The sequence below is a fragment of the Lissotriton helveticus genome, chromosome 3_1, assembly GCF_964261635.1.
Source record: "Lissotriton helveticus chromosome 3_1, aLisHel1.1, whole genome shotgun sequence".
In the NCBI taxonomy this organism is placed as follows: domain Eukaryota; kingdom Metazoa; phylum Chordata; class Amphibia; order Caudata; family Salamandridae; genus Lissotriton; species Lissotriton helveticus.
Window position 1 is genome coordinate 1,313,588,837 of NC_136061.1, and position 60,948 is coordinate 1,313,649,784.

A 60,948-nucleotide genomic window follows, 5' to 3' on the forward strand; every position below is an offset into this window, starting at 1 on the left:
TTTCTTCTCTGTTGTACCATTTTATCCTCTGTGTGTACCATGTCTGTGTCTGCTTGCACTATCTGTGTCTCTGCTGGAATCATCTCACCCTCTCTCTGCACTATCTTTTCTCTGACTGCACCATCTGGCCCTCTGCCTGCAGCGAAGAACCATCTATCCTCTGCCTGTACCAGTTTAGTCTCTGCCTGCCTTATCTCATTTTCTGTCTGCACCAACCCTCCCCCTCTGCCTGCATCCTCTGCCTGCACCCTCACATGTGCATCTGTAGAGGCCTATTATGATATGGCTGCTGATGTGTATTAGAGAAACAAGTGGTGTCCAACAGTTAAAGTACCTATTATCAAGAAATTGAAGTTGTCTTGATCATATGTAAGCACGGACGGCCTGAGTGTATTTGCTCAGGTGCCCAAACAAGCGCGAGGTAGAGGATTCTAGTCTCCCTAGTTCCCTAGGGTTGTTCAGGTCACTCAATTGTTAACACAACTTATACACAATTTTAACAAGGTAGATTACAAAGGCTATACTCAAGAGTTTTTGTAAAAAATCATATGCAAAACTTTTTATTGTTCTTTCATACAGTTTCGTTGCTTGGTGCATTTAAAAACATGATTGTATACATCTAACAATCAATACAAAGTTCATACAGTATCAAGAATTAAAATAAATATATAAAAACAGGAGTCAAAGAAATATCATATAAAACAAGAATCAAAGAAGTGTCGACGCGGCGTTTCGGCTTTTTTCTTTTACAAATGCCTTCTTCAGGACAGATTCTAGATTTAAAAAACACAAAATTACCAAACAGAAGTTTTGCAGAATATTCCCATCTTGTACATAGTTGAAAAAAATCTTATTTTGTACATATATAAAACTCTTGAGTTTACATGCCTCTTTCTCTTTACTTATAACCCATGTTCTGTGACCATCAAAATTAGCAAAATGTCATATTAATACAAATTACTACCTCTTTGGATATATTGGACTATGGGCAAATAACAGTACCAGTTGTAAGTATCCTGGCCACCGACCGAAATGCTAAAAGGAAGGGATATGCAATTGATGTAATATCTACCCTGATTTGTTTAAAACAGCTTCCTATACTTGCCCTGGAACCACCATTACCTTAACAAGGATAGGTGCAGCGATACACACTGTCCGGGGGAGCCACCGTTTTACAGAAACTATAACAAGGGTGTATACCTGCAAATGAGATGCTCATTAGGATTATTAGGTTTCTATTTTATTTTTTAGTTTTTCAGTTTGTGTGCTAGTTACATAGGGCACAGGACTCACCATTAGCAGCGTAAGCCAATCGCAGGAGACATAAACCTTCTTGTGCTGCGTTATGTTGGCACATGAGAACTCAGGGGTTGACCTCCTGTCAGTTCAGAAACCACTCTGTGAAAAGATTAGTGTAGTTTTTAATCTCCTGTGCTTTATGCCCCAGTGATCTTGCGTGTAATCTATTTAGTTTTTTATGTTGTCTACTTCCATTATAGTATTGAGCAGAACAATGGCCTGATTTCATACTTTAATTGAAATCGATCATTGCACTTAAAAGTTATTTTTAAATCATTTTTTAAAAGGTGAGGCTCACTACTTTGTGCATGCCTATCACTCTTTACTTAAAATGTATGTATGCGCTCTTGCCTCGGCATGTTATTCTGAAAGATGTTAGGCGAAGATGTCTTCAAAGTTAAACTAATTTACTTTTTGTTATTCACATGAAGACAAAAAGCTATCAATGATCCCTGTTATAGCGCTGTTTCTATTATTAGTATCAGTTGTTGATACAAAGGTCAAAAGGGCTGATCGTTAACTTCAAAGTTATTGGACCCATAATGTCCTTGGCGTTCTATTTGCTCACCTTAGTCGTGCACTGCGGCCTCCCTGCTCCTTGTCTGGACAACGTCGCTTTGTCCTTCTTCCAAATTTAGCGAAGAACAAGTGACATAGCCGGCGGACCCTTCAGGTTTTATAATAGCCATACGTAATTGGGCCGTGTTCCCGGTTTTCTAATTGGTTATGCTGCACCCAATGAGAAGGCCCGTTGCCCCGGTAACATAGACGCACCTTTGTGGTTAGACGATCTGTGCGACGAAGGTTTCACATAGCGTTCGAATGTGTTTATTATTAATATTATTCTTACGCACCCACTCGATATACTCCTATGGTCCTCATTATTCAGAAAAATGTATATATATGCTACTAGGTTGTGATGATATCTACCACCAAATTGAAGTTTTACCTTACTTCTCCCCGAGACATCCTGATAGGCCTTACTCTCGGAAATACTGCGCTCTCATTGGTGGAAAATTACCCAACCGTTGGGCCGTAGTCATAGGGACCAGAGCGCACTTCCTGAATCCGTATACTCGTGACGTTGGGCGCAGAACACGCCCTCCTTATACTACCTATATTCTTGCGCATTATGTTGTTGGTAAATGTAATAATGTTATCGATTTCGTCTCCATTTTATACCGCTCTCTATTGTGAATATTGTCTTTCCCATCTTTCAACCTTGAGGGTTTAGTCATTCTCGCGGAAACCAGTGCTACCATCCGTTCATTGCTAAAGCTTTCACCGCGATGCACGAGTCATAGTTGTCACTGCATTTACCAATATGTACCTTGATGGAAACTGTTTTAGGGGCGAGAGATTATTCCCCTGGCTTGTCTTAGTCGGGGAAAACAATGGTTGTACGGGGCGATACTGTGTATCAGTTGGTTACCAGTAGATCATGGCGTGAGGTGCCATGTTAACCACCCAGGCGATTATATGATGAAAATGTAATACCTAGTGGCTAGTTTAGATCTCAATTGAGAATATTATCATTCCCCTTTGCCAACCTAGAGGGTGTGTTTATTATGGCGGAAAACAGTGCTACCATGTATGCTTTGCTAAGGCTTTCACCGCAAAGCCCAAGTCATAATTGTCGCTGCATTTACCAATATATGCCTAGATGGAAACTATTTTAGAGGCCTGGGGATCTATGTCCCTGACTCGTCCTCGTCGGGGAAAAATACTGTGTATTGGTTGGTTAAGAAGGTCACAAATAGAATAGTAATTTCATTATTGTGAACATGTTGGTGTTCCCAGCAGACCGTCTGATTAATTCTTATTGCCATCTTATTGCACTATCCGTTCCCAGTCTTCTCTGCTGTTTAAACCACATCTGACGCTGTTTAGTCGGGACATATAGAATTTTTCCCGTTTTTTCCTTTTGATATTTATGTTCCCTCCTCTGGTGTTTATCTCTACGGTCTCTAGACAACACCATTTGATATCATCAATATTGTGGCCTGCTGTCCTCCAATGCTCTTTGAGCGGGGCACCCTTTTTGTTGTTTCTAATTGCCGACCTGTGTTCATTTAGGCGGATGCGAATCTCCCTTGATGTCTCACCTACATAACATAGTTTACAGGGGCATTGTATTAAATAAATCACGTTTTTAGTGCGGCAATTCATGAAGCTCTTCGTTTTTAATACAGTCGTACTATTTGTAAAGGTGCTGCCTCTTATGATGTTCCCGCAGTTAACACATCCTGAGCAAGGGGAAGTGCCCGTCGGTAGTGGTGCATTATTTAAGCACGGCTGTTTTATCGTTCTGTTTTCTCTATAGGTGTGGACCAGACTATTTCTGATAGTCCGGTTCCTCCTAAAAGAGAACATCGGTTTGGGCAGTCTCTCTTGTTTGTTATTCGTTACTAAATGCCAATTTCTATTGACAATATTTTTTATTTTATTACTGACTTGGTTGTAGTTTGTCACAAAGATTATTGATTGTGTTTCATTGGTGGATTTCTCCTTTTTCTCATATAGGGTCTCTCTGTTGAAGTATTTTGCTCGTTTGTAAGCATGGCGGATCATACGTCGGGGGTATCCTCTCTCTAAGAATTTCTGCTTTAGGGCCTCAGTATGTTTGTCGTAATCCTTTATAGTGGTGCAGTTCCTTTTTAGTCTTAGGAATTGCCCAAATGGAATGTTGTTTTTTTGGCAGGGTGGATGATTGCTATTAAAGTGCAACATGGTGTTTCTATCTGTCGGCTTTGTATAAAGTTCAATGCTGAGGGACCCTTCTGTGTGTTTGATTACAATATCTAGAAATTCACATTGTTCACAGTCTTTATTTGAGGTGAATCTCAGGTTTTTGTGTCCCAAATTGAGCCACTCTATAAACTCCGTGAGAGTGTCCATGCTGCCTGTCCAAATGAAGAAGATATCATCAATGTATCTTGACCATTGTGATACATTTTCATAGAAGGGTGCAGTCTGATTGAATACATGTTTATCCTCGAATTGGGAGACATACAGACAGGCCAAACTTGGAGCAGAGGTAGCCCCCATGCTCGTCCCCTTGACCTGTCTGTAGAGGTCCTTCTTGAATAGAAATATATTATTCTTAAGGACTATAGTTATACAGTCCACAATGAAGGCTTCATAAGCAGTCAAGTCTCTGCCGTCATTACACAAAGGGTTTTTAATCATTGCAATTGTGTTGTCCTGCGGGATATTTGTATAGTGTGTATTAGACAGCGTTACCATGTTAAATATTTCCTTTTCTGTCTAAAGTCTCGTACCTTCTACGTGTACCATTTTATCTCTGTCTTCACTTTCTCCCCCTCTGTGTGCTCCAATTAGCCTCTGCATGTAACATTTCTCTCACTGTTTCCAGCATTTCTTCTCTTTTGTACCATTTTATCCTCTGGGCATACCATATCTGTGTCTGCTTGCACTATCTGTGTCTCTACTTGAACCATCTCACCCTTTCTCTGCACCATATTTTCTCTGACTGCACCATCTGGCCCTCTGCCTGCAGCCAAGCACCATCTATCCTCTGCCTATACCAGTTTAGTCTCTGCCTGCATTATATCATTTTGTGTCTGCACCAACCCTCTTCCTCCGCCTGCACCCTCTGCCTGACTCTCTCATGTGCATCTGCAGAGGCCTAATATGATATGGCTGCTGGTGTGTATTAGACAGCAGTACCATGTTAAATCTTTTCCTTCTCTGCCTGTAGTCTCGCCCCCTCTGCATGTACCATTTTATCTCTGTCTTCACTATCTCCCCCTGTGTGTGTTCCAATTAGCCTCTGCATGTAACATTTCTCTCACTGTTTGCAGCATTTCTTTTCTGTTGTACCTCTGTGTGTGCCATGTCTTTGTCTGCTTGCACTATCTGTGTCTCTGCTTGAACCATCTCATCCTCTCTCTGCACCATCTTTTCTCTGACTGCACCATCTGTCTCTCTGCATGCAGCCCTGCACCATCTATCCTCTGCCTGTACCAGTTTAGTCTCTGCCTGCTTTATCTCATTTTTTGTCTGCACCAACCCTCTCCCTCTGCCTGCACCCTCTGTCTGCACCCTCTCATGTGCATCTTTAGAGTCCTATTATGATATGGCTGCTAGTGTGTATTAGACAGCGCTACCATGTTACCAGTTTAGTCTCTGCCTGCATTATCTCATTTTTTGTCTGCACCAACCCTCTCCCTCTGCCTGCACCCTCTGTCTGCACCCTCTCATGTGCATCTTTAGAGTCCTAATATGATATGGCTGCTGGTGTGTATTAGACAGCGCTAACATGTTAAATCTTTTCCTTCTCTGCCTGTAGTCTTGCACCCTCTGCGTGTATCATTTTATCTCTGTCTTCACTATCTCTCTCTCTTTGTGCTCCAATTAGCCTCTGCATGTAACATTTCTCTCACTGTTTCCAGCATTTCTTCTCTGTTGTACCATTTTATTCTCTGTGTGTACCATGTCTGTGGCTGCTTGCACTATCTGTGTCTCTGCTTGAACCATCTCACCCTTTCTCTGCACCATGTTTTCTCTGACTGCACCATCGGTCTCTTTGCCTGCAGCCCTGCACCATCTATCCTCTGCCTGTACCAGTTTAGTCTCTGCCTCCATTATCTCATTTTCTGTCTGCACCAACCCTCTCCCTCTGCCTGCACCCTCTGTCTGCACCCTCTCATGTTTATCTGCAGAGGCTTATTATGATATGGCTGCCGGTGTGTATTAGACAGTGCTACCATGTTAAATCTTTTTCTTCTCTGCCTGTAGTCTCGCACCCTCTGCGTGTACCATTTTATCTCAGTCTTCACTATCTCCCCCTCTGTGTGCTCCAATTTGCCTCTGCATGTAGCATTTGTCTCACTGTTTCCAGCATTTCTTCTCTGTTGTACCATTTTATCCTCTGTGTGTACCATGTCTGTGTCTGTTTGCACTTTGTGTCTCTGCTTGAACCATCTCACCCTCTCTGCACCATGTTTTCTCTGACTGCACCATCTGTCCCTCTGCCTGCAGCCCTGCACCACCTATCCTCTGCCTGTACCAGTTTAGTCTCTGCCTGCATTATATCATTTTCTGTCTGTACCATCCCTCTCCCTCTGCCTGCACCCTCTATCTGCACCCTCTCATGTTTATCTGCAGAGGCCTATTATGATATGGCTGCTGGTGTGTATTAGACAACGCTACCATGTTAAATCTTTTTGTTCTCTGCCTGTAGTCTCGCACCCTCTGCGTGTACCATTTTAACTCTGTCTTCACTATCTCCCCCGCTGTGTGCTCCAATTTGCCTCTGCATGTAGCATTTGTCTCACTGTTTCCAGCATTTCTTCTGTGTTGTACCATTTTATCCTCTGTGTGTACCATGTCTGTGTCTGCTTACACTATCTGTGTCTCTGCTTGAACCATCTCATTCTCTGTGTGCACCATATTTTCACTGACTGCACCATCTGTCCCTCTGCCTGCAGCCCAGCACCATCTATCCTCTGCCTGTACCAGTTTAGTCTCTGCCTGCATTATCTCATTTTCTGTCTGTACCATCCCTCTCCCTCTGCCTGCACCCTCTGCCTGCAGCCTCTCATGTGCATCTGCAGAGGCCTATTATTATATGGCTGCTGGTGTGTATTAGACAGCGCAACCATGTTAAATCTTTTCCTTCTCGGCCTGTAGTCTCGCACCCTCTGCTTGTATGATTTTATCTCTGTCTTCACTATCTCCCCGTCTGTGTGCTTCAATTTGCCTCTGCATGTAGCATTTGTCTTACTGTTTCCAGTATTTCTTCTCTGTTGTACTATTTTATCCTCTGTGTGTACCATGTCTGTGTCTGCTTGCACTATCTGTGTCTCTGCTTGAACCATCTCACCCTCTCTCTGCACCATCTTTTCTCTGACTGCACCATCTGTCCCTCTGCCTGCAGCCCTGCACCATCTATCATCTGCCTGTACCAGTTTAGTCTCTGCCTGCATTATCTCATTTTATGTCTGTACCATCCCTCTCCCTCTGCCTGCACCCTCTGCCTGCACTCTCTCATGCAGAGGCCTATTATGATATCACTGCTGGTGTCTATTAGACAGCGCTATCATGTTAAATCATTCCTTTCTCTGCCTGTAGTCTTGCACCCTCTGCCTGTATCATTTCGTCTCTGTTTGTACTTTCTCTACCTCTGTGTGCTAAATCACCTAAATCATGAAGTGAGTCATGAATTAGGAGATGTGTTGTAGAAAGTCCTATGCAGTATGTGTCTCAGGCCTATTAATTCCTAAATTGTGTTTATGCTGTGCAATTTAGATACTGGGTGTGCTGTTGAAATGCAAAAGCAACTGTCTCTGTAGCATGTAGTAATCATTTCAGTGAATTTTCATTAGTACATTCTCAGTCCCACCTTGACTCTCTACACTGCTTGAACACCACTTTCTTGTCCTAAACCCTGAAACTCCATCCCTAGAAAAATATTCTAAACTCTTTCAACACTACTGCAGTGCTGTAAACTCTGAAATAATACTCCCAGCAAGGCCCCCTTTTACTGTAGTAATCATTTTACTGAATTGCAAGGGATAGTGTTATGTGTCTAAGATCACAATGTGAGTCAGTTTTCATTTCAGAAGAATGTGGCAGAATAATTTGCTTAGTTGATGTGTTTAAAAATATGGGAATACATGTAATTATGAAGTTGATAAAGCTAGTTTTGTATTATCTATTAGTGAAAATGATATAATTAAGTGTTCATATTTTTTTGCAAGGTCCAGCAACATTGTACTATATATAATGGTTCAAAATCAGGGCAACTTTCAAGTCAATTTTGAAATTTCCATTGATGTCATAGAGGACTTAAATGTACCTTTTGAGGGTAACATTGATAAACAAGATAATGGAGAAGGAGATTTAAGCAGTGATTTTTTGATGAAAGTTTGGACATTGACTTGTTGGAAGCAGTAGAAGACATTGAGTTTCAAGTTGCAAATTTTGAAGTTGAGGACAATGCAAACGAAATTCCAGATGAAATCATCCTGGATGCTTTATTACAGTATGAAATGTTTGAAGAATACATTTATGTTTTTGAATTAAAAATGATTCGAGAGAGTCTTTTTGTACAATTGTAATAATTTGCGTAGTTGATGTGTTTAAAAATACGGGAATACATATTCTGATGAAGTGAGTCAGGCTTTAGGATATGTAGTGCTAGAAACTGCTATGCAGTACGTCTGTCAGGCTTCTTAATTCGGAAATAGTCTCCATGCTGTGTACTGAAGATCCTGGCTGTGCTGTAGAAATTATACTAACAAGAAATAACTGTGGGTCTAGGATAACTACTAACTCTGTATTCAATCTGTGTCTCTCTGTAACATGTATTCCTGTGAACTCAGTGAGATACATCGGGACTGATCACGATGTGATTATATTCCCATCAGTTGCACACTCTGAACCGCCCTTTTTGTCATCATTTGGGCCGTGTCACAAGGTGGTGTGTCCACGATGTAGACATAGGTATTCTAGAAAGTGGTAACTGGAAGCAGTGCTGAACAAAAATTTGTGAGTGAAAGTGCTCTTGTTAAAATTGGATAGTGGGTGCACAAGCAATTTTATTAGGAAGCAAACCACTTCCAAAGTTAAAAACAAAAAGTGCAAAGTAACAGTAGTTCATAACAAATATCTACTGCATGTATGGTAAGGTCGACATGTTTCTGCAGTTTCTAGATCCTAACGGTATCTCCTGCTTCCTCAGGACCAATATTCTACTTTGCTGTTGCTTCAAAAACGAGTGAGTGCATAACAAATCAAAAATTGTCAAAGATATCACCTGATTCAGTCCTCTCACTTCTCTTTTGGAGTGAAACAGATATCCGCACACCAGCGGTACCATACAGAGAGGACACAATAAACAAAAAAGAGAGAAAACAGAGAAGGTGAGATAACATATTAAAAAAACAGGAAAGTTATCTCACACATGAGCTTTACTATAATAACCCATCCTTGGTATGTTTAGAAAACAGTACCCAACTCATTCTTATTTGAGTTCCCTCTCACTCACCTTGAGTATGAGAGGCAGGCGCCCAAATGATGACAAAAAGGGCGGTTCAGAGTGTGCAACTGATGGGAATATAATCACATCGTGACCAGTCCCGATGTATCTCACTGAGTTCACAAGAATACATGTTACAGAGTAGACACAGATTGAATACAGAGTTAGTAGTTATCCTAGACCCACAGTTATTTCTTGTTAGTATATTTTTGTAGTATTTGTTTAAGAAAGTAAACAAGATTGTGAAGGAATAAGAGTTTATTCTGCTCAAGAGAATAACAGCGACATCGGTCAGGAGCAGCAGTCAACTGCCAGCCAGCCTACATTCCAAAACAGAGCACAGAATGTACATAGAACAAGGTCCTTTCTACAAGTGCCAGAGAGGCACAATACACAGAATACTACATTATCCTCTTTCCTTATAAAAACAATGGAAAATTAAGCCAAAAGAAAATAGAGAATAGGAAAGAATATGAAGAAAGGAAAACAAAGAAAAGCAAGCAAAGAAAAAGAGGAAAAGAGGAAAACACTAGAACATAGGAAAGTAAAAACAACAGAAAACCGTATATTAAAGAGTTACCTGAACATGGCAGGAATTTTGCAGACTCTCGAACTCCTGCGAAGTTCTGGCACAAAATTCACATCATTACATCTACCATTTCCCTTAATGGTATCAGAAGAAGAACTAGACAAATAGTTATTAGAGTCAACATCCACACCTTTGACTTTAACAACTTTACAAATGTTCCACCAATTCTTGTTATTCACACATACAGCATTACCGCAAACTTTGTCAACAACTAAAGGTTCGGAAAATTTGCTCCTACCCTTAGTGACATGAACTGGATTCTTGATACGAACAACATCACCAGCACATATGTTATGAGAAACAACTTTTTTTCTTTCAGCAAAATAAGCTTTTTGCTTCGCTTGTGCTCCAGTAATTTTGTCCCTCACAAATCCATCTATGCCATCTATAACATTCATTTTCACCCATTTTGACATCCAACCAGGACAGATTTTCGTTGAAGGTTTCCTCCCTCTTAGAAGTTCAAAAGGAGACACACCAGTTGACGAATGTGCAGTAGTACGATAAAACCATAACATGGAACGCACAGCATTCTCAATAACACACTTACTAGCAATAGCCCACTGCACGCAATTGTTGAGCACTCGATTCATTCTTTCAACAAGGCCATTAGCCTGGGGATGATAGAAAGAACTCCTCTTGTGAGTAATACCACCTTTCCTTAAGAAACACTCAAACTCTGAACTAACGAACTGTACACCATTGTCCGTCATAACAACCGAAGGAAACCCCTCCCTCAGGAAAATATCTTTTAAAAAGAGAACAACATTAGCAGAAGAGGGTTCACTAATAAAACAAATCTCCGGCCACTTGGAGTAATAATCAATGGCAACAATGGCAAAACGTGAAGAAGAAGGTAAGAGATTGAATGGACCAACTAAATGAACACCAATCCGCTCCCATGCTCTCTTCGGGAATTGAATAGGCTCCAAAGGGGGCGTCCTTACTTTGTGGCTTTTGTCGGAGGATTTGCAAATAACACAACTATCCACCAGAGTATCAACGCAAACATCCATTTGCGGCCACCAGAACACATCCCTCAACCTACGTTTCGTGAAAGTTTTCCCTAAATGTCCTTCATGTGCACCATCAATTAGACGTTTCCTCAAACTCTCAGGAGGAATAAGCCTTCCACAACGCAGAAGAATACCATCCTCAACAGTGAGCTCATCTGCAATCTTAACAAAGGTCTGAAATTGCCCAGATACATTCTTTTCCTTGGGCCAACCAGATTTCAAATAATTGACAACTTGAACAAGAACATCATCCTTCAGCAACTCCCTTTTCCATTCAACTTCATTTACAGCACACATTCCCTCAAGGTCTAAGGCAGCAACAAAACAATCCTCCTGATCATCTTCCTTCTCAAGGTCAAAATCATTCCCAGTAATAGGAAAACGTGAAAAGTAATCTGCCCTGACATTCTTCATACCAGGTAAATAGACGATATCAAAATTGTACTGAAGTAACTTTGTCGACAACCTAGCAATTCTTGGAGTATGTTCTTTAATCTTCTCTCCAGTTAGAATAGAGACTAAAGGACTGTGGTCCGTCCGTATCACAAAATGACTACCCCAGAGAAAAGGGTTGAACTTCCTGACAGCCCACCAGCAAGCCAAAAGCTCTTTCTCAATGACAGAGAAATTCATCTCTGCCCCACGCAACACTCTAGAAGCATATGCAATGGTGTTATCAAACTGGCCATTCTTTTGAGTAAGTACAGCTCCAAGACCAAAACCACTAGCATCCACAGTCACAACACATTCCTTATTCGGATCAAAAGGTTTAAGAATGCTATCACTCACTAACTGTGACTTAATCCATTGAAAAATTTCTTGAGAGTTCTTGTCCCATACAAATGGCACATTTTTCTTTAACATGTTTGTTAGGGGTTGAACTCTTGACGCATAATCCTTGATAAACCTAGAGTAAAATTCACTGAGACCAATGAATGACTTCAAACCAGATTTATCGACTGGGGGAGAGGCATCTACAATAGATTTTACCAACCCAGGACGTGGTTCCACCCCATCATACGAGACTACATGTCCAAGAAATTTCATTTTTTCCTTTAGGAAAACACTCTTTTCACTCTTAAGTACAATGCCTTTGTCCTGCATAATTCCTAAAACTTGATTTAATGAACTGTCATGATCCTCTTTGTTCTCGCCAAAAATCAAAACATCGTCCTGGAAAACAATCACTCCAGGAGTATCTTTAAACATTTGACTCATTAGCCTTTGGAAAACTGCAGCCGCTGACGCGAGGCCGAACGGCATCCTGCAGTATTGAAAACTACCGAAAGGAGAAACAAATGCCGTCAAATGTCTAGAAGACTGACTCAACACCACTTGATGGTATGCGGAAGCCAAATCCAACTTTGTAAACCATCTTGCGCCTCTAGTAAGAGACAACAAATCTGTAATTTTTGGTAAGGGGTGTGAATCGATCCAGATGTTTTTATTAAGACTGCGCAAATCAACACATACGCGCAAATCTCCATTCCTTTTCCTGGCGACAACAAGAGGAGACAACCACAAGGATGACTCAATTGGTTCTATGATCCCTTTCTTGCATAACTCAATCAACTCCGTTTCTAAACTATCCCTTACACTAAAAGGGACACTCCTGACCTTATGTTTAATTGGGATGGCTCCATCTTTCACTCTTATTTCGTGGTTAAAACCTTTAATCATCCCAAGTCCCTTCCCAAAAACAGTAGGAAACTTGGAAGCTAAATTTTCAGTATAGTCATTTGATTCTACGACAGCCAAATTTATAATGCAGTCGTTCGATTCTGCGATGCTAACCTGTTCCTTTGTTCCTGGTCTTAGAATCAATTGAAACAGTCCCTGGTGGAACCACCCCAAAATGTTTAACCCCTTAATTGAAACATATATTTTTCCAAATATTTTCCTACCCCTGAACTGCAGGATATCTTCAAAATACCCAAGCAAAGCTATTCTGCGTCCTTCATAGGAAACAGGCGCTCTATCAGGTGGTTCAAGCTTCCTTTCAGGTCAAGTTTCATCAAACAATTCTTGGGTGATCATTGTTACTCTTGCGCCTGAGTCAACTAATAAAGAAATTACTTTGTCACCTACACCAAAATCTTCATAAGGGTCAACACACTCTGAAGGGTCCCCAGTGATGACTCCATCATCCCGTACCACCACAACCATCTCCCTAAGGTCGTCTTGGATACTGTTAATAGGATCTGAATCCTTTCCTGAATTTTCATATAATTCAGAAACATTCCCTACTCCACTTACATTACTTTGTCCCTGAGACTTATTCATGAAGGTTGAATTTCCCTGTCTAGAATTTTGACATATTTTCGCAAAGTGACCATACTTCCCACAAGTACGACAAGTGGAATTCCTAGCGGGACAGAATTTGTTATTCTTATTATGTGACACATTTCCACATCTATAACAAATGTCATTCCTAGAAAAAATATTTCTTTCATAACGTTGTGAACCTGGATAACTGTTCTTCTCGAAACGCTGTTGACTAGATGTGGCCTTATTTTCTTTGTTCTCTTTAGCTCTAACTATGGAAACTGCATCTTCACTTTTCTTCTCAAGTTCTTTCACCTCTTTCTTAGACAATTCAATACTTTTCGCTGTGCGGATAGTCTCTTCAAGTGTTGGATTACCTAAGGTAAGTAATTTTTGTTGAATTGACTTGTCAGTACATTTACTGATCTCTAATTAATTGTTCCCTGAAACCTTCAAATTCACATTCCACACTTAACCGTCTTAGACTTGATACGTATGTCTCAACATCTTCCCCTGGTAGTTGTTCTCTTATTCCTTCTACAATCTTGTTTACTTTCTTAAACAAATACTACATAGTGTCTCGTTTAGGGGGCTATAACTGTGCATGGGTCTTTAAATATTCCCCTGGACCCTACTCCCTCCGGTTTTTGTTATTGTGCTGTAGAAATGCCATGCTAACTCTCTCTGTAACATGCAGTAATCATTTCAGTGAATTGCAAGGAATATTTCTATCTGTTTTCATTCAGAATGCGAGTCAGTGTCTTTTTTTAAATATTGTGACAGAATCACTTGCTCGATGTATCTGTTTTAAGGCATGAGAATACATGTACTCATGAAGTGAGTTAGGCTTTAGGACATCCAGTGCTTTTTACTCGTAGCCCTTGCATGATACCATACACTGCCTACGCACAACTGTATTGCTCTAAACTCAGAAATATCAATCTCACCACGACCCCTTACACTGCCTGAACACCACTGCACTGTTCTGAACCCTGAAACACCATTCTCAGCAAATGCCCCTATAATGTTGAAACACCACTGCAGTGCCATAAACTCAGAAACAGCACTCACTGCATGATTTCCTACTCTGCTCAGACACAGTTGCTGTGCCTTAAACTTACTTATGAAGTAAACCAGTGTTTATATCATTTAGTGGTTCAAATTGCTATGTAGTATATTAGTAGTGCTATATAACATGTTCTTTTTCCTTCACAACAGATTGTAATTATCTACAGAAAGAAAAACCAACATGCCTACTAAGAATGTGAAAAGAAAAAAATATAAACAGGCTTACTTTTCCAAGAAATCACAATTACAAGATTTAACTAAACAACAATGTACGGAGAAAAAGAAGAATGCTCCTGGTAAGACAACAAAGGATTTTATAAGGAAATTAACCCAAAGTAAAAAAAAATTCGGATAATGTGCAAAAGAAAAAAAAGAAATTCTGTAACTACAAAGAAAAAGCAGACCCCCAAAAAAATGTTGGAAAATTATGTGGCGATTAAATTGTCTATAGTAATAGACGAAAAAAACAGTTTGTTCAAATTCGCAAGAGAATGTTTTATAATAGAGTAGTTTTAAATTTATTAAAAAATTTAAAGAATTGTAAAAGGAAAACAGCTTTTTATAAGAAAAAGACAAATATTGAGAGTATTGTTGATCAGGCTTTTGAAATAAAAAAAGAAGTTGTATATTTCAGTAATCAATAGAATTCGTACACTAGACAAGGCAGTCAATGTTTTGAAAGCGAAAAGTAAGTGGAAAAGACCAATTAATAGAACTAATTTTAGTAATGTTTTTTCTGGAGAATGGAAGCATAGTTCAAGTTGTGAGCCATTTTTTAAAGAAGAGACTTACTTTCAGACTAATGATTTGTTGCATTCAGTTGACACCAGTGGTCGAGCATATGAGGTGAAGGACGGTTGTCCGATTGAAAAAGAGAAAATTGTGCCTAGAAATGCAGAAGAGGTGTTAGCTAATGAAGTTTTAGGGAGACGTCCTAAGGGTCCAGTGTACACTTGGAATTGTAGTAGTGTTTGTAGTGTACGACAGGATTCAATTGATTTGTTTAGCAATTTCTTATGTAAGTATACTAAGAAAAGTCTTAAACAAAAGATTAAGATGTTGCAAGAATTAGATCCTTGCAGACTGAGAGAAAAAACGGGTTTGCAAGGGCATTCTCTGGCTTGTCTTTCTAGAAAAGTATGCCAGAGTGTTTTTCACTATTTTAGGATGTTAGCAGTGCATCATACTGAAGTGAGAAAATTAGTGAGAAGGTTGTATTATGCAAAAAGTCCAGCACTTAAGCTAAAACAGTTAAACAGTGTTCTTTTTGCATGGATCTGTATTAGATGTAAAGAACATTTGTGATGAAATTGAGGTTAGTTACTTTCGTGAAAAAGAGGACAGTGCAGAAACTGATACAGTAATAGAAGGAAATGTGGAAGAAAATGTACAGAATTTTAGTACAGAAATTTTTGACCAAGAAATTACAAGGTTTAAGGTCATTTCAGGTGAAAGGCCAAACTTTTCTTGTGTGTGTTATCGACGAACTCATTATAAGAATCAGACTAGGTTAGTTGATTTATATTTAAAAAGTGAAAAGGAAAATAATAATGAGTGGAAGGATTTTGCAACTTATTTGTTGGTAGAGAATTGTTTTGATTTGGGTTCTGATCAACGTATTTGTAAGTATTGTTATAATAAATTAAATGATAACAAAATGCCTGCTAGAGCTGTACATAATAATCTTGAGTTGGTAGATATTCCTTCTGAACTGATGGATTTAAATACCTATGAGTCTATTCTGATTCAATGTGTGCATTCATTTCAGGCTATTGTTCGCATGGAGCCTAAGACAGGGAAATTGCCTCCTTCAGATTTACAGAGAGGATTAAAGGGAAGAGTTATCTATTTGCCTCTAGATTTAAAGAAAAATATTGAAACAATTGGTGTAGAAAAAGTGGAAGAGGAACCTCTAGTTATTCTAGTTAATAGCGTTCCTACAAAGAGTAAGAAAATCTGGCAAGAATTAGTGGATGTTAGGAAAGTGAAAAAGGCAACGTTGTATTTGGTAAAAAACAATCAATACTACAAAAATGTATATGTAGGAGAAGAGGAACAACTGTAGAAGAAGACAGTGATTTGTCAGCTGGGCAAATTGAAAAATTGGATGTGTCCAGAAGTGAACAAATTTATGAACAATATAGTGTTCATCCTCTGCATTCCAAAGAAGTAATGGGGAATGCTATTGAGTTATTCCAAATGAAAGAAGCAAAAGGAAGTCCCATTAGTGTATGGAAAGAAAGCTTGGAAGCTCGTTGTTTTCCTCAGTTATTTCCAATAGGTCAAGGTGGACGATATGATGACCGACCTGTGCAGATTCCTGCATCTAAATACCGAACATCAAGATTATATGCAGAAGATCCAAGGTTTCGCCAATGTATTCCATATTTGTTTCATCTTCTGTTTGAGAGTGACTTGTCTGGACTTTCTTATGCAGTGAACCATATACTAAAAAGTGGAGTACATCAGCAAAATGTTTCAGCAAGGGACTTTATGGATAAAGTCCAACAGAAAGACACTGTTTTGAAATCTCAGCTACTTAATCTCATGGCATGTCAGCGTGGTACTAACGAGTATTGGTACCGTCGTCATGGGAGTATTCCTTGGAAGATTTACTTTAATTTCTTCGAGAGGCAAATGCAAACATAGAAAATATAGAATACAAGACACCTGGAGAACTGTGCTCTTTGGATCCAGTTAATGTATGCAGGTATTTCAATCATAGACTTGAAGCTATGATGTCTTTTATCACTAACAAAAAACATCCTCTTCTTGGAGAGGTTCTGGATTTCTTTTGGAGAAAGGAGTATCAAGCAAGAGGTGCTCCTCACATACATATGCTGCTATGGATCAAAGATGCTCCCAAATTTGGAACAGATTCGGATGACGCAGTGATGAGTTTTATTGAACAGTATTCTACATGCGCTGTTCCTAAAAGTACAGAATAAAAGAATTTAAAACATCAAGTCTTATGGTTTCAAACCCATTGTTGTGGAAAATACTGTTGTTGGAAGTACAAATCAAAGGACAAGTTCTACACAAAATGTCGTATTGGATTTCCACGACCAGTAATATCAAAAGGAAGAGTGAACAATTTTATGTCATCTTTGCGACATACTGTCACAAGAAAATCACCGAAAAATACCTACAACATAAGAAGAAATGAAGAGTCAAAATACATAAATGACTATAACCCAGTCATTTTGTCCATGTGGAATGCTAACATGGATATTCAATATGTTGCAGACAACTCCATTGATGTGGCTCGATATGTAACATCTTACATTACGAAATCTGAAAAGACAGAACTAAAGGAAATGTGGGAGGAAACTTCTCATGAAAAGAGCCTAAGTAAGAAATTGTACAGCTACAGTTTGAAGATGTTGTCTCATCGAGAAATTGGAGCATATGAATGTTCAGATCGCTTAACATCTGCAAGTCTATATGCCAAATCTAGAACAATTATTTGGGTGAGTTTAGGTCTTGCAAGAACACGAAACCGAGTTTTGAAATCTGTACAAGAAATTGAGTATTTAGCAGAGAAAGAACCAAACAGTACAGATATTTTGAAGACAAATATGTTGGACACATACTATCCAAATAGAAGTAATCATCTTGAGAACGTTTGTCTCTATGAAGTACTGCAAAGCTATTCTTTTAAGAGGAATATTACAGAAGATATAAATAAAGGTGTATATGCTGTGATTGGATCTGAAGGATGTCTGGTGAAACAAAGAAAAGGACATTTGATTAATCATCGAAAACTGAGTTGCGAAACTCCTGACAAAAGGGAATTTTACTATTTAGCTCTTTTGCAACTCTTTAAGCCATGGCGTACAGAAGAGGAACTACTTGGAGATTTTCTCAGTTATGAAGATTCATTCAACGCAACCAAAAATACTATAGAATGTCCTGTTTTTACTAATTATCTACAAATGTTGAACGAGGAAATACAGCAAGAAGCTACAATTGCAGCAGAGATTGCTAGAGACAGATCTCAAGACAGTCAAAGTTCTGCTTCGTTGAGTCAGGATCCACTAGGAGGACCAATTATCAAAAATGAAGCAGCCACTGCCATGGATGAGGTGGAAAGAGCAATGGAACAAGCTCAGGAGGAGTTGGAATTGGAAAAACAACTAAATGTTGAGCAAAAACAAATATACGATCAAGTGACAGAGCAGATTGAGCATGGTTTATGTCATGAGAAAAAAGAGTGCTCATGTACGTCATTTAAACCTGTCCGACTGTACGTGAGTGGAGAAGCAGGAACTGGAAAAAGTGTTCTAATTAGAGCAATTGCAACTTATCTACAGAAAAGAACTGAGTCGTCACTCTTTTGTGTTGTTACCGCTCCAACTGGGTTGGCAGCACATAACATTTAAGGGATTACTTTACATTGTTTATTGATGCTGCCAGTAGAGCACGAAAATAAATTAGAATACCGCAAGCTATCTGGAGAAGCTTGTTGTGAAGTTTCCAGAGTCCTGAAAAAAATGAAACTTCTCATTATTGATGAGGTAAGCATGGTATCAAATGTAATGCTTGCTTTTATGCATTTAAGAATGCAACAAATTCTTAAAACAGAGTATGATGTGTTATTTGGATGCAAACACGTCATCGTTTTTGGAGATCTACTACAGCTAACTCCTGTGAAAGGCAACCAGTGTATAAAACAGGTACACATGAACATACCAGAAAGTGCCTGGGAAGCATTGGAAATGTTAATATATGGTTATATTTCAAATATACGGAACTCATTCAAAATATGCAACAGGCAAAGGATGCTGATTATAAAAGAATTATTCAAGATATAAGAATTGGAAAAGTGAGTGAACATGGCAAAGAAGCTTTACAGGCACGATTACTTTCAAATTTGTTTCCAAACGAAAATATTCTCCCAGAGAATATATATAGAAAAATTGCTGAATATAAATCAGTGATATGCTTGATGCCAACTCTGCAAGAATGTTCAATCTTTAATGAAAACATTTTTAAGTTAGAAAATCAAGAAATTATAAAACTGGAAGCTATTGATATAATAGAGCATGAAGGAGCTACTATTATTTTTTCAGAAAAGTTGAAGTCAAAATTGGATTCTTTAGACAAATCAATATCTTAAACGGCTGGTTTAGAAAAGAACCTATATGCATGTTTAAATTGTCGGATAATTTTATGACGTAATTTACATGTGGAAAGAGGTTTAGTAAATGGAGCAATGGGTCATGTTGTTGATTTTGTGAATTACCCAAATAGAGATGATATTGAATTTTTGAAAATCAAATTTGATGAAATTGAAGAAGTACAACAATTGAGTCGTTGTTCGACTCGATTTTTGCTTGTAAAAGATTTATATGTCCGCCGAAAACAGTTCCGGTTTGTTTTGCATATGCGGTGACTATTCATAAATTTCACGGTTTAAGTGTAGATAGTGCTTTGGTGAATATTGGAAGTACTGTGTTCAAGGAGGGTATGGCATATGTTGCTTTATCTCGAGTCAGAACTTTATCTGGATTTTACTTGATTCATTTTGATGAGACAACGATTAGTGCAGATCTAAATTGTGTGAAAGAGTATAATAGGTTAAGAAGAGAATATGCTCCAAATTTACCTCAATAACCATTATTTGAAAAGCTTGTGGTAGGTCGAAAAAAAAAGATATGAGAAATATTGTAGCGAGGTTGTAGAGCAAGGAAAAAAACTAGATGAACCAGTAATTGTAAGCAAAAAGAAAAAGGATTCTAGTGAAGAGGTTGTTGGACTTCAGTTTGAAAACAGTTCTGGTGTCAACTGCTATGCTAATGTAGTGGTTAATGTTGTTTTTTTTCTTCAAACTTTACAACAACAGATTGTTGAAAATCGGGATCAAAGATTTTGTTGTTTGTTGAATTCTGTCTTTGAGAAATGTAGCAGTGATAAAACAAAAATAGAAAGTGTTTCTGATATTCGAAATGTTTTAGACATATGTTCTGGTCTAAATCAATTTTCACAGAATATTCAGCAAGATTGTCAGGAATTTCTTATGTATATGCTTGTTGTATTGCAAGATGAAGGTATAGATATTGAAAATCTTTTTGGTCTTTCTTATAAATGGCAACATGACTGTGACAATTGTTCGTTTTCAAGTAGTACTGAAATAGACACTGAAAGATTTATATTTTTGACGTTATCAGACTGCAAATCAGTGTCTTTTAATAATCGAGTTAGAGAAGCAAATCAAAACATGGTCTGTACCCAATGTAACTCACAAATGTTATCAACATTATTTTTACAAAGATATGGACAGTATGTAATTTTAATGCTCCAACGATGTAGACCTGATGGAACAAAATTGACAACTTTAATTAAAAATGTTGTGGCTTCTCAATTATCAATTTCTGGAAGAACTTTTGTAACTGTAGGAATTATTTTCCATGATGGTCCTTCTACAACATCAGGACATTACACAGCTTATTAAAAATGTCCAAAAGGCTGGACACTTTGTAATGATACACAATTGACGTTTGCCTTTTGACTTACCAAATTCTTACCTAGTGTTTTTACAACCCAAATGTAAATAATTGGCCAAGGAAGATTAGTGCTGTTAAAAAAGGTTAGTCTGCTGATGAGAATTACTTTGTGAGTGAGGGTGATCAAGATAAAAAAAACTTATACTTGTCATAGAGGTAGTGTAAGTGTATCACATAGTGAGTGATATGAGTATTACAGGAAATGTTGATCATGAGTGAGGCAGAAGTGTTTTAGACTAGTTATAGTTGTTGTTGACATTTTTGATTCTCTTAAAGAAGTTTATTTTAATGGTATACAGCTCCTTCGCTAAGATGAGGATGATAAGGATGAGCAGAGTGTCATCAGCATACCACATGATGTTGAGATTCTGATAGGTTACTGGTTGTTTAAGGTTCTATGTACATGATAAATAGCATCTGGTGGAAATATAACTATTGTTAGATGATAGAAAAGATGCTGGAGCTTTTGATTCAGAAGGTCGGGAAAAGGAAGTTGAAGAGTACTATTAAGTAACTTCCAAACAAAGGACTTTCCATATACTATTTGGCCATGTGGAAAAGTATGTCAATCAAAAATGAGTATTTCGGGTAAATGTTGTTAATATATGTTTGTACATAACTTTACTTAGAGAGTATAAAAAAGAAGTAATAATGTTTTATTACTTTGTGATTGTTGATATTTACGTAAGAAATTGGTGTTTGGAAGAAAACATTTAAGATATGTTTTTTTCTAATTTTTACATTATTTATTGAAACGTTGTATGGGTTTTTTAAACACAATCTTTTTAATTGTGTTTTTTTTGCCCGCTGTCATATGATGAGTAGTATTGAACTCACTGTTTTTAGTGAAATTCAATATATTCTGAGAACAGCAAAATAAAATATATAACATATTGTACAAATTATTTTGTTTTTTTTGTATTGTGAAATATATATTATAACTCAATTGTTTATTCTCTTCCACAGATATTATATTTATCAGGTAAGTACGACAAACCAAAAATACTTTTTCATCACTTTCTTACTTTTCTTTCTCTCTATCCTTTCTTCACTCCTCTCCCTTTCCTCATCTTACTCCTCTTCCCTCATTCTACTTACTCCCCTTCATTCACCTTTTTTTTTTAAAATTTTTTTTTTTTTTGCAGAGTTTTTATATAGCGCGAACTAGACCCGAACCGAATCAGGTATCAGAGCGCTTTACATATTTTCCAGTTAGGGGGCGCTAGAGGGTGCACTGCAGCATGGCCGCACTGCTGTGAGGCTCCTGCAGCCCGGAGCCTTAATCCGTCCATAGATCCTTTCAAACGTCGCCAGTACCTACTCTGACCCTGGATCCTTGTGGGGGGAGCCGCTGACCACACTCGGTCCAACTCCTGCGGTTATCGGAGCTTGCTGGCCGAGGCTACGAGTGCCTGAAAATTCCCCCGTCGGACACGCTGGAGGAAGCGTGCTCCGTGGTCCGGCGTCCCTGCCTACTTTAGACCGCGGCGCCACACGTGGGGTGGAGGCCCTATCTCCTCTCCCTCAGAGAGTCTTCGCGGCTGGACGCTCTGCCGCAGTCGGCGGCTGTACCCGGTGCTTGTGGAGCGCTAGTGAAGGAACCACGCTGTGCTGCGGCGGTGCAGCCGCGCCGACGGCACCGGTCTGCCGGCCGATGTGAGTGGCAGCCATAGTGCAGGCGGGAGTGGCGGGGTGTCCGCGCCTGCTCGTGCCCCCGTCTGGGACCGCCTGAGGGCTTGTCGACATATGCGACGGTGAGAGCAGTGGTGCGGGACGGTGCTGCAGAGGATTACCGGCCATACCGCTAAGGCGTTGTATGGACATTATTTGGCGCCATTTTCATCGCGGTGGCTGGTGGAAGGTGGTGGATAGCGTTTGCTGCTAATGCGCTGCAGTTCTAATTGTATTTGATAGCACTATGTCCAGCGGACCGGACTGTCGATTATTGCCTCCAGCTCTACGCAACATGCTGCATGGTCCTGGGTGTGCTGACCTGGCGTTTTAGAGACATCGCTGCTGCTGGTGCTGGGTCCTGTGCACCACCCTTGGCACAGCTCGTGAGTGGCGCTTACTTTCCTGCGCTGTTGTGTGATATGCTGGGCTGCTGCTGAGCCTCTTCAGACTCATTTCACCTGCTGTCGTGGGGGCTATCCACTATCACTTCAGGAGCGGCTGTTTTTGGGTCTGCCAGGGGGTGCTAGTTTCTGTAGAGTGCGACAAGATTGTGTGGTTGCCTGATCGCTACACCCCAGTTTGGGACTCTGGCGTGCTGCATATTCTGGTTGGTGAAACGCACCGTTTGGAGCACGTGGCGTTGGAACCTGCAGTCCCTTTGCATCTCCTTGTACATTTCTGTGAGTGCTGCCGCAATCTGTGTGCGTGTCAACATGGGGAAACCGGACATATTTTCCAGTTACGTTACATGAGGACACACTTTCATTTTAGGCACGGGGAGATTAAGTGATTTGCCCAATATCACAGGAGGTTTTGGCGTTGTTACCGAGACTTGAACCCAGATCCCCAGGTCCGAGGTCGAGCGCCCTAGCCGTTAGGCCAACTCCTCTCCTCTCTCCTCTTTACACTCCTTCTCTCACCATCAGTACTCTTCCTTCACCCTCACTCATCTTGTCCAACTCCCTCTTTCCCCTGTCTGTCCCTCACTTGTCTTTCCTATCTTCCTCCATCACTACCCTTGTCGTGCTGTATCGATCAGCCGCTTCTAACTGCCCCTTACTCTCTTTCCTTCACATCATTCCTCAGTGACCTTCACTCACTTCACTTCTTTCACTTCCTCACTCCCTTTCATTCACTCCCCTTTCCTCCATCCATCTCTAAGTCTGTTCCTCTGTCTCAGTCACTATAACTGATTTACTCCCTCACAGTCCATCTCTCTTTTACTGTCTCCCTCTCTCTCTACCAGTCTTCCTTTTCTTTTCTCTCTCTTTCCATAAATCCTTCTCTCTCACTTACTTCTTTTTCCTTTCTCTTAATATGCTTATTTTTCCATCACTCCACCTTCCCTCACCTTTATATCCCTTCCCTCACTGTCACTGCCCTTCATTCAATCTGAGTCCTCTTCCTCCACTTCATGTTCTCTTCTCTCTGCATCACTCTCATTCCATTTCTCCTGCACCCATTCCCTCACTCTCCCTCATACTCTTTCACTCACTCCATCTGTCAATCCCCTTCCCTCATTCCCTGTACCTCAATCCCTTTTGGTAACTCTCATTCCTTTAGTCTCTCACTCCTTTCACTCCATTTCTCTCTCCCCCTCTCTCTCTGTCTCACTCAGTCTAACCACTTCATTTCCTGTCAGTCACTTCCTCTCTCTCTGTTTCTCTCGCACTCTCTCCCTCTGTGTTTCTCCCTCACCCTTTCTTTCTTTCCCTTTCTTTCCCTTTCTGTTTTTTTCACTTTTACTTTCTTTTGTATTATGAAATATATATTATAACTCAATTTTTTCTAGCCTTCCACAGATACTATATTTATATAAAAATATTCTATTAGGTTGTCATTATTTATGGGGGGCGTGGCTAGCCAGGCAGCGAGATGGCCGCTTTGTAAGCGAGCTCCGCCGGCTGAGCCCAAAATCCTATCACTATCCGCAATATAACCTAACTACATGGCATAATAATCTTCGTACCTGACGCCGGACACCAGCAAGCACCTGTGGGCAGAGGATCGGGAGATTTGGGGCTCAGCTCGCGGCTCCGGCGAGATCGACTTCAGCGGCCGCGGGGGTGGAGTCTGTGTGGCCGAGCCTGGGACGTTCCTCGCTGGCCGACGTGAGTACCCGAGCCCGGGGCTGCGGGGGCCCAGATCGCCGGAACTTGGAAGAATCGCCGGAGGCACCATATCCCCACTCTACCGCACGTCCATACATCTAACCTGCCAGAAGGGGTGGCTGGTGGAGAGACGACCCTGGCGACGAGAGGGAGCGAGGTGTGGCCTGGGACTGAGACGCTAGATCTGTCCCGCGAGCCGCCATCTTGTTGATCCCGGCGTCCCGTGCTCGGCTCCTTGGCCCTGTGATCCTGCAACACTCTGGTGACGCTGCCTGCTCCCGGCTCCGGTACACTTTGCACGCTGGAGGCAAGACACTGCTGTAGCCCCGATTCACCGCCTGGTGTGCTGTTGGAGGGCTCTCCTGACTTGTGTGATTCTGTGGCGGTCTGAAGACCCGCGGCAACTGGCGCTCCTGTATAAAACCCCGCATCTGGCATCTGAGGTGAGGGGGGCGTGCAAGAAACTGCAGACGGAATACACAACTGTGACAGAGATAGCACATCCCCCTGCACCATGACTTTGGGAGAGGTATATGGGCGATTAACCTGCTAGTTTCGCCCTCGCCCGGTGTCGCACCCTGCATAGGTGGCTCCACCACGTGGCCCTGTACCCTTGCCGGACTGCCTGCTCCTTGGTACTACACGCGAGGGGCCGCCTCTGCTGTGGGGGATCGGGGGAACTACAACTGCTGGTGATCCCTCTTGCGACCGGCTGGAACCTGGTGCACCCACCTGTTCATTGACAACGGAGGAGCCTAGTAACACAATATTGGACTCTGTAACCTGCGCCACGCTTTGGTCAGCTCTGTTGTCTCCCACGTGTGAGACACACGGATCTAGCCAGGCCATGTGAAGTCCCTCTCGCTATAACATCACTCCCCCTGCTCACTCTCGATACTGCAGGTTCTGATTTGTATATATCAACCATGGGCAAAGCCGACACCCGCCAATCCAAAATTACTTTTGAAAACAAGAGACCGGTGAAACCTGGTGAGCAAGACTTGGAGACTCGTGGAGCTGCGGGGGGCGTGGATGATGATGGTGCTCAAGGTGAAGATCTCAAGTCCCTGATGCTAGAAATGCGCAACAGTTTGCGGAACATTGATACTAAGCTGGATACTTTGACGTCCCAACTGGATTCGGTTAAGGCTCAGGTAACCACTCATGAAACACGGTTAGACTGCCTTGAAAACCGCCATACTGAGCAACATGAATTCCAGCGGGAAACCAGGGAGCAGATCATGAATATGGAAAAAGCACTAGAGGCCCAGCACGCAAAGGCGGATGATTTGGAAGCGCGCTCTCGACGCATTAATATCCGTATAACAGGCATTCCGGAAACTACAGCGATACCAAGGATGGAAACCTTCGGGTCGGACCTCATGCACGAACTCTTCGATCCCCATCTATCCCCTGTATTTGTGTGGAGCGGGCGCACAGGGCTCTGGGGCCTAAGCCACCGGTGGGAGGTTCGCCCCGACCTATTCTCGCTAAATTCTTGAATTACCAGGACAGGGACACGGTGCTCAGAATGGCCAGGGAGAAGGGTCGAATAACACACAAAGGAAACGTCATCTCCTTATATCCTGACTTCACACCGGCGGTCCAGGCGGCGCGGCGAGAATTCCTGCCGGAGAAGCGCCTCCTGCTTGAAGCTGAAATTCCATATGCACTACTCTATCCGGCCAACTTAAAAGTATCACATGACGGAACTGTGCACTTCTTCACGGATGCCAAGTCGGCCCTCAAGTTTGCCAAGCACATCTGCGGCCCAAAAAAGAAAGCAGCGCCTAGAGTTGGAGGTTCCGGAGATTCAGACCGACCCAGTGACAATGACTGATGGTGATAGACCTGCTGGTGGATCTCGCCGCGCCTCCTGTGGTGAACCCTTACAGGTCCTTTGGTAATGTACTGTTGGTTGCCCCGGACCGCTACACAGGTCTGATGCTGTTTAATATTTGGGTGCCTTGGCAAGTGTTCCCTCATTACTTAGTCCGCATTACGGTGCGAGTTCTATTCCACTGTTGTATTGATTGTTTGGCCATGCTATCGAGACTTTCTGTAGGCTCAGCCACCCTGTGCAAACAGGGGTGTACGCCTACGCTCCCATGCCCCCAAGTGACTGTTCCCATTGTTTACGCATTTCCACTTTTTTGAGGGGCTTTGGGGGGTATGTCACAACCTAGTTGGGGGGTTGAGGCAGGTGGAGGGTGGATGGGTTTGGAAGGGTTTTTTGTGTGTTTGAGCTATCGTACAGTACTTAACTTATTACTGATGGATGACGGAGTTGCAGACGCAATTGTGGGGACTTGCCTTGAGGGTCTGATGTGCACCGATGGGGACTGATACTAATATATGCAAAATCCTCACCTGGAATGTACGGGGATGAATGATGGTAGGAAGGCGCGACTGATACATGCTTATTTAACAAGACATCACATAGACATATGTTTTCTACAGGAGACGCACCTCAACACCACACCATCACCGCGCTTAAAACACAGTAGGTGGTCAAATATTCACTCTGCTATATACTCCAACTATGCGCGGGGTGTTGCCATACTCCTACGCCGTGGACTGGACTGGAGAGAATGTGCGGTAGAAATTGACCCAGAAGGCAGATTCATTATACTGCAAGGGCTCTTGGGAGGGAGGCCGGTGGTTTTAGCAGCTCTGTACGGACCCAATGTGGACTCCCCGGAGTTCTTTCAGGGACTTTGGGCTAAGCTGGCCTCCATAGAGTGTAACACCATTATATTTGGAGGAGACTTTAATGTAGTACAAGACACAATTGACAGAAAGGGATCTCCGAGACCACTGCACCCTGCTGCGACTCAGACACTACATGACTTAATGGCCGAAGGCAATCTGGTTGATATCTGGAGGCTCCCACACCCACATCTGCGGGAGGGGACATGTATCTCCTCACACCACGCTGCTTGGTCCAGATTGGACTATTGGCTGGTGTCGAGTGATGTGGCGGCCTGGACTGTTGAAACTTGCCATATGGCTATATCCCTGTCAGACCATGCTCCTTGTTTGTTGTCGATTGACCTCCCAGACTTGCCACCGAAAGCGTTTAGTTGGAAACTCCCTCCGCATGCTTTACTAGACGAAGCGTTCAAAGAAACCATCAGATCTGACATTAAGGAATATTTTGACTTAAATGCTGGGTCGGTCTCCACGCTTGCCACCCTATGGGACGCATTTAAGGTGGTCATCAGGGGAAAATGCATAGCACGACAGGCCGGAGTGTTGAAAGCGATTAGAGGCACGTTAAAAGACATTGAAACGCAAATACGGCAGCTTGAGACAAAACTCTGTAGTGAGGGCACACCCCAAGTGGCGGCAGACCTCAAGTCGAAACTAATGGACTTTGCGGAGGAAGCACAGCGAGAGCTGAAATTCCTTGGGAAAAACGCGGAGGTGAGACGCTATGGCGAGGGAAATAGACCGGGACGAACGCTAGCTGCAATGATACGCAAGTCGTCTTCCTCCCCTCACATCCACACAATTAATACTCCGGAGGACAATGCTGTACTAGGGCCGGCACAGGTATTATGCGAATTTCGCAACTTCTACTCGCAGCCATACACGGCCACACAGTCGGAATGTGCGGATGGCATGCAAGCGTTTCTCGATTCGATTGCGTTAGTATGGTTTAGTGATGCACACCGCAAATATATGGGCCTATCGTACGATGTTGAGGATATAAAGTTAGTTATAAAAAGTCTTCCCCTTAACAAGGCCCCGGTACCAGATGGCCTGACGACAGCATTCTATAAGGCATATTCGGACGAGCTTGCCCCCCCAACTCCACGCGGTCTATGGTGAAGCCCTCAAGACAGGAATACTTCCACCCTCCATGAGGGAGGCGCTGATCATAACGCTGCTTAAACCAGAAAAAGACGAGGCTGAACTGGACTCGTACCGTCCGCTATCACTTATAAACGTGGATGTCAACATTTATGCTAAGCTGTTAGCCGAACGCCTACAACCGCTCCTCCCGATTGTAGCCCTTCCAGACCAGTCTGGATTAATACCTGGCCGCTCAACGTCCCATAATCTGAGAACAATATTCTCAGCCTTACATTATTTGCATCCTACGGTGATGGCTGCTGCCATATTTCTAGACGCCACGAAGGCGTTTGACTCCTTGGAGTGGCCCTACCTATTTCGCATTTTAACACGCATGGGTGTCAGTCCCCTATTCATAAAGCACATTCAACTGTTGTACACGGCCCGTCTGGCAAGGGTGCGTGTGAATGGGCTGATATTTGACACATTTCCGATTACTTGTGGCACCAGACAGGGATGCCCCTTGTCGCCACTCCTATTTGCCATCGCTATGGAGCCCCTTGCCGCCCGAGTCCACCAACACCACACAGCCAGCGGCATAAGCTTCAGCTCACGTTGCCTGCTGATTTCAATGTATGCGGACAACATAATCTTGTATATACTGAATCCCTCGGACAACCTGGACCCGGTGTTACGAGAATTTATAAAATTTGGAGGCCTGTCGGGAGTGTCCATAAATTGGGGCAAGTCGGTTATCTTCCCACTGACAGATAGCACACCTGAGATGGTGTCGGAGTTCCCGCTGCGCTGGGAAGCTGAAGCAGTGAAATATCTGGGCATATGGATCTGTCGCACTTTACAGGACATCTGGTCCATGAACTTCGGGAGAGCCACTGTTTGGCTCAAAAGCAAGGTGACACTATGGTCTAAGTTGCCCTTGTCCATCGCCGGTAGGATCGCACTGGCGAAAATGGTTGTCCTCCCGAAATTTCTATATCTCTTTGTAAACATACCAATTCCAATCACCGCACACTTTTTCAGGAGTGTCCGCACCCATTTGCTGTCTCTCATATGGGCGGGTGGGCAAGCAAGAGTCTCCTACGAGCTGCTGACGCTTCCTCTACAAGTAGATGTCTAAGCAAAATTAAATAAAACAATTGAAACGCAAATACATCTATAATGTTTTTAATTCACATTATAGGAAAAGAGGCAAAGCAATTGCACAAATTACAGTTGTGTAGGTGCCCCTGTTGGGTGAGGAGGGAACGTGCAAGTGTAGGGATAGTGTGGAGGGGATAGTGATATTAAAAAACACGTATAAATCAAACAGTTGTATCAATTCAATGTCAAGCAGACATTAGTAGAACCACAAATCAACAAAAGAAGAATTCATAATACACATGCCCCAATGTCCATACTGAGCACAAATTATGGGTAGGAGGAGGCTGTGTTTCAGGGTGAGGAAGTCGACGTTTCGACCCAGGAGGCGCAGGATTGGTTTAAGAGTCCTTGCTAGTGGGTCTTCATCAGGACGGAAACAGGGGTGGGGCAGACAACCTAAATTTAAACGAATAAGGTAAGTATATTTAAATTGGAATCGACTAAATCGCAGTATATGGCAGGATATTCACATTGTCACATAACACATACCTGGAAAGGTCAGTGCTCGTCATTGATAATATTGGAGAGATTAATAGTGGATAGTCAATCCTACAAGGACAAAATCAAAATAGGGCCAATCAGGATGGTGATCAGTTTATGCCTATACCTGAAAGCCTGAATAAGAAATATCACCGACTTACTTGTGAGTTAAAGCCTGATATCCCAATGGGGTATGGCGAAGTGATCCGCATTGGGATATCAGGCTTTAACTCACAAGTAAGTCGGTGATATTTCTTATTCAGGCTTTCAGGTATAGGCATAAACTGATCACCATCCTGATTGGCCCTATTTTGATTTTGTCCTTGTAGGATTGACTATCCACTATTAATCTCTCCAATATTATCAATGACGAGCACTGACCTTTCCAGGTATGTGTTATGTGACAATGTGAATATCCTGCCATATACTGCGATTTAGTCGATTCCAATTTAAATATACTTACCTTATTCGTTTAAATTTAGGTTGTCTGCCCCACCCCTGTTTCCGTCCTGATGAAGACCCACTAGCAAGGACTCTTAAACCAATCCTGCGCCTCCTGGGTCGAAACGTCGACTTCCTCACCCTGAAACACAGCCTCCTCCTACCCATAATTTGTGCTCAGTATGGACATTGGGGCATGTGTATTATGAATTCTTCTTTTGTTGATTTGTGGTTCTACTAATGTCTGCTTGACATTGAATTGATACAACTGTTTGATTTATACGTGTTTTTTAATATCACTATCCCCTCCACACTATCCCTACACTTGCACGTTCCCTCCTCACCCAACAGGGGCACCTACACAACTGTAATTTGTGCAATTGCTTTGCCTCTTTTCCTATAATGTGAATTAAAAACATTATAGATGTATTTGCGTTTCAATTGTTTTATTTAATTTTGCTTAGACATCTACTTTTACTGGGACCCCTTCTCTTTAATGCCAGATACCCAGGTCCCAGTGACTTATTTGGGTTAACCCTTCCTTTTGTAAAGACGCTTCCTCTACGTCAGGTGGACTGGGTGCCCCAGATATGCAGCTGTATGCACTCTGTGCACAGGCCCAATTCTTGCTCTACCAGACTCCCTACCAGCCGCATGTGGCAGTGGAACTTGATGCGGTGGCCCCACTGCCTCTAACGGTGGCACTGTACAAGAAAGCAAGTAGACCTAGGGAGGATGTTGACACAGCGGACACACTGAGATGGGCTTGGAGAGCACTTCAACGACGAGCCAACCTGTCACAGATGTATGCACCTGCAATACCACTCCGCGATAACCCTATGCTAGCATGCTTGGAGGTGGGGGGGCGTGTTCCCACGCTTGATGGTGAGCAATTGCTGACCTTTGCTGACTTATATCCGGAGGGCACCTTTCGCCCTCCCCCGTTGGGGGTAGATAGGAGAGATGTCCCATTTCTAGAACGATTCACATATCACAAACTCAAATTGGCGTGCCAATCACTCAATGATAATTTCCCGGAGGCCCCCCCAACGTTTCAGGCACTACAGGCTATCCTTGCTAGGGCTTCGCCCAAGAAACTGGTAACTAGGCTATATGTGGCTATGCAGGACCAGGCCCCGATAGTCAAGCCAAAATATCTAGAGCTATGGAACGTTGAACTAGACCCCCCCAATGGATGAGGAACAATGGAACTTCTGTTGTAAACAACTACTCGATCTTTCACCAAATTACAAGCTGCGCCTTATCCATTTTAAGTTCCTGCATAGGTACTATAGAACACCTGTGAGCCTGCACCGTATGGGACTGAGACCTCACGCTAGATGCTAGAGATGCGGGTTTGAACCAGCCACGTTTCTCCATGTGGCTTGGAGTTGTCCGGAACTTGAAAAGTACTGGTCTGAAATCTTCCTAGCCATAAACCAGATCCTTGACAGACAAGACGAAGCGATACCACATTTAGGCTTACTGGGACTGGTCCACAACACACTACCACAGAAGAGGAAACTACATGCCCTGTTACTTCTATATGCCAAACGACAGATTGCCATGAGATGGGGCAGACGTAGGCTGCCAACATTCAAGGCTTGGCTGGAGGATGCAAGTTATGGACATACACAATTGGGAACATTCTGGGAGCTGATGCCCACGGCCTCTAGACCTAGAGATATCTGGGTCCCTTTCTTACAGTGGTCAAGGTTGCGGGAGCAGTCCCCTCACCGGGAACACAATGATATGGAAGTTTAGGGGTCCTGCTTGGCCCTTGCCCTGATACAAGGTTACACTGTACACTGCCCCCACTGCTCTAGACATTCTCTCCATTTACATGGTGCCCGAATTGAAACCTGCTACTCCTGTGTGCTAACTCCCCTCACATTCTGATCTGTACAACAGGTACACTACACCCGATGCAGCCTGATGTCCCCCTTTGAGAAGCACATCACCTGAGGCTGTCATCTGCCCTTATTGTGTGAATACAATCTCCATCCATGAACTTTTTGATGCGCAATTTCGATAGGATAAATGCTACAATACCTATATACGTTGCTCTTGTTGTTCTGTTCTACATTGTATTGTATGTAAACTGTATTTGTAATGCACATACAACACTGGGAAGAATATTTCGACTTATATGTGATGTAACATTAACTAAATGCTAATAAACAAATGAAACAAAAAGTTGTCATTATTTATAAGGTAAGTATGACAAACAGAAAATACTTTTACTTCACTCTCTTACTTCTGTTTTTCTCTTTCCCATTCTTTAATCTTTCTCTTACTCCCCTTCCTCTACTCATCTTAGTCTCCTTTTCTCATTCTCCTTACTGCCCTTCATTCATTTATAGTCTTTCTGTCACTATCAGTACTCTCTCTTCACCCTCACTCACCTTGTCCAACTCCCTCTTTCCCCTGTCTGTGTCTCACTTTTTTTTCCTATCTTCCTCCATCACTACCCTTGTATTGCTGTATTGCTTAGTCTCTTTTCACTCCCCCTTGCTCTCTTTCCATAACATCATCCCTCATTCACCTTCACTCACTTCACTTCTCTCACTCCCTGACTCTTTTGCTCAGTTCCTTTCCTTTATTCCCTCCCTCATTCTCTTTTCCTCCATCTGTGTCTAAATATCTTCCTCTGTCTCAGTCACTATAACTGATGTATTCCTACACACTCCCCCACTCCTCTTCTGTTTGTCTCTTTTACTGTCTCCCTCTCTTTTCACTACTCTTCCTTTTATTTTCTCTCTCTTTCTATAAAGATGCTTCTTTTTCAATCACTCCCTTTCCCTCAATCTTATATCCCTTCCCTCACTGTCACTGCCCTTCATTCAATCTGAGTCCTCTTCCCCCACTTCATGTTCTCCTCACTGTGCATCAGTCCTATTCCCTTTCTCTTGCTTCTATTCCCTCACTCTCTTTCACTTACTCCATCCGACAATACCCTTCCCTTATTCCCCTTTCCTCATTCCCTTTTGCTAACTCTCATTCCTTTAGTCTCTCACTCCCCTTCACTCCCTTTCTCTCTCCCTCTGTCTCACTTAGTCTAACCACTTCACTCCCTGTCACTCACTTTCTCTCCCTCTCTTTCTGTTTCACTCTTTCACTCTCTCTCTCTCCCTCATCCTTCCTTTCTTTCCCTTTCTGTTTCTTTCACTTCTACTTTCTTTTGTATTGTGAATTATATATTATAACTCAGTTTTTTCTTGTCTTCCACAGATACTATATTTATAATAAAAAGTACTAATAACTTGTCATTATTTATAAGGTAAGTATGACAAACAAAAAATACCTTTTCATCACTCTATTATTTCTCTATCTCTCATTCCCTTTCTTCACTCTCTCTTTTACTCGCCTTCCTTTTCTTCATCTTACTCTCCTTTCCTCATTCGCCTTACTCCTCTTCATTCACCTTTACACTCCTTCTCTCACTATCAGTACTCTTCCTTCATCCTCACTCACCTTGTCCAACTTTGTCTTTTCCCTCTCTGTCCCTCACTTCTCTTTCCTATCTTCCTCCATCACTACCCTTGTCTTGTTGTATCGCTCAGTCTCTTCTCACTCTCCTCTTACTCTTTTTCCTTCATATCATCCCTTACTCTCTTTCACTCACTCCACTTCTCTCACTCCCCCTCACTCTCGTACCCTCACTCCAGCTGTCAGTCCCTTTTCCTTACTCCTCTTTCCTCATTCACTTTTGCTAACTCCCATTCCTTTAGTCCCACACTCCCCTTCACTCCATTTCTCTCTCCCTCTCTCCCTCTATCTCACTCAGTCTAACCGCCTTACTCCCTCTCAGTCACTTGCTCTCCCTCTTTCTCTCTCACTCTCTATCTCTCTTTCTCTCCCTCACCTTTCCTGTCTTTCTCTTCCTGTTTCCTTCACTCCAACTTTATCCCTCAGTCCCCTTTCCTCTCTCTTAATCTCCTTCCTTCTCTCTCATTCCCTTCCCTCACCCTCATACACATTCCCTAAGTGTCACTGCCCTTCACTCACCGTCACTACTCTTCACACTCCACTTTTTCCTGTCTGTATTTTTCACCCTTTCACTTTCCCGTTCCCTTTTCCTCACTCCCCCTCTCTCTCCTTCTCTCACTTCATTCTTTACTCCCCTTCTCTCACTCCCCTTTTCTAAGTTCCTCCATCCCCTCACTCCACTTCTCTCTCCCTCACTTCCCATCTCTCACTTTCCATTACCCCCTTCCCTCACCCTCATACCCCTTCCCTCACTGTCAGTCCACTTCTCTTACCTTCACTCCCTTCACTCTGCTCTACTTCTCCCTTTCCATCTCTTACTCCCCTTCTCTGTCTCTGCTCAATGCTCCCTTTTTCTCACTCCTCCTCTCTCACTTTTCTTTCCTTACTACCCTTCCCTTACTCTTTCTCTCCACTTACCTCACTCCCCTACCCTTAGTCCCCTTGTTTCAGTTACTTTTTGACTCCCCTTTCCTCACTCATTCCATCAATCCTTTCCTCCTTTTCACTCAGTCATTTCAGTCATTCATGTATACACTACACATTCATTCAAAAAAAGTATGACACAGTATATAAAAGATATAGCTCTTCTTTGAGAAGTGAGGTTAGTTCTGAAAAGAACTTTTTTTTTCTTTTTTTTGTATTTTTTTAAAAAAAAGTAAACAGGTAACAAAAATTGTTCAACTGGAACAAAAATAATAAATGAAAAAAATGAACTGCGGCGGCATACGTGCTGTGTGATCTTATTATCAATCAAGTGCACACTCTGCTCACCGTAACATAAAATTTATTTGCAAACATTGCAAGAAATGTGAACTCTTGAAAAGTTTGGATGGATTTCCAGCACTCTTGATGTTGGAGATTGTGCTGCCGAAGAGGTGGTGGGCACAGCAGGTGGAAGATCCCTGGTCAGGGCTCTAGTGGTCGCACGTGCTTAATTATGTGGATGCACGTTCTTCACGTGCCGTAGCATTGTGCGAATACTGAAGGAGTACTTCTTCTTGGGGTCTCCCCTTGACAACACACTGCCACAGATGATACACTTTACCTTTGGAGCATTGACTTTCTTTTGCCCCTCCGGATAAGTAAACAAGCATTAGAAATGCAATCGGGCTCGGATTTATTTGAGTTTGAGCTAATGGCATTGTAAATGCCAATGTATTGTTGCTATGTGTTATGGAGTGTGTTCATGTGGTGTGTACTGCCAGTGATCTCCTTGTGAGTGTGAGAATATTGCACCGTTACTGCCTGTGATGTCCTTCTTGTGAGTGTGAGAAGCTTGCACCTCTGCTGCCTGTGGTCTCCTTGTGAGTGTAAGAAGCTTGCACTGCTGCTGCCTGTGATGTCGTTCTTGTGAGTGGGAGAAGATTGCACCTCAGCTGCCTGTGGTCTCCTTGTGAGTGTAAGAAGCTTGCACAGCTGCTGCCTGTGATGTCCTACTCACTACTCTACTCTACTCACTACTCTACTCACTACTCTGCACTCACTACTCACTACTCTACTCACTACTCTACTCACTACTCTGCACTCACTACTTTGCACTCACTACTCACTACTCTACTCACTACTCTACTCACTACTCACTACTCTACTCACTACTCTACTCACTACTCTACTCACTACTCTACTCACTACTCTAATACTCTACTCACTACTCTACTCACTACTCTACTCACTACTCACTACTCTACTCACTACTCTACTCACTACTCACTACTCTGCACTCACTACTCGCTACTCTGCACTCACTACTCACTACTCTACTCACTACTCTCCACTCACTACTCTACTCACTACTCACTACTCTACTTTCTACTCACTACTCTACTCACTACTCACTACTCTACTCACTACTCACTACTCTACTCACTACTCACTACTCACTTCTCTACTCACTACTCTGCACTCACTACTTTACTCACTACTCTACTCTACTCACCTCACTACTCTACTCACTACTCTACTCACTACTCACTACTCTACTCACTACTCACTACTCTGCACTCACTACTCACTACTCTACTCACTACTCTACTCACTACTCTACTCACTACTCACTACTCTGCACTCACTACTCACTACTCTACTCACTACTCACTACTCTGCTCACTACTCTACTCACTACTCCCTACTCTACTCACTACTCTACTCACTACTCTACTCACTACTCACTACTCTACTCACTACTCACTACTCTACTCACTACTCTACTCACTACTCACTACTCTACTCACTACTCACTACTCTGCACTCACTACTCACTACTCTGCTCACTACTCACTACTCTACTCACTACTCACTACTCTCCACTCACTACTCTACTTTCTACTCACAAGGTGATATTAAGCCAAGTTAAGTGGCTTAACGCTGCTTTGTAATATACGGAGGATATTACCACCAGACCGGCGCTAAAAGTGACATTCGGGTGGCGATATCCCCCTTGTAAATATGCCACTTGGTGTTAATTGTATTGCTGGGTTAGTACCCTATGCTGCCTAGGAATTCACAAAAGGCATCTTGGCACGTGTAAACGGGTTTGGCACTGAATATATATACCCGCCACGAGTGTGAAGAAATGTGCTGTGGTGACTATCTTTAAGGGGTGTTGAGGGGATAGACGAAGGGGTGGTTTGCCTTGTGAGTTTTATGTTTGAAAGCATTCACAAACTTCAATCCGACTATTTTGAGATCGGGAAATGGTCGGAGTAGCGGGCTGGAGTAACTCCCTTCCGAAAATGGGGAGGGAATGGGTCAACCTTGGAGGCGATGCAGAGAGGAGGGATTTCCATTTAAAAAACAGGAAAGTAAAATATTTACCTTTGCACTTTGGGCATCATTTCCCCAGTGCTGAAGTGTACTTTTTGGGGGATGTCTTTATTAGTTTTTCTAATGTATGCATCCGCCACAAATACAATTACACGAGACATAACAACATAGCACAGTGTCTCCGCTTGTCATTACAAATGTATAACAATGTAAACGTTTAGTAATAGTACCGGAGTCATGCGGTATGCAATTTCTCGGTCATATGTGCATCAGTGATCACAACTTACAGCGATGGTTGCGCACGTTTTACAATATTACTTGATATATCTGTTATAACATCAGAAACAATATTCAGCATATTAATAAAAGTAAAAATCGGGGGAAGAGCGATATGAGCAAAATCTCTACCTTATTATAACTCTCGTTCCACCCTTGTCACTGCACGCCCCATTCACTCAGCCCGTTGCAGGGGACTTCAGAATGACATGGGGTCACAATCACAGTGTGGTTACCTTAATTGTACCAGAGGTATCCTTAATTAATTCGGGTATCACGAGGGTTGGGTACATTGCGTGGGGAAATGTTTAGCTTCTAATCGTGACTGTCTTATAGGAAGAGCTACTCAGTCCTGCCTGCGTGGGGCCCAGTGGAGATGGCAAGCCTCCCGCTGGTCCCCCCTCCCCAAAAAAGCCCTATTCGCCGTGAGGGCTCTGTGCAAGTCTTGCAACCATTTTGGGATGGAGGGGGGAGGGGCGCAGGCGTGCCTTCCAGCACATAGCTAGCTGCTGACCTTGAGGTACAATTATGTATTGGAGAAATGGGAGCTGGGGTGATATGTGGCCTGGCATTCCCAGTTATTATTCCTGCAATCCTGCACAAGGAGTAGATTTTCAACATAATAGAAATTATAATATAATATAATAGAAGTTTGAAATTCCAAAAAGTAGTCATCTGCACCCATTCTCAGTACTTTAACATGTACAGATATTTTATTTGTGTGTGACTTGCCCTCATAATGTATACAACCAATGACCAGAGGTAAAAAAAAGCTTCTGCTAATGCATACAACGCAAAAAACAATAAAACTAACATAAAATGTAGTTGACAAAAAAACGCTAATGATACGAATATTTAACCCAACAACACGAAAACACGACACTGTTGCTGCAAAATAACACAAAGTCAAAACATCTGTAGAAGAAGCTGCAATTCGAAACAGAAGACAGCCAGACTAGAACTGAACTAAAATCTAAGGTTAAAATCTCATTTCCATCTGCCTTCAATTACCGGCACCTCGGACAGCTGGTAATTGAGGATTTATGTATTCTTCTGCGCGTGTTTCTTAAAAAGTACTGTGACTGCCCTTGAAGCTACAGGAAACTTCTTTCAATTAACTCCGCCGTGAACGCGGCACTCTGACAGCTCCTGCAATGGTTAACGCGCTCCCACCATCTGCATTGCATTACACGGGCACTCTGACAGCTCCTAATTAAGATTAATAAGTCTGCCGGGCACGTAACCGCACACTTTATGCCATGAAACTGAAATAAATGACGGCCGAAAAGTAAATATAGCCTATCACGTCAAGGCTACTAAATAGACAGCACAGCGAAGACGAATCACTAGGCAGATGCCAGAAAAAACGCGGCGCGCACTAAAGAATGTGCCAGCAGGACCCCTTTCAGAATTCTTTTTTTTTCCGAACACATAAGAGCTCGGAAGCTCCGCCCCCCACTTCGTGGTGGCGTAGGCCCGAGCCCTAAAAACTGACAAATGAAGGAGTTCTTCACCTTTCTGGAACGTGGCTCCTCTTCCACCACGACAATGTCTGAGTCAGATGAGCTCTGGGGCAGCTGTGCTGCCATTTTCAAGTCGCTGTACCAAAGCAGAGGGAGAGGGATGGTACAGACAGAAAATGAGATAATGCAGGCAGAGACTTAACTGGTACAGGCAGAGGATAGATGGTGCAGGGCTGCAGGCAGAGGGACAGATAAGGCAGTCAGAGAAAAGATGGTGCAAAGAGAGAGTGAGATGGTTCAAGCAGAGACACAGATAGTGCAAGCAGACACTGACATGGTACACACAGAGGATAAAATGGTACAACAGAGAAGAAATGCTTGAAACAGTGAGACAAATGCTGCATGCAGAGGCAAATTGGAGCACACAGAGAGGGAGATAGTGAAGACAGAGATAAAATGGTACACGCAGAGGGTGCAAGACTACAGGCAGAGAAGGAAAAGATTTAACATGGTAGCGCTGTCTAATGCGGTATGCAACGTTTACAACTAAATTTTTACAACGCACAACCATTACAACGCAGGTATTACCATGCATACCATTACAACGCATTGCGCTGGGGGGCGCTCTAGGGTAAGTAATACGTTTAATTTTCTATCCAACACCTTCCCTAGTGTCCACGGGGACTGGAGTTGGAATAGAAAATTATACTTACCACTATCCAGCACCTCTAAGCGCTATGCGTTGTAACGGTATTCGTTGTAAATACCGCGTTGTAAAGGTATGCGTGGTAAAAGTATGCGTTGTAACGTCATACATCCGTCTAATGCACACCAGCAGCCATATCATAATAGGCCTCTGCAGATGCACATGAGAGGGTGCAGGCAGAGGAAGAGGGATGGTACAGACAGAAAATAAGATAATGCAGGCAGAGACTAAACTGGTACAGGCAGAGGCTCTACCCTGCCCCCTTTTCACGTTCTCCACTTTCGTTTTTTACTCTCTTCTGAAACTACTCTATTTTTATGGAGCACACAGATGGGGAGATAGTGAAGACAGGGATAAAATCGTCCACATTTTTCAAGAGTTCACATTTCTTGCAATGTTATATAGTTCATGTTCTCCGCTCTGTGCATTAGTCCCATTCCCTTTCTCCTGCTCCCATTCCTTCACTCCCCCTCACTCTCTTTCGCTCACTCCATCTGACAATACCCTTCCCTTATTCCCCTTTCCTCATTCCCTTTTGCTAACTCTCATTCTTTTAGTCTCTCACTCCCCTTCACTCCATATCTCTCTCCCTTTGTTTCACTCAGTCTAACCACTTCACTCCCTGTCATTCACACGCTCTCCCTCTCTTTTTCTCTCACACTCAACCTCTTTCTCTCTCCCTCACCCTTCCTTTCTGTTTCCTTCACTCCTACTTCCTTTTGTTTTGTGAAATATATATTATAACTCATTTTTTTCTTGTCTTCCACAGATACTATATTTATAAAAAATGTGTTAATAACTTGTCATTATTTATAAGGTAAGTATGACAAACAAAAAATACCTTTTCATCACTCTCTTACTTCTCTTTCTCTCTTTCCCTTTCTTCACTCTCTCTCTTACTCCCCTTCCTTTTCTTCATCTTACTCCCCTTCCCTCATTCTCCTTACTCCCCTTCCCTCATTCTCCTTACTCCCCTTCATTCACCTTTACACTCCTTCTCTCACCATCAGTACTCTTCCTTCACCCTCACTCACCTTGTCCAACTCCCTCTTTACCCTGTCTGTCCCCCATTTCTCTTTCCTATCTTCCTCCATCACTACCCTTGTGTTGCTGTATCGCTCAGTCTCTTCTCACTCCCCCCTTACTCTCTTTCCATAACATCATCCCTCACTCACCTTCACTCACTCCACTTCTCTCACTCCCTCACTCCCTTTCGCTCACTCCCCTTCCTTTATTCCCTCCCTCACTCCCGTTTCCTCCATCCGTCTCTAAATCTCTTCCTCTGTCTCAGTCACTAAAACTGTTTTTCTCTTTCACACTCCCTCAGTCTCCTTCTGTTTGTCTCTTTCACTGTCTCTCTCTCTCTCTTCACTATTTTTCCTTTTCTTTTCTCTTTCTTTTCATAAATCCTTTTCTCTCACCTACTTCTTTTTCCTTTCTCTTAATATGCTTCTTTTTCCATCACTCCCCTTCCCTCACCATTATTTATCCCTTCCCTCACTGTCACTGCCCTTCATTCAATCTGAGTCCTCTTCCCCACTTCATGTTCTCCTCTCTCTGCATCACTCTCATTCCCTTTCTCCTGTTTCCATTCCCTCATTCCCCTTCACTCTCTTTCACTCACTTCATCCGTCAATACCCTTATTCCCCTTTCCTCATTCCCTTTTGCTAACTCTCATTCCTTTAGTCCCTCATTCGCCTTCACTCCATTTCTCTCTCCCTCTCTTCCTCTGTGTCACTCAGTCTAACCGCTTCACTCCCTGTCAGTCACTCGTTCTCCCTCTCTTTCTCTCTACTATCTCCCTCTCTCTCCCTCACTCACCCTTCCTCTTTCTGTTTCCTTCACTTCTATTTTATCCCTCAGTCCCTTTTACACTCCTTAAATCTCCCTCCTTTTCTGTCATTCCCCTTTCGTCACCCTCAAACCCTTTCTCGCACTGTTACTGCCTTTCACTCTTCCTCAGTATTTTTCCGTCACTCCCTCATTCCCCTTACCTCACTCTCTTTCCTTCACTCCTCTTTCGTCACTCCCTCACTCTGTCTCACTTACTCCCTTTCGTTCACTCCCTCCCTCTCTTTTTTCCCTGTATGTTTCTCTTCCTTTGTCCCTCTGTCTCATTCACTCTAACTGTCTCACTGTCACGATTCGCTCCCTATGTTCTCGTGTCCACCACCAGGGGGCTGAGCTGTGGGACTCTCCAGTGTTCTAATATGCTTCCTGACACTCCCCCGCATGCATATCTTGACTTCCAGACATTTGGACAGTATTTGGGAATTGACATCCATTCCCAATCCATGCCGGGTTTTGTGAAAGCCAGTCTGCTTAGACTTAAAGCCAGCCTACTCATGCCCGAAACTCCATTACCCAGAATTCCCTGCTCACTGCTTTGTCTCCCCCCCTGCAGGCCAAGGATGGGTGGAGGAATTCAGCTCACCTGTGGCTGGCTGCTGCTAGCCTGCTCACACCAGCTGCATGTGATTACTGTGAGCTCTTTTAAGCCCCAGCTCCCTTCAGGCAAAGGCTGGTCATTGTAGCTGTTTACCGGTGAGACCAATCCTTGTTTCCAGAGTTCCCTGAGCGTTTGCTATTCTTGTTTCCAGTGTTTCCTGAGCTTTAAATATGCCTTGTTCCTGACCTGCTGCTGTTTTCCCTGTTCCTAAATTAGCACTGCCTGCAGTGCTACCGTGACCCCATAGCCTTAGTATTCCTTGTTCCTGAACTGCAGCAGTTTCCCTTCTCCTGAATTAGCACTGCTTGCAGTGCTACCTTATTTCCTGAGTTCCTGAGCTATAGCTATTCCCTGTACCTGAATTAGCACTGCCTGTAGTGCTACCTTGTTTCCTGAGTTCCTGAGCTATAGTTATTCTTTGTTCCTGGGCTTAGCTATTTCTTGTTCCTGATTTGCACTGCTTGCAGTGCTCTCTTGACTCCTTGTTTCCTGAGCTGTAGCTATGTCCTGTTTCCTTGAACCAGTATTGCCTGCAGTGCTACCTTGACTCCTGAGCTCTAGTAATTTCCCTGTTCCTGAACTAGCACTGCCTGCAGTGCTACCTTGACTCCTGAGCTCTAGTAATTTCCCTGTTCCTGAACTAGCACTGCCTGCAGTGCTACCTTGACTCCTGAAGCTTTGGTAGTTCCTTGTTCCTGAACCAGCACTTTCTGCAGTGCTGCCTTGACTCCTGAGCCTTAGCTCACTTCTTGTTCCTGCCCCTGCACTACCTTCTATGATACTTTGTTTTCTTGATTCCTTAACCTGCACTATTCTAGTATACCCTTGTAGCCTCCCCTTCTGTATTTCCATTTCCAGTCCCTACCTTGCTTCCCATTTCCTTGGTTCTAGTTCTAGTTTGCTGCCTTTCTATTCTGCTGTCTTACTTATGTTACCTTGTATGTTTATTACCTGCTTTCTGCCAAGTGTGCCCTGTCATTTCCTTCCTTTCCTGTTAAGCACTCCTCCTGGCTAGCTCCTTGTCTATTGTGCTTGTGTTTAGTTCTACCCCTTTGCTGTTACTGCCTTGCGTGTTCCTGTTTGATCGTCAGAATCCGTGGGCTCAGCCGACTACCTAGGTGGTGTTTCTTGTTCACTGTGAGTTTTGTCTTTGAATTACATTTATAACTTCACTATAGGTATACGCTCCACAGACCCTGCCTTTGCATGCATATCCTACATGTGGGTATTTGCAGTCAGTATCTGTAACAGCAATTGCGGGTAAGAAACTTACTGAGCTTCCGTCTTACCATGTGGAGCTCCTGAGTGCTTTACCCCACACCCCCTTTTATTGTTAATGTTGTATTATATATATGTCTTGCACGTCCGTCCTAGTTGTAGTTAGTCTGAATGCTAAATTGCCTTGTGAGTGCCCTTCCTTTCTGAGTCTTACCCATCTTGTTCACTTGTACAGGCTTCCCCTTTGGATCCCTTTTTCTCCTCTGACTCCCTGTATGATCCTGGGCAGCACTGTACTCCTCCTTTCTGTGTACGTCTTCAACCCAGTTCCCTGTCCTTGTTCAAGTCCCTGACTGTGTTCCCCACATAGTCCCGGACAGTCCCTGACACTCACTCCCTCTAAGTCCCTTGCTCTCCATTTCTGTCACTCTTTCCCTCTCTCTCCCTTACCCTTAAACTTCTTTCCTCTGTCTTTCTACCATTCCTCCACTCTTCCTCACTCACTTTCCTTCTGTCTTAATTTTATTTCTTCTCCCTCATTCTCCTTTCCTCACCCTCATACCCCTTCCCTAACTGTCACTGCCATAAATGCACCGTCACTCCCCTTCCCCCACTACACTTCCTCCTGTCTGTATCTCACCCCCTTCTCTTTTCCGCTCTCTTTCCCTCACTCTCCATCACTCTCCTTCCCTCATTGAAATCCTGACTCCCATTCTTGCACTCCACTTTCCTAACTCCCTCCATCCCCTCACTCTACTTCTCTCTCCCTCACTCCCCACCTCTCACTTTCACTTACCCCCCTTTTGTCATTCTTATACCCTTTCTCTCACCATCACTCCAGTTCTTTTACTTTCACTCCCTTTACCCTGCTCTACTTCTCCCTCGCCATCTCTTACTCCCCTTCCCTGTCTCCGTCCCCTGCTCCCCTTTTCTCACTCCCCCTCCCTCACTCTTCTTTCCTTACTGCCATTCCCTTACTCTTTCACTCCCCTTACCTCACTCCCCTACCCTTTGTCCCCTTGTTTCAGTCACTCTTTGACTCCCCTTTCCTCACTCCTCATACTCCCCTTTCCTCACTCATACTCTTAGGGCTAGATGTAGGTAATTGTAATTTACCGAATCATAAATACCGAATTTTAGCGATTCGGTATTTATGAATCAGTAAATTAGAAGGTGGGAGATGTAGGTAAAATCTTTTTTTGATTTACCGAATCTGTAAAAATCGGTATTTATCGAATAGGTAAATACCGATTCGGTATTGCCCATTGATTCCTATGGGCCTTGAAGCCCATAGGAATCAATGGGCAATACCGAATCGGTATTTACCGATTCGGTAAATACCGAATCCTGCAAGGGTGCAGGAGGTGTCACTTTGACACCCTCTAGCACCCCAAATACAGGCACGTGTAACATGTGGCACACATACATGCCCTAAGGGCATGTCTGTGTGTCACATGGCACAGGTGTGCATGCACAGATGTGGATGCACACCTGTATTCGGTATTTTACCACCCAATAGAAATGGGTGGTAAAATACCGACTCTTAAGGGCCTGTGGCACTCTGTGAAGTGCCACCTACATCTCATTTACAGAATCGGTAAATTTACCGATTCTGTAAATGAGATGGCCCCTACATGCCAAATCCTAAATACCGGTCGGTAACGGCCGAAATCGGCAGTTACCGACCGGTATTTGGGCTCCTACATCTGGCCCTTAGTCCCTTCTTCCCCTTCACTCAGTCATTTCATTCATTCATTTATACACTGCACATTCATTCCGAAAAAGAATGACACAGTATATAAGAAATACAGCTCTTCTTGGAGAAGTGAAGTTAGTTCTGAAAAGAACAGTGTTTTTTGTTTTATATTATTTTTTCTTTTTTGAACAGTTTTATATATTTTTTTCTTTTTAAAAGTTTTATATTTTTTTGTGTTTTTTGTACAAAAAAAATAAACAGGAAACAAAAAACTGCTCAACAGGAACAAAGTAAATAACATTTAAAAAAATTACTTTCTGGAGCATTGGTGCTGCCTAATCCTGTTTTCGATCAGATTGAGACTCTGCTCTCCATAACATAGTATTTCATAGCAGATATTGCATCTCACATGAATATTGCCCAAAAGAGGGCGGACATCTATTGCAGATGTTGACGGAGATGCTGGTGGTGCTCCGGATGAAGTGCTGGGGAGAGCAGGTGGAACTTGAGTTGCAAGAGCTCTTGTTGCAGCCTATGCATATTGGGGAGGGTGCTTATTTTTAACATGACGCAACATAGTATGTATACTAAAAGAATATTTTTTTGTGGGTTTCCCCTTGATAGCACAGTGTTACAGAGAGTACAAGTTCCTTGGGTGCATTCACCTTCTTTTGCCCCTCAGGAAAGCTGAAGAACTTCCAAATAAATGAGTCCTGCTTCTTCTTGGAAGGTGGCTATTGTTGAGCCATGTCCACATCAGATTCTGAAGAGGAGGAATCCAGTGCCTGCTGTCTCTCTGCCATCTTTTCTGCAGAAATCTTTGAAATAAAACTCCAAGGCTTGAACAAATAACCAAAGCTCCTTTTCCAAAGAAAGGCAAAGAGATAGTGAGGGAAGTGGGGGAGGGGTTTTGAAGATTCTGGAACAGAAACTACTATAAACCAATCAAAAGTGTTGTTTTCAAGTCACATGACTTTACGTGCGCAAACGGGTGCGCGACTGTCGCATAAAAATAGCGTTTTGCCCGATTTTCCTAAAAGTTTAAAAACGTAAAAAGGAGGCGGGGAAGAGACTCCCTGACCATCTAGGCCTTCTCAGGGGGTCCCTAAAGGACCCCGAGGGGCAAAAAAAATTACTAAAAAACCCCAAAATTTGCGAGGTGCGCGCACGTTGAACAAAATCACAAAAAAAGGTAAATAACAAATTTGAGTGTTTATTGTTGATTGAAGATGTGGACTATACTGTTCAACTTTAACCAAATCATAAAAATTAGCTGTGCCATTGCATATTACTGGATACAGTCAATCTATTATAATATACAAAGGCAGTTTGTGAAAAATAAATATATAAAAAAATATAAAAATTGATACAGAAATTAGCATGTTAAAAACTTTGGAAATTCACTGAAAAAAACATATGTTTCAGACCTGATATAGTTAGAAATTAGCATTTAAAAAACCTTGCAAATTCTCTGAAAAAAACATAGATTTAACATACGTTTAGTTACAAATTAGCATTTCAAAAACCTTACAAATTCACTGAAAAAACCATAGGTTTGACACATGTTATAGTTAGAAATTAGCATTTAAAAAACCTTAGAAATTTACTGAAAAAAACATAGGTTTCAGGCCTGATATAGTTAGGAATTAGCATTTAAAAAACCTTAGAAATTCACTGAAAAAAACATAGGTTTGACATACGTTAAAGTTAGAAATAAACATTTAAAAAAACCTTGCAAATTCACTGAAAAAAACATAGGTTTGACACACGTTATGGTTAGAAATTAGCATTTAAAAAACCTTAGAAATTCACTGAAGAAACCATAGGTTTTACACCAGTTATAGTTATCTGGACATTTTACTCATACAAAACCATTGAAATTCCCCCGTTATAGTTAGTTGTACTCACTATAACTCACGCGCCTGCAATCCACTGCTGATGATGTCACATATTACATCATTCATGACATGGTCAGTGACATCACTGATGACATCACTGATGACATCATCCATGTGACAATGAAATACACCTCATCACACACTAGTATAATATTTTTCACTCACTGTAAAATAGAAAGTGCCCTATTTCAAACCATTGACACATCAATAGTATTTTCTAAACACCCACTCAGTGAATCATAGATCTATACGCACATCTAATCACTTACCTATAGATTCAGTGTTATATGCAGTGACTAATTAACAGAACACTAACAAATATACTTATACACCTATTTCAACATTACACACCAGCACACATTGTATTCACTTATAAAGACATCTTATTGACTTATGCAAACAATGGATCATACTTACATTTACTCACCTACACACTTCTACAAACACCACTTCATCTATTCATCTATACACTTGGGGCCAGATGTAGGTCGGTCGGTAACGGCCGAAAATCGGTATTTTCGGCCGTTACCGAGCGGTATTCAAGAATTGGTATGTAGGGGCACTTTTTTACAGAATCGGTAAATTTACCGATTCGGTAAATTTACCGATTCTGTAAAATACCGAATCGTATTTTTACCGATTCGGTAAATCTCAGATGTAGGTGGGACTCTTCAGAGTCCCAAAGGCCCTACAAATTCGGTATTTTACCACCCAATCCAATTGGGTGTTAAAATACCGAATTCAGGTGTGCATGCACATGTGTGCATGCACACCTATGCCATGTGACAGACAGACATGCCCTTAGGGCATGTCTGTGTGCCAGATGGCGCACATGTCAATTTGTGGGGTGCCAGAGGGTGTCAAAGTGACACCCCCTGCACCCTTGCTAAAATCGGTATTTACCGATTCTGTAATTACAGAATCGGTATTTCCCATTGATTCCTATGGGCTTCACAGCCCATAGGAATCAATAGGAAATACCGATTTGGTATTTACCGAATCGGTAAATACCGAATATTACCGATTCGGTAATTCCACATCTGGAATTACCTACATCTCCCCCCCTCTATTTTACCACTTCTTAGATACCGAATCGGTAAAATACGGTATTTAAGAAGTGGTAAAATAGAATTACCTACATCTAGCCCTTAGTGTGTTATAAAATGACTATTAGAAATATACAGTTTTCCATACAGTGACTCATACAATCACTAAGTCTTAGGCTCACTTAATTAGATATAACTGTAACATGTACTGCTTTTTTTTGCAAATTTAATGGAGATATACTATTGAGAGACATATTTAATCACCACCACACCCATAAACATATACACTCACTGAAACAAATGTTATAACATGTAGTCTTAACCTCATTTACCTACTGAACGAACTATTCACACATTTTTAGGCAATTACACACCCCCTACCAAACCACATAGACATTCATTTACCCATACAAATACTCAGTTAAGAAACCAATAACAAATATAGTCTTTAATATACCAATTAAGTCAAAGCAATAAAGACTTTAACACAGTTAAATAACTACATATTATATATAGTGAGACTCTACAAATTAGTCAAGGAAACAATCACTGACACTGTTACTAAATCCATCCTTCACACATTTATATTTATATATCCACTCATTCTTCAATACAAAGTAGTGTATTTATAATACATATTTAAATATGAAAGCAAACCACATTCACTGGATGGTGTCATCAGTGATGTCATTTGAGATGTCATCAGTGATGTCACTGACCATGTCATGAATGATGTAATATGTGACATCATCAGCAGTGGATTGCGGGTGCGCGAGTTATAGTGAGTACAACTAACTAAAACGGGGGAATTTCAATGGTTTTGTATGAGTATAATGTCCAGCTAACTATAACTGGTGTAAAACCTATGTTTTTTTCAGTGAATTTCTAAGGTTTTTTAAATGCTAATTTCTAACTATAACGTGTATCAAACCTATGGTTTTTTCACTGAATATATATATATGTGGGAGGGCAGGCTTTATAAACAGGCGTGGAGGCTGAAGTATGGGTTTAAAAGATGGTTTATTAACAAAAAGGGGAACTGTAGACTGTTGGGATGGAGTCCCTGGACGGTCTTCTTCTTCTTCCAAGGAGTCCTGTGAGCTGGGTGGATTTGAGGAAGACAAAGGTGTTGTTCCGCTTCCTGGTTCCCCTTGACCGTGGTGGTCTCCCCGGAGGCTCATAGGAGGATAAAGAGAAGAAAGGAGCCGGCAGACTGTTGTTTTACTCAGACTATGGTTCTACTCCCATCACCACACCTTGGTGCTCTAGGTTCTTTGGTGTGCCCAGTCAAGTAATAGGCCTTGTGTACCGAAAGCCAAGGGACAAAGAACAAGAAAAGGGTAACGAAATTGGGGAAAAGAAAACCGGTAGATCCGTATCAAGACTTTAGAGTTACGTGCCTAAGATATGAAAATAGGAAAGGTGCGCAATCATGCGAAAAGGTTCAAACTCTTGGTAATGTGTATATGTCACAGAAGGATTCACAACTACCCAAGGCTACCCTCCTGTTCACGCTTCTTCCTCTGTCCTCCCACCCACTCCTTCTCCCTCCTTCTCCCTGATAACCCCGAGCCGAAAACACTCACCGGCCCCGCCGTAACTCTCCTGAGTCACGGCCGCTCCCCAGCCTCCTCCGGACACTACCAGTCCTCACACCAGCTTTCCTCTCCGTCCGCAGGATTTCCTGATGCCTGGGTATTCAGCAAGTCGGGTCCCGCGTCTTCTTTCAGCCAGTTGGGTCCCGCGTCTTCTCTCTCGAGTCCCGCATCTTCTCTCGGCCAGTCGGGTCCCGCGTCTTCTCTCTCGACGTTCCCGCTCCAGCAATCTTCCTTCTCACTTCCTGGTTGATTCTGCCCCTTTCTTATTGGTCCCGGGCTTCTCCTTCCGGTTTGTGGGGGTGGTGCTTCCGGAGCATGACTGTGTCCTCATCCCTGCGGAAATAGAGCAAAGGAGTCTGGATGTCGTGGTTCTGTTGATCGCTGCGAAACCATCACCCATGTATTTGGACCTCCCCTCGTGGTTCCTTCGGTAAGTGTCTCTCTCTGTAAGGCCCCTTCCTCACATCCCCTTTCCCTTGCTGTCTTTCTTCTAGGGTTCGGGGATTCCTGAGGATACCTAGACAGATAGTCAGCGTTCCCTTGATCTTTCCCTTTTCTGTGTCGGGTGTGGAATCTATAAGGTTGTAATGAAAGAAACCACCTCAGAACCCTCTCATTGTGTCCCTTGTTCCTAGCTAACCATTCTAACGGGGCATGGTCAGTGAACAGAGTGAATTCTCTTCCCTCCAGATAGTACCGTAAGGTCTCTATTGCCCACTTTATAGCGAGGGCCTCCTTCTCGATAGTTGCATAGTTTTTCTCTCGAGGAAAGAGCTTCCGACTAATGTACAAAATGGGTTTTTCTCCCTGAGGTGTTTCTTGCGATAGGACCGCCCCTAACCCCTGGTTGGAGGCGTCTGTTTGCAAAACAAAGGGTCGAGAATAATCTAGACTAACCAGGACGGACTCCGAGGTCAAAGATTTTTTTAAGGATTCAAAGGAACGTTTGACTTCACTAGGCGGGAATTGCAAAATCTCTTCAGTTTTACTGTTTTTCTGTAGAAGATCAGTCAGAGGGGCTGCAATCTGAGAAAACATATGGATAAACCTTCAATAGTATCCTAGTATACCCAGGAACACTCTCAAATCTTTTTTTGTTTTGGGAAATGGTATAAGGGAAATGGCAGATAATTTGGACATCTGTGGTCTTATGACACCTTCCCCTAATAGGTATCCTAAATACTTAACTGTTTGAGCAGCCAGATGACTTTTGGCTGGGTTGATTTTCAACCCATGTGCACCTAAGGTTTGGATGACAGTGGTGAGATGTGTCAAGTGTTGTTCCCACGTATCGCTATATATCACGATATCATCAATATAAGCCCTAGCAAAACCATCATGAGGCCTTAGGATTGTATTCATGGCTCCCTGGAATGTAGCAGGTGCCCCATGTAAACCAAAAGGCTACATTCTAAATTTGTATAACCCGTCAGGGGTGGAAAAGGCTGTTTTCTCTTTGTCCTCCTCTTTTAGAGGTATCTGCCAGTATCCTTTACACAGATCTAGAGTGCTGATGTATTTTGCTCGCCCTATTCTTTCCACCATTTCATCCACTCGGGGAAGTGTTTCATCCACTCGGGGAAGTGGGTAGGTGTCGAACTCCGAAATCTTATTTACTTCCATAAAGTCAATACAGAATCGAATTGACCCATCTTGCTTTGGTACAAGCACAATGGGTGAATTCCATTCGCTTTTCGAGGGTTCGATAATTCCCATCTGCAACATCTTCTGCACTTCCTCTCTTATGGTCTGCCACCTGGCTTCAGGTATACGGTATGGTCTTAGTCTAACCCGTTTACCTGGTGGGGTTCTGATCGTATGTTCAATGAGGTTGGTCCTCCCAGGAGTATTGGAAAAGACCATGCCAAGAGGTTGTAACACCTGGGTCAAATCTTCTCTCAAAGAACTGGGCAATTCCGGATCAATACATTGATGAAACAGCGGCTCCTGGGGTTCTATGCTATGGACAGATACCGGAGTCGGTCCTTCCCATTTTTTAGCAGGTTCACATGATAAACCTGTGAGATTCTTTTGTTGCTGTCTACTTCTATGCGATAGGTTACAGGGGTGACTTGTTGGAGCACCTTATAAGGTCCCTGCCATTACCCCAGAAGTTTCTGATCCGAAGAGGCCATCATGAGTAACACAAGGTCTCCTACTTGAATAGTCCTAAGTTTGGCCCCTTTGTCGTATTGGGTCTTTTGTGCATTCTGTGCGTTTTCCAGATTGTTTCTGACTATGTCTCGGATTTGTCTTAAATGCGTTTTTAGATTCGAGACATATTCAGGTAGGGGTTTGGTATCGTCTTGTTCGGTCTCCCACTGCTCCCGAGCCATATCAAGAAGGGTACGTGGTTTATGCCCGTATAGTAACTCAAAGGGAGAGTACCCTGTGCTTTTCTGCTCCTTATACCTAATGGCAAAGAGAGCCAGAGGAAGAATGTCTTCCCACCTCCGCGCTTCTAGATCCAACAATTTTTTTAGGGTGGCTTTGATGGTGGCATTATATCTTTCAACCAATCCATTCGTTTGTGGATGATAGGCGGCTGTTCTAATTTGGCTTACCGATAACTGCTTACATATATCTTTCATCATTCTGGAGACAAACGCAGTCCCCTGATCGGTTAATATCTCTTTGGGAAACCCAACCCGGAAAAAAACGCTGATCATGGCTTTAGCTATATTAGCGGTGTCAGGCCGGCGAAGTGGTATAGCCTCAGGAAACCTAGTGGCATAGTCAACCATAACTAGTACGTCTCTATACCCGCTTCTAGAAGGTAGCAGGGGTCCAATGATATCCATGCCTACTCGACTAAAAGGGTAATTGATAATGGGAAGGGGTTGTAACGGGGCCCTCGGAGGATGATAACGGCTGTGCCATTGACAAATAGGACATTCCCTGCAGTATTTCTTTACTTGCTGATATATCCCTGGCCAGTAAAATTTCTCTACAATAGTTTTCTCAGTTTTATCAGCACCAAAATGACCCCCTAAAAGGTGACTATGTGCAAGATATAATACTTTTTCTCTAAATGGTTCTGGTATTAACAACTGGGCTTTCAGATCAGGACTGCCTTTTCGATACAATAAGCCATTTTTAATGAAGAAATAGGGACCTACATGTTGTGGGTCTTCATCATCAAGCGCCTTTTTCCATGCCTCCTGAAGTACAGGGTCCTCTCGCTGGGCAGCATGAAAGTTACGGTCTGTTTCCCAGGGATTTTCTACCGGAATGACGGGCATTACCAGGGAGTTTCTCCTTTTTTCAGTCCTTCTCTGTCTGCGGCTTTTCCGGGGTTTAGTGGACGGCCACTCTTTTCCTGTGTCTTTAGAAAAGGGGGCTGTGGCTAACTATTCATCCTCAGCCGAAGCGGATTCCTGTAGCAACTGAGGTAGCTTAGCATAATCATTACCTAGGATCGCTTGTTCCGATAGCCGGGGTATCAAACCTACAGTTAAGGATGTACCTTGATCTTGAGGATGTTGAATGAGCACCCTAGCAGTGGGGTATGGTTTGGTATCCCCATGGACACATTTGATGGCTACCATTCCCTCTATGGGACCTATACTGTTACCTAAGTCTTGAGGCCAGACTACACTATGCAGACACCCAGTGTCAGCCAAGGCGGTAACCGGTTGCCCATTCATAGAGACCGTGCACTTGTAAGGGGGAAGTTTCTTGTCTGGGGGAGACCGGACAGGGCCCTATAGCGTGACGGCTTGTAAATAATCCCCAAACGGCTGCCGAGTCAGCAGCCTCTGTGACGCTGCTAGATTATTCGATGTTATTCCCCTCGCCCATTTCTCCTTTGGCTTTGACGGGTTGTTGTTTGCTAGTCCCACCCAAAATGGTGCTGGTCCGGGGAGGATTTTTTGTAACCTTTGACAATTCATCTTAATGTACCTCACAATAAAAGACACGATCAACCGAGTTGAGGTACGAGTCTGAAAGGTCGCGGTAAAAAGGAGTGTTGGATGTTCGTGACCTCCGCTGCCATCACTGGGGCCCAAGTCTCCCCCACGATGAAAAGCCCGTTGGTTTACACCCGCCCTGGTGGTTTTTGGTTTGGTCCGTTTGTTTTTTTTTGCTGCGTAGGTTTGGGTCTCTTGTTTTGTCGACAGATTTTAGGCTCTCACGGCACAGTGTCGTTTCCTCCCGTTTCACATTTCGGTGCACGCTACTGACTGGCCCTTTCAGTGGCTATCTTGAGTTGACAGTTTGGCCACCAGTCCACTTCGGTTCCTCACCCCCTTCTCACTCTATGCACCAAAATAATGGTCGTTCAGAGCGCCAAGGACGCCAACGTACCCTCATAGGGGTAAAAGTATTAGTTCTGATCGTGCATGTGGAGAATTGTTGTTAACTAATAAACAACTGGAGGGCAGACAGTTAAAACAAGAGTCGTATGGTTTTGAACACAGATCCAAGCTCGACATTTCCGCTGGTTTTCTTTGAACTCTGGATGCAACATGAATCTCATATGGCCTTTTTTTTTTAAAACTGAAAGTGAGGGCTTAAGTGGAGCTGCGCATTTACAAACATGTAATTTACATTCTGTGACCTCAGTTACCCATGTCAAAAAAGAAGATCATCCTGGAGTCATTCTGGACTCATCTGATGATTACAGTCAGGCTATTCCTGCAATTATCTTGGGAAGTCATCCCAAGCCATCCTGAAGTATGCCTGTTGGACGAAAAATGTAAATGTGATGACGAACCTAGACTCATCACAAAAACTACAGTAGGATGGTGTTCTGATGACTTCTACTGGCAGGGAGTGATTACCTTTTACAACTCCACGAATACTAATTGACAACTTCAGGATGAGGGAGAATTACTCCAGGATGGGTTCTAGCTAACTTAAGGATGACTGTCAATTATTCCAAGATGATCCTATAACCTCTCCAGGATGGAAGTGGATTACTCTGGAATGATCCCATGACAATTTCTGGATGAGTGTGGATTATTCCTGGATGATCCTATGACAGCTTCAGGATGGCTATTGATTACATCAGAATGGCCCCATTATATTTTCAGAATGAGTGTTGATTACTCTAGGATGACGTGGTGAAAGGGAGGCATGTTCTTGTCCTTGATATTTGGATTTAAGCGGGGACTCCAAGACAAGTTTATTTTCACGGTCTGATGCGTAATTGTTAGTTGTGGATTTTTGATGAAGGACACTAGCCATCCCTGCTAAAAGGGCCAGGTTTTCAAGTTTCTGAAAATTCATCCACGAACTTGCATCACCAGGCTGAGAAGTTGTGCTTTCAGCATGAGCTTTGTTACCAACTCTTATATAATCCAGTCCACTCTGCTTGGCTTTTTTGTCCTTGCATCTTTTCTCTGCAATTTCTTCCTCTTGTAGTTCGCGTAACACCCTCTTAAGTCTACCAGCGCTTCCCCGATTGCCACAGTCCATTAACATCTGCTTTTTCTCCAGTGCCCTTTGAAGAAACACCTGTTTTAGACCCTCTGTTGTGCCAGAATAGCTTGCAATTATCTCTTGAAAAATATCCTGAATCATTAGACACTGTTTCTTCACTAAAAAAAAGCAAGAGAAAAAAATATATATTTACATATAAACTTCAAAACAGAAAAGAACACATTGACCACTTGCAATATATCTTCACGCTCTAGACATAATATATAAATAAAGAGGTATTGATAATAAAGGACAAATGTACAATCTATCCATAATCAAGTAAGTAAGTTTTCCTTAATAGACAGTACACATTGTAAGCCTGAACTTGAACCTCCTGAAAAAAGTTGCCTAAATAAAATAGTTCATCCAAAAATGGCTGCCTTATAGTAGTGCCACAAGCTAAACGTTTCAGTCCGTTTCATAAGTGTTACATTTGTCTCTGGAGAGCAATCCAAGGCATATGTGGGGACATGCATGTTCATTTTTACTGTCCATTATTGGATTAATTAATCACAAATGTAGGTTTTTACTGAAACAGGTTAGTAATTTGTACCGTTATCCTGCAGTTGCAAACTTATTATAAAGGTTTACTTATTGTGCTTACCAGGTGATTGGAACAGAATCATAGCTTTAAAATCTCTCTCTTCGGTGATTGGCCGACCAGCTTCATCTACATTTTCGACCAGCCATTTACAAAGAACTTCCCCGGGATTGTCCAAAAGCAGGAAGTCACCATCTTTTCGAACACACACAGAATGATCACAAGTAAAAAACAGGACGTTGAATGAAACCATGATTATGTCCTGCTAGATATAAAAATCAGGAATTAGTTTGTGTGTGGTTTAAGTTTCAGAGTTAAAATACAAAGCATATCAAACTGATTAACAGATTTAATTGGAGAAAAAGCACCCCAAAAAGTACACTGACCTGGTGCAATTTCTATCTAATATGCCTAGATTTTGGACTACAAAGAAGTGTTAGGGCATGCACTGAAGGCCATTGAGGAAATTCACCTAATAATCAACTTTATTTTTGGAGAGCCAGAGTGTATGCTTAGGTCTTGCTGCTCAGGACAAATAGTAATAGCAAAGTAGAGGCATTATGAGAGAAATAGAAGAACTATCAATAAGTGAACCTTCACACTGGGGTTTGTGACAGGAAATCAAGTTGCCTATCCCCACAGATGCATAGAGAGTCAGATGCCTGCTACCCTCTGCCCACCGGCACCCCCAACATGAAAGGACAAGCGTTAAAAATGCAATAGGTTTCTTTTATTAAGCTAAAGATATTAGCTTTGCTAGTAGTATTGTACGTTAATTGTGCAATATGTAATGGCTTTATAAATTAAACAAAAGGCAATACAATGGCAAATACATAAAGCAAAAGCATTGGCATAGCCAATAGGTCTCCCCTCTGGGACCTTATGAGTGTTTTGCCAGAGGTGTTTGGAAGTTTGGTAAGAGCTGCAATTTAACACAAGCATTGAAAATGCAATAGGTCTCGCCTTTGATTAAGTTAAAGCCATTTGCTTTACTAATGGTATTGTATAGCAAAGCAAATGGCTTTAACTTAATGAAAGGCGAGACCTATTGCATTTTTAATGCTTGTTGTTTAAATCTCACCATTGTCGGTTCCCAAATGCTAACACATGGTTTAAAAAACAACAGAAGAGTACCAGAGGGTCTGGAAAAAAGGTAGATTTACAGTGTGCGGAAAACAGGCAAACAACAAAAGACCCCTAAGCTGACCTATAAAGCATAGTATTCAATGACAACCCGATAGATGGTCAGAGATACCCATCAGTCACCATTTGGAACCGCCCTTCATCATTTGGGATTTTTCAAAACCATCTATATAGATATGTTTTCTTCAGACAGAAAGAGAATAAGATGTAAAAAATCTCTTCCACTGAACAAACGATAGTATGGTACACCACTCCTCGAGACTGGTAAGTGGTCAAGTATGGTGTGGGGGAGTGCAGTGCAGAAAAAACTTTTGTGTGAAAAAATGAAAATAAGAAGGAGTGTTTAAAATTGGATGAGGGAGCATAGAACAATCTTTATTCGGATGATGCTCACTCCGCCAATATTAAAAATTTGTTAAGACAGTTTGAGAAATACACTGTCTAGAAGTGGAACCAGCTCGACATGTTTCAGCAATGAGTGGACATAGTTGTCCTTGTTTTCTTCAGGACCTTACAACAAATAAACGCTACTGCATATGTGAAAGAAATAATAAGTGACAACTAAGACACACATTTCATAGACAAGTACACAGATCACCTGCAGTCTCCAGGTGAAAAGTCTTGTCTTTTGCTTACAGCTTATGTCGTTCACTGAAAAGGTCAGAACAAAAAAGGGGTCAAATGTCAGACAGACTGACTACACACACAAAAACTACACATAAAAGCTAGGCCTAATAAATGTAGGCCTTAGGCTGAGTCAAACTAATAGTGCTGACTGTGGACACTCATGGAAGTAGTGTGGTTGGTTTGCCATATCAGGATATAGCAATTATATGCCAAATATATGAAAGTGCATCTTACCATAGCTTGTAAGAAGTGAAGACCTCACCCCACCTGGCAGTGGCTCAGGAGTAGAGTGAAGCACCGCTCTATAAAACACGTAAAAAAACCAAAAACATGTTTTTCCAAAGTGTACATTAACCCACAAAATAAAAGCCTTCAATTGACTGAGTGCGTACAGGGAAATTAAAAATAAGGGATATGGAGGATCGTACAACCCAACTATGCATCGGTATTGTAAACCTCTCGAAGAGGGTTACAAGTTTAGCGTTACAGAGTTACCCCTGGATGTGTGGTCCGTGTCTCAATGGCAAAGTGCACACTGGTAGTTAGCCCGTGTATCAATAGCACTGTGCACACTAGTAGTTAACCTGAGAACTATCACTTAACGTCTTATTTGCTGCCGTATGTAATTGTAGCAATCTTACCTAACCGTCGGTACTCTGTGGCCGGCGTCTGAACCGACTGGGGAGGCACCGGAGGGTCGGTTCGTATCTCGTTAAAAGGTGAATCCTGATTGGGAAAAGGAATCACGTGACAGGCTCATGGCGCTCTGTTATTGGCTCGTTGCCGAGCGAGGGTGTTACAACGCAGGTCATTGGTGGTGGTGAGTTACCTTGGTAACCGAAAATTGTATACATATTACCTAGCCGATCGCTTCGGATTTTTCACGCCCGCTTCTAAGACTGTAAAGCATACGGAATGATCGCAGGCTTGAGCACCTTTAAACATTGGATCGTGTCACTCCAATGCTCCTCCTAGCCACAATAACAGGAGCGAGGTAAACCCACAAATGTAAAAGCCGCATCATCGCAAAAAGCGGATCGGCAGGGTGTGATCAGATACAGCCGTATCCGGTATAGAGTAATAAGTAGTGTTTATATAAAATACATCTGAATAGTTGTATTGTCCTCTCAAAACCATCAATGAGGGGTTGGATAACAAGTGATATTATTGATAGGGCTGTAGAGTTGTATAACCCTTTCAAAACCTTTCAAAAAGGGTAGGATAGCAGATGATGTTAATGACAGGGCTGGTGTCGGGAGTGAAATAGTAGTTGTTAGTCTGCTTACAGAGTAGACCATGGAATTTCATCGTTAAGCCCGTTGCGATGAGTGTCAAGCTTTAGGACCCATTTCTGTTCCTTCAAAAGGAGAAATTTCGCTACATCCGCAGTGTGGAAAGGAATGAAGGGTTGTTCTAGCACTGTCCATTGGAATGAAATAGAGGGATGATTAGCTTCTAGGAAGTGTGTAGTGAGTTTAGTTGCCTGCCTTTTGCACCGGATGGTACTCTTGTGTTCAGATATCCTGATGCGTATTTTCCGTGTGGTCATCCCCACATACTTGTATCCACATGGGCACGTGATGAGATAGATTAGTCGTTCACTATTGCAGTTAGTGAATTTGATTTGTTTCCAAGGCCTCGATGTCCCGATATCGACCTCAGTCGTTTTTCTAGTTTGTGGGCATGCATGACATGCACCACAAGGGTGATGTCCTGTGACAGGAGGGAGGTCCCATAGCGACCCCAGAGTCCTAGGTTGTTCTTCACGGGGTCTTGTGTGCACCGACCTATCTCTCGAGTTTGGACCTCTCTTGAATGAAAAAAATGGATGTTGGAGAGTCAGATGTCCAGAGTTGAGGATTGGCCAGTGTTTTCTGACCGATTTCTGGATTTTGTTGGAGAGGGTCCCAAACGTATGTACAAATGTGAGTCTCTCCATTGGAGCTTTAGGTGTAGATGGTTCCAGTAAGGCGGAACGATTGTTATTCATGGCCCGTTTCATTGATTGTCGTACCAACTTAGGTGGATACTTGCGTGTAATAAGCTGATTACACAGAGTACTAGAATGTTCTTTGTAGGCTGCAGTAGTGGAACAGTTCCTTTGAACCCGCAAAAATTGTCCGAAGGGGAGATTCTCCCTTAAGGATCTGGGGTGGAGACTGTCAAACAACAGGAGTGAGTTCCTTGAGGTCGGTTTTCTATATAGTTCGGATTGTAGGCCATCAGGTTTGGCCACAATTAACAATTCAAGGAAAGCAAGGTTGTGGCCCCCTATCTCGATGGTGAATTTGAGAAAGGAATTCCTGGTATTCAGCCATTCAAGGAACTCAAGACAGCTCTCACTTGAGCCTCGCCAAATCACCAGCACATCATCGATGTACCTTTTCCAGGTTTTCAAATTATCGATGTAGGGATTGTTGTCACTGAAGATATGTTGCTGCTCAAAGGAGTGAACATATAGATTCACTAGACTGGGGGCGTAAACGCTCCCCATACTAGTGCCAGACACCTGCAAATAAATGTCATCCTCGAATCTAAAGAAATTCTGCTTCATGGCCAAGGTGGCACAAGCCATGATGAAATGGACCGGTGTTATGCTGTCCAGATCCTTAGAGTCCAACAAAGAATGGATAACTTCTAAGGTCTCGTCCTGAGGGATGGAGGTATAGAGCGCCTCGACATCGAAAGAGATTAGGAGGTCTGTGGTAATATCGAATTCAATGTCGGGCAACAGATGTAACACGTCCGTGGTGTCCTTAAGGTACGTGGGCATTTCTTGTACCATAGGTCGCAAAAAATGGTCCACGAACGTAGACAGTGGTTCTAAAGCCGACCCTATACCAGAGATAATTGGATGGCCAGGAGGTGGCCTCTGTTTTTTATGGACCTTGGGCAAGGCATAAAAATAGGGCATCTTCGGGTGTTCGGTGTACAGGAAGGCGACTTCAGCTTGAGTAATCCAGCCCTCCGATGAAGCCTCTTCAATCATCGTCCGGATCGTCCGTTTTAATTCTTCAGTCGGGTCTTGTTCAAGGTGACGGTACGCATTCCTGTTGTTAAGCTGTCGCAAACATTCAGAGCGATAGACATCAGTGTCAAGTAGAACAATAGATCCGCCCTTATCAGCCGGTTTGATGGTGAGTTCTTTGTTAGCTGTTAAGGATTTGAGTGCCAGATGTTCTGCTTTAGGTAGGTTGTAAAAAACCCTATTGTTTTCAAGGAACAGACTCTCTACTTCTTTTTCAATCGCCTGTTCAAAGGCTAGAACCTGTGGTGGCATCAAATGGGTGGGTGGCGTGAAAGTGGACTTGCACTTCAACCCAGTGTTGGTGTCTCTATCATCTTGTGGTGGTGTTTCCTTGTCCGCGAAGAAGAAGTGCAGTCTGATTTTCCTGAGGAATTTGGCGAGCTCGAGACGAGTCTCGAAATGGTCATTCCGATGGGTGTTGACGAAACCGAAACCCTTATTAAGGGCCTTGTCCTCTATTGGAGTCAGGACGTGTCTGCTTAAATTGATTACTATTCCGGACCCACACTGCTCTGCGCTGGTTCCTTGGTCTTGGCAGAGTTGCTCCTCAAATTCATCGTCCCCGTCGAGGTGGAGGGAGGGCTGTAGTGGACCTGGAGTTGAGTCTGTCCTCTTCTTCTCCCTCGGGACCTGCCCCGGCCAAATCCTAAAAAAGGCAGGCCCGGAAA

General features: G+C 42.6%; 1 protein-coding gene across 1 annotated transcript; it reads right to left on the minus strand.

Moving 5' to 3' along the window:
* Positions 1-54,110: 54,110 nt before the first annotated feature.
* On the minus strand, positions 54,111-55,750 carry LOC144824959 (uncharacterized). Its single transcript, XM_078683896.1, has 2 exons — positions 55,546-55,750; positions 54,111-55,060 (listed from the first exon to the last, which is right to left on the minus strand). Exons 1-2 carry the CDS (start codon positions 55,733-55,735, stop codon positions 54,528-54,530), a joined length of 723 nt encoding a protein of 240 aa, XP_078540022.1. The 5' UTR covers positions 55,736-55,750; the 3' UTR covers positions 54,111-54,527.
* Between the last annotated feature and the right edge of the window lie 5,198 nt (positions 55,751-60,948).

Coding starts and splice junctions, on each gene's coding strand:
- LOC144824959 (XM_078683896.1), bottom strand. CDS start 55,735: ATGGTTTCATTCAACGTCCTGTTTTTTACTTGTGATCATTCTGTGTGT. Junction 55,061..55,545: donor GATTCTGTTCCAATCACCTG/GTAAGCACAATA, acceptor GCTTTTTTTTAG/TGAAGAAACAGTGTCTAATG.